At 43.7% G+C, this 72,089-nt stretch overlaps 1 protein-coding gene across 2 annotated transcripts; it reads right to left on the bottom strand.

Annotated features, from left to right (window-relative positions):
- Nucleotides 1–32,329: 32,329 nt before the first annotated feature.
- Nucleotides 32,330–70,942, bottom strand: LOC134355902 (hyaluronidase PH-20-like). 2 transcript variants are annotated; one of them, XM_063066429.1, is made up of 4 exons: nucleotides 70,888–70,942; nucleotides 52,496–53,468; nucleotides 38,395–38,484; nucleotides 32,330–36,520 (listed from the first exon to the last, which is right to left on the bottom strand). In XM_063066429.1, the coding sequence occupies exons 2-4, from the start codon at nucleotides 53,444–53,446 to the stop codon at nucleotides 36,227–36,229; spliced, it is 1,335 nt and encodes a 444-aa protein (XP_062922499.1). In that variant the 5' UTR covers nucleotides 53,447–53,468; nucleotides 70,888–70,942; the 3' UTR covers nucleotides 32,330–36,226. The 2 variants fall into 2 exon arrangements, with proteins under 2 accessions (XP_062922499.1, XP_062922501.1); XM_063066431.1 differs by lacking the exon at nucleotides 70,888–70,942 and adding an exon at nucleotides 65,204–65,241.
- Between the last annotated feature and the right edge of the window lie 1,147 nt (nucleotides 70,943–72,089).

The raw sequence follows: 72,089 nt of genomic DNA, 5'->3' as shown, positions 1-72,089 counted from the left end.
TTGCACACTTTGTTGTCTTCTGCACTCTGGTTGAACGCCCAAGCTGGGTAGTGTTTAATTAATTCTGTTATGGCTGATATTTGAGGAGGGCGGGGAACAGATATTACTGATCAAGAACAGGATGAGAATCTGGTTTAATATCACTGGCATATGTCATGAAATTTGTTGTTCTGCAGAATAGTGCATTAGAATACATAATAATAATAAACTATGTTACAAAAGTATATCTATAAAAATAAATTGCCAAAAGAAGGTACAAAATACTGAGGTAGTGTTCATAGGTTCAATGTCCATTAAAAATCTAATGGCAGAGGGCAAGAAGTTGTTCCTGAAATGTTGAGTGTCTGTATTCAGGCTCCTGTACCTCCTTCATGATGGTAGTAATGAGAAGAGGGCATGTCCTGGGTGAAGGACAAACTTAATGATGGATGCTTCTTGGGAATAAACTGCACAGGCAAATGAAGGGAAAGTTTATCACTTACTAAACTTGTCAACTATTTGGTTTTGGATGACACTTAAGGCAGACTAAGTGGTGGTGGGAAGATTAAGTCTTCACTGAATAAAAACAAAAAGTTGGCCAGAAATTCATTTTCAAATATATAGTCATTCTCAAAGTTCTTTTCCCTCTAAGTCTGCATGTTACAGAGTAGTAATTACACAACATTGCATAATGCTGTGTTATTACTTTATACTTAAATTTTATGAGTTAATGATCAATGATAAACTTCTACAAGTGAAAATTAAGTGCTGGTAAATCTGCACAATTTGTAATTCACTAGCTGTAAAGCCATTACACTGGGCAACACATTTTTTGAAAGCTTTTCCAAAGATTTCTTTTTCTTTATGATAGACTTCTTGAAGCTGAACACAAATATAATTTTGACTATTTGTATCACATAGGAATTTGCAGAAACAAGTCATTTACTTGTATTAAATATAATGCAATGTCAACAATCACAAGTCGGAACGCAGTATATTTGTGAGAGCAAACACACAAAGACCAATTCAGTTCTCAGTAGGAATTAGAGCTGCTCTGGATTTTGTCCAACCTAGCCTCCCTACATTTGCTTTATTAATAAACATGGAGACTAGGTGGAAGGAAGGGTTTACATCATTTGATACGGTTGACAGGACGTACCCGTGGCTTCACTGACATCAGTAACAAAGATTCAAAGTATCTTTATTGCCGAAGTATGTAAGCAGTATACAGCCCAGAGACCGGCAGATAGCCATGAAGCAAAGAAACACTATGTAACCTGTTCAAAGAAACCATCAAATAATCCAACGCGTAAAAAAAAAGAACAAATTGTGCAAACGTCAAAAAAGTGAGCAAAAACATGCAGAATATACATCAAACCACTGAGTCGTTAAAACAGTCTGAGAATGTTCAGTTCAATTTAGTGCCGTGCCATTCATTGGCTGCAGGCCTCGGGGCTAGTACGTTGGATCAAAATAGCAATAAAAACCAGAAACACATATAACATGAACTGCAGAGCACAATCCACAAACCACGATGATTAAATCTTGCCCAAGACTCAAGACTTGGCCTTTTGGGCAGGGTTTGTCATCATTGTCGTAGATTGTGAAGTTTTTGGTTTTGCAGCAGCAATACAGCACAAGACAAAAATTACTTCTAATTAAGAATGAACATCAGCAAGATGGTACAAATACTGCTGGACAGAGTGTTCTGATGAGAAGGGTTCAGAGCAAATGTCATGGAGCTATGGATAAACTTTATTAATCCCCATATAGATGGGAACAGACTCTTCCGGTCTACCACAAAAATGAAAAATGTTTTAAATCATCCAGCTTTTCAGTAAAATAGGCTTTGTTTTGTTTAAATAATATTTACAAGAAAGAACATAGACTTTAGTTTATGTCTTTCTTGTGATTGTTGTTTAAATGAAGTGGTGTGTGGGATACTGTACAGGGAAGTGTATGCTCATGCACTTTGGTAGAAAGAATAAAGGTGTAGACTATCTTATAAATTGGGAGTGAAGAGATTGTAGAGACATTAGTAATGATCTTTTAAGAATTCCTAGATTCCAGAATTGTTCCGGAAGACTGGAAAATTGCAAATATCACTTCACTCTTTAAGAAAGGAAGGAGGAAGAAGAAAGGAAATTATAGGCCAGTTAACCTGACTTCAGTGATTAGGAAGAAGTTGGAGTCCATTATTAAGGAGGAGGTTTTGGGGTACTTGGAGGCATATAATAATGTAGGCTAAAGTTGGCGTGGTAGCCTGTTCTAGCCTGGCAAATCTGTGGGAATTCTTGAAGGAAGTAACAGGCAGGATACACAAAGGAGAATCAGTGGATGTTGTTTACTTGGATTTTCAGATGGCTTTTGACAAGGAGCCGCACATGAGGTTGCTTAACAAGATAAGAGCCTATACTATTACAGGAAAGATACTAGTAATGACAAAAAATCAGTTGATTGGCAGGAGACAAAGAGCCGGAATAAAAGGGGCCTATTCTGGTCGGCAGTCCGTTATTCGTGGTGTTTCGCAGGGGTCAGTATTGGGACCACTGCTTTTCATGTTATACGTTATACAGAACAGCAGTGGAGCATGTATCAAGCTACAAATTCCTTGGTGTCTGCATTTCCGAGGATCTCACCTGGTCCCTGAACTCCTCCATCCTGATCAAAAAGGTGCAACAGTGCCTTTATTTCCTGCGGAGTATGAAGAAAGCTCACCTCTGTCCCAGGATACTGATGGACTTTTACCGCTGTACCATTGAGAGCATACTCACCAACTGCATCTCAGTGTGGTATGGCAATTGTTCCCTATCAGACCGCAAAGCACTCTAGTGTGTGGTGAAAACTGCCCAGCGGATTATCGGCACTCAATTGCCCACCATTGAGAACAGAGGGATGGGAACCAGTGCAGAGAGACAGAGGGGTGTAAAGTGAGCGTAGAAGCAAAAAGTACAAAGGGGAAAAGTAAAAGTGGCAGGCCGACAAATCCAGGGCAAGCATTAAAAAGGGCTAAGAGAGTTGTAAAAGAGTGCCTGAAGGCTTTATGTGTCAATGCAAGGAGCATTCGTAATAAGGTGGATGAATTGAAAGTGCAGATTGTTATTAATGATTATGATATAGTTGGGATCACAGAGACATGGCTCCAGGGTGACCAGGGATGGGAGCTCAACGTTCAGGGATATTCAATATTCAGGAGGGATAGACACGAAGGAAGGGGAGGTGGGGTGGCGTTGCTGGTTAAAAAAGAGATTAACGCAATAGAAAGGAAGGACATAAGCCGGGAAGATGTGGAATCGATATGGGTAGAGCTGCGTAACACTAAGGGGCAGAAGACGCTGGTGGGAGTTGTGTACAGGCCACCTAACAGTAGTAGTGAGGTCGGAGATGGTATTAAACAGGAAATTAGAAATGTGTGCAATAAAGGAACAGCAGTTATAATGGGTGACTTCAATCTACATGTAGACTGGGTGAACCAAATTGGTAAAGGTGCTGAGGAAGAGGATTTCTTGGAATGTATGCGGGATGGTTTTTTGAACCAACATGTCGAGGAACCGACTAGAGAGCAGGCTATTCTGGACTGGGTTTTGAGAAATGAGGAAGGGTTAATTAGCGATCTTGTCGTGAGAGGCCCCTTGGGTAAGAGTGACCATAATATGGTGGAATTCTTCATTAACATGGAGAGTGACGTAGTTAATTCAGAAACAAAGGTTCTGAACTTAAAGAGGGGTAACTTTGAAGGTATGAGACATGAATTAGCTAAGATAGACTGGCAAATGACACTTCAAGGATTGACGGTGGATATGCAATGGCAGGCATTTAAAGGTTGCATGGATGAACTACAACAATTGTTCATCCCAGTTTGGCAAAAGAATAAATCAAGGAAGGTAGTGCACCCGTGGCTGACAAGAGAAATTAGGGATAGTATCAATTCCAAAGAAGTAGCATACAAATTAGCCAGAGAAAGTGGCTCACCTGAGGACTGGGAGAAATTCAGAGTTCAGCAGAGGAGGACAAAGGGCTTAATTAGGAAGGGGAAAAAAGATTATGAGAGAAAACTGGCAGAGAACATAAAAACGGACTGTAAAAGCTTTTATAGATATGTAAAAAGGAAAAGACTGATAAAGACAAATGTAGGTCCCCTGCAAACAGAAACAGGTGAATTGATTATGGGGAGCAAGGACATGGCAGACCAATTGAATAATTACTTTGGTTCTGTCTTCACTAAGGAGGACATAAATAATCTTCCAGCAATAGTAAGGGACAGAGGGTCCAGTGAGATGGAGGAACTGAGCGAAATACATGTTAGTAGGGAAGTGGTGTTAGGTAAATTGAAGGGATTGAAGGCAGATAAATCCCCAGGGCCAGATGGTCTGCATCCCAGAGTGCTTAAGGAAGTGGCCCAAGAAATAGTGGATGCATTAGTGATAATTTTTCAAAACTCGTTAGATTCTGGACTAGTTCCTGAGGATTGGAGGGTGGCTAATGTAACCCCACTTTTTAAAAAAGGAGGGAGAGAGAAACCGGGGAATTATAGGCCGGTTAGCCTAACGTCGGTGGTGGGGAAACTGCTGGAGTCAGTTATCAAGGATGTGATAACAGCACATTTGGAAAGCGGTGAAATGATCGGACAAAGTCAGCATGGATTTGTGAAAGGAAAATCATGTCTGACGAATCTCATAGAATTTTTTGAGGATGTAACTAGTAGAGTGGATAGGGGAGAACCAGTGGATGTGGTATATTTGGATTTTCAAAAGGCTTTTGACAAGGTCCCACATAGGAGATTAGTGTGCAAACTTAAAGCACACGGTATTGGGGGTAAGGTATTGGTGTGGGTGGAGAATTGGTTAGCAGACAGGAAGCAAAGAGTGGGAATAAACGGGACCTTTTCAGAATGGCAGGCGGTGACTAGTGGGGTACCGCAAGGCTCAGTGCTGGGACCCCAGTTGTTTACAATATATATTAATGACTTGGATGAGGGAATTAAATGCAGCATCTCCAAGTTTGCGGATGACACGAAGCTGGGTGGCAGTGTTAGCAGTGAGGAGGATGCTAAGAGGATGCAGGGTGACTTGGATAGGTTGGGTGAGTGGGCAAACTCATGGCAGATGCAATTTAATGTGGATAAATGTGAAGTTATCCACTTTGGTGGCAAAAATAGGAAAACAGATTATTATCTGAATGGTGGCCGATTAGGAAAAGGGGAGGTGCAACGAGACCTGGGTGTCATTATACACCAGTCATTGAAAGTGGGCATGCAGGTACAGCAGGCGGTGAAAAAGGCGAACGGTATGCTGGCATTTATAGCGAGAGGATTCGAGTACAGGAGCAGGGAGGTACTACTGCAGTTGTACAAGGCCTTGGTGAGACCACACCTGGAGTATTGTGTGCAGTTTTGGTCCCCTAATCTGAGGAAAGACATCTTTGCCATAGAGGGAGTACAAAGAAGGTTCACCAGATTGATTCCTGGGATGGCAGGTCTTTCATATGAAGAAAGACTGGATGAACTGGGCTTGTACTCGTTGGAATTTAGAAGATTGAGGGGGGATCTGATTGAAACGTATAAGATCCTAAAGGGATTGGACAGGCTAGATGCAGGAAGATTGTTCCCGATGTTGGGGAGGTCTAGAACGAGGGGTCACAGTTTGAGGATAGAGGGGAAGCCTTTTAGGACCGAGGTTAGGAAAAACTTCTTCACACAGAGAGTGGTGAATCTGTGGAATTCTCTGCCACAGCAAACTGTTGAGGCCAGTTCATTAGCTATGTTTAAAAGGAAGTTAGATATGGCCCTTGTGGCTACAGGGGTCAGGGGGTATGGAGGGAAGGCTGGGTTCTGAGTTGGATGATCAGCCATGATCATAATAAATGGCGGTGCAGGCTCGAAGGGCCGAATGGCCTACTCCTGCACCTATTTTCTATGTTTCTATGTTTCTATCTACCATAAATGCTGCCTGGGCAGGGCGAAAAACATTATCAGGGATGCATCTCACCCTAACCATGGACTTTTTACTCTCCTCCCATCTGGTAGGCGCTACAGGAGCCTCCGCTCCCGCACCAGCAGGCACAGGAAGAGCTTCTTCCCTGAGGCTGTGACCCTGCTGAACTTCACATCACAGCGCTAAGCAGTATTGTACCCATATTGTACTGTCTCAGTACTTTTATATTTGTGTGCTGTAGCACTTTTTTTATTTGCAGTTATTTTGTAAATAGCAATATTCTTTGCATTTCTGGTCAGATGCTAAATGCATTTCATTGGCTTTGTATCTGTACTCGGTACAATGACAATAAAGTTGAATAAAGTTGATGAAGTTGATGTCAATGATTTGGATGATAGAATTGATGGTCTTGTGGCCAAGTTTGCAGATGATACAAAGACAGGTGGAGGGGCAGGTAGTATTAGGAAGCAGGGAGTCGGCAGATGGACTCAGATAGATCGGGAGAATGGGCAAAGAAGTGGCAGAAGGAATCGAGTGTTGAGAAGTGTATGGTCATGCACTTAGGAATAAAGGTGTAGATTATTTTTCTATATGGGGAGAAAATTCAAAATTCAGAGGTGCAAAGGGGCTTGGGAGTCCTACTGCAGGATACCAACTTGCAGCTTGAGTCAATATTAACCAAGACAAATGCAACGTTAGCATTTATTTCAGGAGGACTGGAATATAAAAGTAAGGATGTAATGCTGAGACTTTATAAAGTATTGGTTAGGCCACACAGAGTATTCTGAGTAGTTTTGGGCCCGTATCTATGTTTCTATGTTTCTAATTCTGGAGAGTAGGGCCTACAGCATGGTGGTTTAGAGATGGCACGGTAGCATTGTGGTTAGCCTAGCGCTTTTACAGCGCCAGCAACACGGGTTCAATTCTCCCAGTGCCTGTGAGGAGTTTATACGTTCTCCCCATGACCGTGCAGGTTTCCTCCGGGTGTTCCAGTTTATGTAGGAAGGAGAACACAGAACAGTAGAGCACAGAGCAGGCCATCTGACCCACAATGTTGTACCAAACCAGCTAAGCAGCAAATCAAAAACACCCAAACATTAATCCCTCCTATCTACACAATGTCCATATCCCTCCATCTTCCTTACATCCATGTGCCTATCCAAATGTTTCTTAAAAACCTTCAATGTATTTGCCTCGGCCACCATACCAGGCAGCGCATCCCAGGCATCCATGACTCTCTCAGTAAAAAACTTTCCCCTCACATCCCCCTTGAACCTACCCCCCTCTCACCTTCACTGCATGCCCTCTAGTATTAGACATTTCAACCCTGGGCAACAGATACTCCTTGTCCACTCTATCTATGCCTCTCGTAATCTTATAAACCTCTATAAGCTCTCACCTGAGCCACCGCTGCTCCAGAGAAAGCAACCCAAGTTTATTCAGCCTCTCATGACAGCACATGCCCTCTAAACCAGGAGGCATTCTGGTGAACCTCTTCTGCACCCTCCCATATTTCCAAAGAAACACAGGCAAGTAAGTGGTAATAAGTTGTGGGCTTGTTATATTGGTGCCAGAAGCATGGTGGCACTTATGGGAGGCTCCCACCACGCCCTCAGACTGTGCTGGTTGTGAAATGAACAAAGCATTGCACTATATGTTTCGATGTTCATGTAACAAATAAAGCTAATCTTGATTTAAAAATATCCCCCTTTATGTCCAAGGGCACTGCATGTACATTTTCAAAGGATGCCCGGTACGGATGTAACCCCAGAAGAGTTGGGGGGGGGTGAGGGTAATCCACTTGGTCAGAGCCCCCGACTGCCTGCCACCCAGATCACTGGACGACCCTGGAGCAAACCCGTTAGGAGATTCCGCATCTCCTTGACGGTCCTCAATAATACATGGTCAATAACTTATTAAAGAGCTTTTCAAAATATTTTTAAGCAGCTCTTCCTCATAGAATTGTAAAATTGCTATGACGCTATCCGTGCCTTAGCTGGAGGAGAAATCCTTTCTCGCTTTCTCTTGCCGTAGTCCTGTGCCAAGCCCTCTGCTTAATATCTTACTAATGGTGTGATATCTTCCTTATAGCGTCAAGCAGGATTCACTTGGTTTAGCTTTATTGAAGCTGTTTCCAAGTGAAACCTGTTTATGTTTCAATCACAGATCTCTCGAGATCGCCAACTTTTTGAACCAGTCCTTGTCAGGAGTGAGAGCCACTGCTCCTGTAGTTTCAAACTTTGACTTACAATCACCAAAGGATACAAAATGAGCAGCCGTTGCCAAAAGAAATCCATCCAAACACAGCCAGAGTGAAAATGAGCCCTGAATTAAGTACTTGCTTATATTTAGTGAAGCATTAGTGGTTATGCTAGAAGATAGGCATTTAAAAACCAGGACTGATACTTGTTGGAAACTCCTACTGTGGCATCTGAGGAATGTTTTTGGGGATATTTGCTTCACTGTCAAAGTCAAAGTCAAGTTCACTGTCGTAGTACATTTCAGGTGTGTTACAGGTGCAATGAAAAACTTACTTGCAGCAGTATCTCAGGCACAGAGCATCAGACAAGCAGCAGTCACGAGAATTTTTGCAAGAAAGAACAGAATTAGAACAAAAAACAGCAAAGACTAGGTTAGTGCAAAGTGGTCATAGTTTTGCTAAACTTTAGTGATTGGGCTCAAGTCTAGATACAAGAGCTTAAAAGTTCATACCAACAGGGTCAAGGACAGCTTCTATCTCATGAAGAGTCTAGCTGAAGGGTATCAGCCCAAAATGTCAACTGCTTATCACCCTTTATAGATACTGAGTGACCTGCTGAGTTCCTCCACATCTTGTGTGTGCTGAGCAATCCCGTAGTCTCACATGTGTAATTGGATACATGAGCTCGTTGGACGAGAAGGACCTGTTACCATTGCTGTATCTCTAATTAAATCAAATACATATGCAAATTCCTGAAAGAAGTCAACAAGTCAGGCAGCAACAGTCAATGTTTATTCCATAGATGCTGCCTGACCTGCTGAGCCTCTCCAGCATCTTGTGTGTGTGTTGCTCAGATTTCAAGCCTCTGCAGGTTTTCTCTTGTGTGTACTACTTTGCTATGTAGCACTGCGATTCACCAATGTCCTTCAGGGAAAATGATAATTAGGTGACATGGCAACGTAGTGGTTAGCTCAGCGCTTTACAGTACAGGTGACCCGGGTTCAATTAAACATAGAAACATGGAAGACCTACAGCAAAATACAGGCCCTTCAGCCCACAAAGCTGCACCGAACATGCCCTTACCTGAGAAATTACCTAGGGTTACCCATAGCCCTTGATTTTTCTGAGCTCCTTATACCTATCCAGGAGTCTCTTAAAAGACGCTATCATATCCGCCTCCACCACCGCTGCCAGCAGCCCATTCCACACACTCACCTCTCTGTGTAAAAACTTACCCTGACATCTCCTCTGTACCTACTTCCAAGCACCTTAAAACTGTGCCCTCTCGTGTTAGCCATTTCAGCCCTGGGAAAAAGCCTCTGACTATCCACATGATCAACGCCTCTCATCAACTTATGCACCTCTATCAGGTCACTTCTCATCCTCCGTCACTCCAAGGAGAAAAGGCCAAGTTCACTCAAGCTATTCTCATAAGACATGCTCCCCAATCCAGGCAACATTCTTGTAAATCTCCTCTGCACCCTTTCTATAGTTTCCACATCCTTCCTGTAGTGAGGTGACCAGAAATGAGCACAGTACTCCAAGTGGGGTCTGACCGGGGTCCTATATAGCTGTAACATCACCTCTCAGCTCTTGAACTCAATTCCACTGTTGATAAAGGCCAATACGCCTTATACCTTCTTAACAACACAGTCAATCTGCGCAGCAGATTCCAGTGTCCTAAATTGCTAAACACTGCACTGTTCACTCTACTGGAGAATGCTGTACTGTATCTTAATGGATTAATATTGTCTGTTCCTCCATTGTCGTTGGGTCTCAGCGATTGATCTTCCTGCCAATGGTGCTGTTGAAGAAACTTTTGGTAGAGGGACCACAGGGTCAGCGTTGCCATCTCAATAGGAGTTAGAGTTCAGCATTTCCCTTGTGACAGTAGCCAGCGGCTATCCTCCATTAGGAATTTGAGGGGATTTGGTATGGCACCAAATAGATGTATCTTGGGAGACCATTTTGATTGGTGCAAGTGCAGCAGGCAGTGAAGAAGGCTAATGGAATGTTGGCCTTTATTACAAAGGGAATTGAATACAAGAGCAAGGAAATCCTTTTGCATTTGTACAGGGCCCTGGTGAGACCACACCTGGAGTATTGTGTGCAGTTTTGGTCTCCAGGGATAAGGAGGGACATCCTGGCTGTGGAGGATGTGCAGCGTAGGTTCACTAGGTTAATTCCTGGGATGTCCGGACTGTCTTACGCAGAGAGGTTAGAGAAACTGGGCTTGTACACGCTGGAATTAAGGGATTGAGGGAGATCAGATTGAGACATATAAGATTATTAAGGGATTGGACAAGATAGAGGCAGGAAATATGTTCCAGATGCTGGGAGAGTCCAGTACCAGAGGGCATGGTTTAAGAATAAGGGGTAGGTTATTTAGGACAGAGTTGAGGAGGAACTTCTTCTCCCAGAGAGTTGAGGAGGTGTGGAACGCGCTGCCTCAGAAGGCAGTGGAGGCCAATTCTCTGGATGCTTTCAAGAAGGAGCTAGATAGGTATCTTATGGATAGGGGAATCAAGGGTTATGGGGACAAGGCAGGAACCGGGTATTGATAGTAGATGATCAGCCATGATCTCAGAATGGAAAGGCTTGAAAGGCTGAATGGTCTACTTCCGCACCTATTGTCTATTGTCTATTACCATCTGGCATGGAGTCACCAATGCATAGGATCGGAAAAACCACAGAGGATTGTAAACTCAGCCAGCTCCATCACAGGCTCTAGCCTCCCTACCATTGAGGACATCTTCAAAAGGTGATACCTCAAGAAGGTGGCCTCAATCATGAAGGACCCTCACCATCCAGTTCATGTTCTCTTCTCATCACTACCATCAGGGAGGAGGTACAGGGGCCTGAAGACGCACATTCAGTGTTTTGGGAACAGTTTCTTTCCCTCTGCTATCAGATTTGTAAGTGGTCCAACAACTCAGGAACCCCACCTCACTATCTAGCTCTTTTTTTGCACTATTCGTATCGTAACTTACAGTGGTTCTTATGTTGCCAGTAAACAACAAAGGAAACCTGATTCTGATTTTGTTTATGACTTATTCATCTTTGTTTAGAGATACAGCATGGCAACAGGCCCTTCTGGTCCAACCAGCCCAAGCTACCTTAATTACACTCATGTGAGCAAATGTGACTAAACATGTCAAATACGTTCCAATTCTGACCAAAAGAGAGTCTTTGGAATGTGGAGTGTGGAAGTTGGAAACTGGAGAACCCAGAGGAAACCCATGTGGTCACAGGGAGAATGCATAAACTTCTTATAGACAGCAGCGGGAATTGAACCTGGGTTACTGGTACTGCAACAGCTCTATGCTAAAAGCCTGGCTACCATGCCACCCCAAGTTTTGATTCTGATTCTGGTGAACAGCCTGTAAAAGAGAATTTGTTTTACTTATTTACAGACACAGCATGGAACAGGTCCTCTGAGCTGTGCTGCCCAAACAGCTCCTGACAACCACCGATTTAACCCTGGCCTAATCGCGGGTCAATTTGCAATGACCGATTAACCTACCAACCGGTACGCCTTTGGACTGCGGAATGAAACAGGAGCACCTGGAGAAAACCTACACGTTCCACAGGGAGAATGTACGCCCCCCCTTACAGAGGAGGGCACGACTGAACTCTGAGCTCTGATGCCCCAAGATGTAATTGCGTCGTGATAACCGCTATGCTCCCATGACACCAAGAAGAGAGGCTATTCAAGAACGTGATAGCTTGTTGAATCCTAATGGACATTTTGGAGGGCCGATATTGCGTAAGTCAAATTTTCCGATTTAGCACTGCTACAACTTAGCCAAAATGTCATGATTCAGAACAAACCCAATGCAAAGAAGTGTTGCACGTTGCTAATTAATCAACTTTGTGGCCAATTCCAAGTTCTGAAGATCAACATGCTCTGGTTACTGGGACATAACTTGATGAGGCAATGGTTCCCATGCAAGAGTTGAAACACAATATGGAGTAACGTAGTGACATTCTGCACAGAGCCATTGACAAAATAACAGATCAGCGAAATGGGTGAATACATCATAGTAACAGAACAGATACAGGACTGAAGAAGGCCATTCAACCTCTTGGGTCTGTACTGGTTCTATGTAGTAGTAGTTATAGTGTGATCACTCAAGTCGAATACTATGTTCTCCGAAGGGGTTGACTATTGGTGGGAGAGGCGCATACACTCAGTGGCCACTTTATTAGCCTCAGGAGGTACCTAATAATGTGGCCATAGTGTGTATTTCTATATGTTCATAGCCTTCTGCTGCTGTAGCTCATAAACTTCAAGGTTCGACGTGTTGTGCATTCAGAGATGATCTTCTACACGCCACTGTTGTAACACGTGGCCATCTGAGTTACTGTTGCCTTTCTGTCAGCTTGAACCAGTCTGGCCATTCTCCTCTGATCCGTTAGTCTTGTGAGACCATGGATCTGCGCCTGGAAAGTCTTCACTCTCCGGGGCGCAGGCCTGGGCAAGGTTGTATGGAAGACCAGCAGTTGCCCATGCTGCAAGTCTCCCCTCTCCACGACACCGATGTTGTCCAAGGGAAGGGCATTAGAACCCATACAGCTTGGCACCAGTGTCGTCGCAGAGCAATGTGTGATTAAGTGCCTTGCTCAAGGACACAACATATTGTCTCGGCTGGGGCTCAAATTCACGACCTTTAGGTCGCTAGTTCAATGCCTTAACCGCTTGGCCATGTGCCCACACGTGTCTCTCTCATTAACAAGGTGTTTTCACCCACAGAACTGCCACTCACAGGATTTTTTTTTTCATTTTTACACCATTCTCAGTAAACTCAAGAGACTGCTGTGCATGAAAATCCCAGGAGATCAGCAGTTTCTGAGATACTCAGACCACCCTGTCTGTCTATGAAGTTTCTCAGTCATCCAGGTCATTGTATATCAAACAGTAGTAAATCAAAACAACTGAGCTTGCTACGTTGTCACTCTGTCAGGCACCTCCAATCATTCCATGGTCAAAGTGACGTAGATCACACTTCTTCCCCAATTTGATGTTTGATCTAAGTAACATCTGAACCTCTTGACCATGGCTGCATGCTTTTATGCATTGAGTTGCTGCCACATGATTGGCTGATGAGATATTTGCATCACTGAGCAGCTGTACCTGATAAAGTGGCCTCTGAGTGTTTTCTGCTGCGTGGTGGGCTTTGTTTCTGTATGCATCTGGTGACCTCTCTGGATGCAACAATCCGGTCGGGAGGTTTCTAGCGATTCCAGACCTCACAATCTTGCTCCCTTTGCCATATTGATCTCCACGGACTTAATGCTGGTCATTCGGGTGGAGTTCCAGTGCATAATTGTGTTTGACGTGGGGAGGCTAATGCATGGGCAGCCACCATGTGATCCTTGACATAATGAGGTCAAGGTACAATGGTATGGAACTGGGAAGATGACTGGGAAAGACTGTAGGTTTCCTCCGCCTTCACTGTCGTTGTGATGTGTCATCATCTGCTGCCAGTCCCACCATTGAGGACTTGGTTGGATCGCTCTTTGTCTGGAACCTTCCCCTTTGACATTACCACAATGGGTGACTTAACCAGCGGGGTGGAGATATGTCTCTGCCAAAGGAGGTGGAAGGTGCTTCATCCCTCTGCTCGCCTCTAGGTCACCCTTGGGCAAGGTGTAGCACCTGCTTAGCCCCCCGATCAGGGTCATGTGAAGCCATGGGAGCAGGTGGTGGATGGTCGTATGAGCAGCTGGTGTACATCACAATTCCTGGTTATGTGACCACTGGCACCAGGCAGACAAACTCTGAAGAGTATTGATAATGTGTGGGGTCACCCGTCTTGTAAAGACACTTCCTAGAAGAAGTCAATAGCACAACAATTCCATAGAAAAATTTACCAAGAGCAGTAATGCTCATGAGAATGTGACTACCCATGTCATGTGAGTCTGCATGTAACAAACAAATGTACCAAGAGCTAAGTGCCAAATGGCTAAATTCCAAATGTCATCACTCTTCGAGATCTCAGGAACTCACAAGCCTCTCCACTACGACAAGGTGACTGTCCTGGGAGAAGTGGTTCTATGGAAGAGCAGCCTGGCTGGTTCTGTAGTCTTGCTCTCTCCCCTTGTTCCTGCAGAGACCAGATATTTATCCAGCTAGGCGCTACAGATGAATCTATACTCCATTAGTGGGTGTTTGATGGTGAGTGTGGACTCGATGATCAGGACCTCATCTCCATTCTCTCTGATGTCTTTACAGTGCCACTGTGTACCACGAACTCTGATGGCTCACCCTACCATTCTGACCTGCTCTGAGACATCCTCGCCTTGGCACCATCTGTGACCACTGCATCTCCTGAATGTCCCCTTAATGGTCAAGTTCACTATCACTATTGTGCTCCTCGACTTAATTTAAGAAATTCTTAGGCAGGCACATGGATGATAGAAAAATGGAGAGTACATAAGAGGGAAGGGTTAGACTGACCTTAGAGTAGAGTAAAACATCTTGAGCCGAAGTGCCTGTGCTGTAATCTTCGATGTTTTTAACCCTCCTTTGCTGAGTCTTAGAACCAATCACAGTGTCACTAACCTGGCCGCTGTGCCCTGATCAGGCATTCCATGCTGCATCCCCCCCCCCCCCCCATCATTCCGGGTATCCAGACTTGTTGCTGAGGGGAAAGGCCATGGAGAATTCATCTGCCTCTCCTGGTGGTTACCCAGCTATTTGCTGCCTGTCCTCAGCGGTAACCAACTCTTATCTATGATGTTCTCCGGACCTTGGACAATCCTTAAAGTGCCTGACTCCAGCTTCACAAAAGCTGTACCATTTACACCTGCAATCTAAAATTCAGATGATTGAGAGTGGATTTTATTGAATTATACAAGAGAGGCTTGACAGAATTAATATGAAGTTGCTAAGGAAAGTAAAAAATAAATTATCTACAGACATTGGATGTCCTGGTTAAGGGTCTTGGTCCATAATTTTTGACTGTTTATTCCCTTCCATTGATGCTGACTGACCAGCTGAGTCCCTCCAGCATTGTGTACGTGGATTGCTCAAGATTTTCAGCATCTGCAGAATCTCTCGTGTCATAGATGCTGGAAATCTGAAATAAAAGTAGTAAGTGATGGAATTTTTCAGCACATCAGGCAGCATCTGTGGAGGGAGAAACATGGTGCTTCACCTTCTGCAGATACTGCATGGCCTGCTGAGCTCTTCCAGCATCTAGTGTTTTGAGTTGGATGAGGAATACCTTTGCACTTTCTCCAAATGGTGGAGGTGTCCTCTCAACGATCTAATCAGCCAAGATCATCAAATTAATGTTGCCCATCTCCTTTGATGCTTGTGCAATTTGTATATATGCAAATTAGCTTCTGCATCTGCCTGTGTTAGGCAGCTTTTCAAAAGTAATTTGGTTGCGAAACACTTGAAGATGCAAACCACGAAAATACACTTCCAATTTGTCTTCAGTAGGTACATCATCTTCATCATTATGTGTGGTGTCATATGACGTGGGTGATCATGGACTTTGACCATGATTGTTTTTGGCAATTTTTTCCACAGAACTGGTTTGCCATTGTCTTCTTCTGGGCAGTGTCTTTACAAGATGGGTGACCCCAACCATTATCAATACTCGTCAGAGATTGTCTGCCTGGTGTCAGTGATTGCATAACCAGGACTTGTGATATACACCAGCTGCTCATACGACCATCCACCACCTGATCCCATGACTTCACGTGACCTTGATCGGGGGTTAAGCAGGTGCGATACCTTGCCCAAAGGAGACCTGCAGGCTATTGGAGGGAAGGAGTGCTTGCACCTCTTTGAGAGAGATGTATCTCCACCCCACCACCCATCCAGTAAGTACAGCAAATAGCAGTTGCTAGATTTCTTTTTATTATAAGGAATACTAGTTAGAATTAGGCATTTGGCTGCTGTTTGTACTTTGGCTGTGTTGATGGGTCAGAGAGAGAACCTTTCTCATAAACCAGAGAACTGAAAGGTGGAAAATATAAGGCGGATGTGAGGAATATTTCTTTTATGCATATAATAGTTGTCATCTTGTGCTTTTTGGCATTCATGAGACTTTTACTCATTTGCTGCCTCAGTAAGGCAGCCATCACTCATCCCAGACAGCGTCTGCTTCCCCCTCCCATCGGACAGAAGATATGTACCAGCAGGTTCAAGCACACCTTCTATCTCACAGTTATCAGACTCTTGAATGGTCCTCTTATATAATAAGATAGACTCTTGACCTAAGAATACACCTCATTATGATCTTTCACTGTGCTGCATTTTTTTTTCAAAGGTTCAAAGGTTCATTTATGAGCAAAGTATACAACTCTGAAATCCTTCTTCTCCGGGTAGCCATGAAACCAAGAAAGAAAAGAAAACCAGCACGATCATCGACCACCAAACCCCTCCCCCTCCCTGCAAGAAAAAAAACGAAAACGGAACAGGCACATCAACCCCAAAATCCCTCCTCCCCGCATAAAAAAATGAACAAACTGGAACAGGCATGTTGATCCCCAAATCCACCCCCACACACAAAAATATAAGAAAGACTGGGCGAAAAACACAGAATATAAAGAATTATAAGACCGGAAAGAAAATGTATAGCCCAAGTCCACATCCAAAAGGCAGAAAACCCGGGTAACATTCTCTGGGCACAGCAGTAGGCTCTCCCCTCTCCAGCAGCAAAGCGATCAAAAGGCAGGCAGCCAGCGCCCACCCTCTGCACTCGCCTCGATGTTTCAATCTCCCTCGTTACTTTAATTGGTGCACAATAGGAGCTTTAATTAGCGAGATGGAGCCAAACATTGGCTTGTGCCCCGCCTCGCACCCTGCTCGCCATGAGGTTCACGCGCGCTGCCTCTGTTTCCCAGAAGCCTCTCGGAGACTGCAGAATGCTGGAACACCCAGGCGATCTCCAAACAGCAAATCACAGGCTCCAACAGTTCCAGAATCACATCCAAGACAAAAAACAAACATAAAATACATAGAAGAAGTGAAATATATGGTTTCATTATCTATTCAGAGTCTCAGAGCCCTAGGCCTGAGTCGACGTGCTAGTAGTAGTAGTAGTAATCTATGTAGAAGATGTTGATCAGAGGAGCATTGTATACAGGCATCATTTTGACTGGAATCATGCAGTGAACTTCCAGGAGAATCCAAGAGCCTTTACATTTTATTCTGCATGTTCTAGCTTTCTGCAATGATTTGATCTGTAGTAAGCAGTATGCAAAACAAGCTTTTCACTGTGTTTTGGCACATGTAACAATAATAAGTCAATATCAATACCAATACCAAGGGTGAGTTCAACAGAGTTTTGTTGAGTTCCATTATGAGCAAATTGGTGTCAGCTTCAACGGAATATTTCAAGTCAGCATCTGGTGAATGTCTTAAGGAAACTGATGAGGTTTCTTTGTTAATTAGGGGAAATAATTGACTCACTAGGCTTAATGACCAATGGTATTACAATAATGTCATTTAATATAAAGAGCGGAGATTAGGATGATGGAGCCTAACGGCAATTCTTTTGCTTGCATCTTCAGAAACAGCTCTATTTCTATCTCCAATATTGCTTTTTTTCCTTTTCAGGGTTCTTTTGAAGACCCTGAACTGGAGTTACACGCTGACTTTGGTTCTTTGGGGAAATGGGACCCGCTCTCCAGGTCTCATGACCAGCTACTTTTCGATATGCTAAGGACATGGTCTGGAAGACTAGTGCGCCTTCAGTATCCCAGATCTTCATGGCTCTGTAGGTGGGCGGATTTGAAGTCAGTGCTGCCGCTTGATGTGTCATGGGAGTACATCGAAGATCAAAAGCAGTGAGCTGGCTGCTGGTTGTGAGCCCAGGGACCCAAGTTCTTTGGGCACAGAGCTCAGAAAAAGTGACACAACCGACTTTTGACATTATAAATCAACGAGTTGTTTTGTTCTGTCGCCCCTCTCGCCGTGAAACGGGAACACCTCTTTTTCCTTTATTAGGAAGAGAAATAGCCTATGGTGCATTGAATTACCAGGTGAACAGGTGGTCTTTGGGGTACTGCAAGTCTGTCTCTTTATTGATGCCTTGCTGCACGCTTGAGCGCTTGATCGAGGGCACTGTTGCTTTTTTTGCTGGTGGGGAGGTGTTGTTGCTTTGCTGCTGTTTATGTGTAGGAGGGGGGACTTGGGGGAATCTTTGGGGTTCTAACACTTAACCGTCATTCATTATTTGGGGCATTCCTTTGCTTATGTGGACGTTTGCAAAGAAAAAGAATTTCAGGATGTATATTGTATACATTTCTCTGACATTACTGAAAACTATTGAAATTATGGTGGGTAGTTTATTCATCAAACATATAAATTGGGAGCAGAAGTAGATAACACGGCACCTCAGCCGTGGCCATCAGTAAATAAGGTCAAAGGTTATCTGACTATAAGTTTGGCTCTACATTCAGAATCAGAATCATTGGCATGTATCAAAGGTTTCAAAAGTACATTAAATTGCAAAAACAGAAATAATATAAAAAAGTGAGGTAGAATTCATGGGTTCAATGTCCATTTAAAAATCGGATGGCAGAGGAGAGGAAACTGTTACTGAAATGCTGAGTGTGTGCCTTCAGGCTTCTGTACCTCCTACCTGATGGTAACAACGAGAAGAAGGCTGACTGATGGGGGTCCTTAATAATGGACTCTCTGAGTCACTGATCCTTGAAGATGTCTTGGAAACTAGGAAGGCTAACACCTATGATGGAGCTGACTAATTTTAGACTTTCTGTAGCTTCTTTCGATCCTGTGCAGTAGCCCCCCATCCTTCCGCTCCCCACACCAGATAATATTCCTGCTGCTGCTTTTCACCCTCTTGCTATCAACAATCCTGATATTTCTGACTGAAAAACATTCGAAGTCTCTGGATCCACCGCCCTTTGTTGAAGAGAGCTCTTTGCTTCTCATTCCACATTTGCAGTTTCTTTTATCTCCATGAAACTTGGTCCCATCTCTGCCTTAAACTTTTGAACAATGATCTGTTATTGTTGTATTTGTCCATCTTAGTAATAGTAAGTACTAAAGTGCTACTGAAACCTTGGATTTCATTGCATTCACTACTAGTACTAGTAGTGCGATCAGCTGAATCGAGTATGGTGTTAAAGTCATAGAGTCACAAAAAGGTGTAGTACAGAAAAGGGCCCTTCAGCCCATCAAGTCCGTGCCAAGCCATTTAAACTGCCGACTCCCATCAACCTCCACCAGGACCAGAGCCCTCCATACCACTGCCATTCATGTACCTATCCAAACTTCTCTTAAACATTGAAATCGAGTTTGCATGCACCACTTTTGCAGGCAGCTCGTTCCACACTCTCATGACCCTCTGAGTGAAGAGGTTTCCCCTCATATTCCTATTAAACTTTTCACCTTTCACCCTTAAACCATGACCTCTGGTTGTATTCCACCTAGCCTCAGTGGAAAAACTTTGTTTGCATTTAACCTATCTATACACCTCATAATTTTGTACACTTCCATCAAATCTCCTCTTAGTCTTCTATGTTCCAAGGATTAAAGTCTTAACCTATTCAATCTTTCCTTATATCTCAGGTCCTCCAGACTTGGCAACGTCCTTGTAAACTTTCTCTGTGCTCTTTCACCCTTATTTACATCTTTCCTGTGTTGGTGACTGTGACGGAGTCCTGAATTACCCCTATGAACTGTGCTTTTGAAAAGAGAGAGAGAGAGTCACTTAACACCAACATCTTGTTTTTTAAGAGAGAGAGAGACAAAGACAGCTTTGGATGATGTTATGGGTTTTCTGCAGCATGTTTACATTTTTACAAGGACACTGGTTTCAGCTTCTGTATTCTTACAGAGAGAGAGGGGAGGGGCTGGTTGATGGACAGCTAGTATTCGGCACGGTGAGATAAATAGAAGGTCAGATGATAAACGGACAGACACATGGTTTTGGACACTGAATGAGCTTTGTTGTGCCCACAGAAAAAGTGGGTTTTGGAGGATCGATCAGTAGCTCTCGCAGTGTGAAAAGGGAGTGACCGGTGGGGAGTTGTTTGTGTTTCAACCCTCGCCTGGGTTGATAATTCCACCACAGAAGAATGGTTCCCTTTGTTGTAGTCACAGTCGGTGACTTCTAAAGGAATTCGGAGGACAACGGAAAGATCGACGACGTCAGCTTGCTTGAAGACTCAAATCTCTCTCTCTCTCTCTCTCTCTCCATCACTACTCAACTCAATACCACGAACTGACCTGAACTTTACTCATCATTGTAAGACTATCTATTTACTCCTAGACTTGAAGAAGCTTGGTTTTCATATATTTCCACACTTATATAAAAAAATTCATTGCTAACCTGTTTGATTTATCTGCATTGCGTAGTTACTAATAAATACCATTAGTTAATAGCAATACTGGACTCCAAAGTGTTTTCCATCTCTGCTGGTTCTTTAATCTGTCACGGGGTACATGACAGTGACCTAAACTACACACAATACTCCAAATTAGGTCTCAGCAATGTCTTATACAATTTCAAGGGGTTCTTTCAAGGGGTTACCTATTAGTGGGTCCTCGGGCGACTGCAGAGACTGATACGGGATCCACATATTCTGGTGCAGTGTGGGGCAAGAGTAAGTGGTGGCTGTGGTCAGTAGTCGGGTCTTTCACTTGTTCAGTCTCTCCCTTCGCAGCTGCGGCTTGTTCTCTGCAGCTCAGCAGAGGTCGCTCTTGTGTAGCACAGCTCCCTCTCGAACAGATTTCCTGCAGGTGTATCTACTCAGTGCATTGCCTTCCCAGTTCTTCGAGGCTAAAGTCACGACTAACGTATAGACTGGACAACATCGCCACCACCTGGCAGCAAAATTATACTGAAGAATTTTTTTTGTTGCTGGTTTGTTATTTCATCCAGAATAAGACCATAAGACCATAAGACCATAAGAGTGTTGTTCCTGCGCACAACTACATATCAATTAAAATAAAAGCCCGCACGTGGGAAAGGGCTTTCACTGGCGTATTCATATTGCAGTGAGAGTGGGGAGGCGGGGGGAGAGAGAGAGAACAATGCACTGGCATAGATATAGATCATATGCAGTGATAAGGGGGTTCATTGTTTTTCAAGAAATAGATCCACACATTACACTTCTTTCCCCTTTAGATTAATGTAATATAAAGTTACGTATGTACAAACATTCAATTTTCCTTTCATAAGCCCACATTCCAAATAAACATGCTTTCACATAATGGTCCGCAAGTAACTTCACTATACTGGAGATTCAGTCTTTGGGTGGCACTCTGTTTCTTTCAGGATAGCGCCGCTGGGCGTCTAGGGTGGCATCAGGTTTAGTAGGTTTCTTGTCAATGGTAATGTTCTCGGTTGCTGTCAGTGACATGGTCATCACTGAGAGGTAAATCTGGTGGTTGTAATATGTCCATCTCGTTGGATGGAATCAACTCAGGTGTGTTCTTTTCACTCAGTTAAACATCCAGTATCTGATCCACATGATGTCTCCATGTATGATCTCCAACCTCCACTGTGTACATTTCTGGTCCAGATCTTGTAGCTATCCTACTGGGCGTCCACTTGTCTTCTTGGTAATCAGGCACTAGGACTTCCTGTCTGATCTTGAAGCCCCTTGTTGATTCACTTGGCAACTGACTGCACTGTTTATTCTGTACTTCCCTGCGTAGGTCTGGTTTCAGGAGGTCTACGCGAGATTTCAGATTCCTGATCACGTCACAGTCTTGAGGAAACATTGGATTGTACATAATTAGACGCTTGGCAAGGACCAATAAAAGGAAGTTAGGATTAAGTGGAGCGGCCGTTGTGGGATCAGCCATTGTGTGAATGGGCCAGTGTTAGAGTGGGGAGTTGAGGCTTTGGCTCATCGAGGCTAAGGGGAGGCGAAGGCTGCAAGTAGATTCCTTTATTTCATTCTTATTGTACATTTAGAACAAAAGGGATGCCAGCAGGATACTGGAATGCTGCTCTTGTGGGATGAGGGAAGGCAGGGAGACCTCCAAAGTTCTTGTCAACTACACCTGCAAGAAATGCATCCAGCTGCAGCTTCTAACAAATCGTGTAAAGAGTTAGAATAAAACTAAATGAACTCTAGACCATAAATCTTACACAGTGATCAGTAGGGCACTGAGGAGTGCAGTAGAACAGAGGGATCTGGGAATACAGATTCATAATTCCTTGAAAGTGGTGTCATGGGTAGATAGGGTAATAAAGAAAGCTTTTGGCACTTAAGTCAATGTACTGAATACAGGAGTTGGGATGTTATGTTAAAGTTGTATAAGATGCTGGTGAGGCCTAACGTGGAGCATTGTGTGCAGGTTTGGTTATTTTACTTACAGGAAAGATATCAATAAGATTGAAAGAGAGCTGAGAAAATTTATAAGACTCTTGCCAACTTGAGGATTTGGGAAAGGTTGAATAGGTTAGCACTTTATTCTCTAGAATGTAGAAGATTGAGGATGTAAAAGATTTGATAGAGGTATACAAAATTATGAGGTAGATTGGGTAAATGCAAGCAGACTTTTTCACTGTGGTTGGGTGGGAATAGAGCTAGATGTTATGAGTTAAGGGTGAAAAGTGAAATGTTTAAGGAGAAAACGAGGGGAACTTCTTCACTCAGAGGGTGGTGAGAGTGTGGAGTGAGCTGCCAGCACGTGGAAGATGTGGGTTCGATTTCAACATTTAAGAGAAACTCAGATAGATACATGGATGGGAGGGATATGGTGCAGATATGGGTCGATGGGACTAGGCAGATTAATCATTCAGCTGTAGTAATCTATGCTTCTGTGTTAGGGTTACAAATCTGTGGGCATGCTATGTTGGTGCTGGAAGCTTATGTGCTGCCCTCGTCACATCCTCAGACTATATTTCAATGTTTCAATACACATATAACAATAAAGCTAATCAAATTCATCCTCCCCTCCCCTACACAAGCTCAAACTATCCGACATCCTTCACCCCTCTTCAATCCATCAATCACCACTCTCTCTCTCTCCTCTTTATACTGTCCATTTCCCCCTCTGCTCTCAGTGCTGATGCAAGGTTTTGACCCAAAACTCCTTTACCTTCACAAACAACACACATCAAAGTTGCTGGTGAATGCAGCAGGCCAGGCAGCATCTATAGGAAGAGGCGCAGTCGACGTTTCAGGCTGAGACCCTTCGTCAGGACTAACTGAAGGAAGAGTGAGTAAGGGATTTGAAAGCTGGAGGGGGAGGGGGAGATGCAAAATGATAGGAGAAGACAGGAGGGGGAGGGATGGAGCCAAGAGCTGGACAGGTGATAGGCAAAAGGGGATACGAGAGGATCATGGGACAGGAGGTCCGGGAAGAAAGACGGGGGGGGGGGTGACCCAGAGGATGGGCAAGAGGTATATTCAGACATCCTCTGGGTCACCCCCCTCCCTGTCTTTCTTCCCGGACCTCCTGTCCCATGATCCTCTCGCATCCCCTTTTGCCTATCACCTGTCCAGCTCTCGGCTCTATCCCTCCCCCTCCTGTCTTCTCCTATCATTTTGCATCTCCCCCTCCCCCTCCAGCTTTCAAATCCCTTACTCACTCTTCCTTCAGTTAGTCCTGACGGAGGGTCTCGGCCTGTAACGTCGACTGCGCCTCTTCCTATAGATGCTGCCTGGCCTGCTGCGTTCACCAGCAACTTTGATGTGTGTTGCTTGAATTTCCAGCAACTGCAGAATTCCTGTTGTTTACCTTCACAAATACTGCTTCACCTGCTGAGTTCCTCTAGCAGATTGATTGTTGCATCTCATTTATCTCCCTGTACTTACATCTCCTAAGCTCAGATCTAGGGTGGTGGGGTGGAGATATGTCCCTAGCAGAGGAGGTGTGAGGTGCTCCTTCCCTCCAGTAGCCTGCAGGTCACCCGTGGGCAAGGTGTAGCCCCTGCTAGACCCCTGATCAGGGTCACGTGAAGCCGTAGGAGCAGGTGATGGATGGTCATAAGAGCAACTGGTGCAAATCACAAGTCCTGATTTTGCGACCACTGACACCAGGCAGACAATCTCTGAAGAGTATTGATAATGGCTGGGGTCACCCATCTTGTAAAGTCGCTGCCCGAAAGAAGGCAATGGAAAACCACTTCTGTAGAAAAGTTAGCCAAGAACAATCATGATCGTGGGAAGACAATGATTGCCTAGGCCATATGACATGGCACATAATGATGATGACAATGATGATGAAGCACAGATCAGCGATGCTTAACAAGAATTAATTTCCCTCTCTTAGATTGCAATACTGTCTACCTGACAAACTTGATCTCTGTTCTATCACAGACAACCCTTTTTTCCTTTCCTCCCATTCCCTTATCTTCAGTTTAAAACTTGCCCGTTCTCTCACCTCCCCAGTTCTAATGGTCTATGACCTGTAGTAGTCTGATTCTTTCTCCATAATGAAAGTATTCTGATGCTGCCTGACCTGCTGAGTGTCCCCAACTTTTTCTGTGTTCATTTTACAATTCCACTATCTGAGGATTTGTGTTAATAATGATCTTTTCACTGGAATAGGTTTAACTGTCTAAACAAACAGGAGATGAAATTATTTGGTATGGAGGAGGCCATTTGGGTGACTGTGTCTGTATGGGGTCTTCAGCATCTTCCGACTCAACGGGACTTGGCAAGATAACATAAACACAGGAGATTCTGCAGATGCTGGAAATCCAAAGCAACACACACAATATGCCGGAGGAACTCAGCAGGCCAGGCAGCATCTACGGAGGAATAAACAGTCAACGTTTCAGGCTGAGACCATTCATCGGGACTGGAGACGAAAGGGATGGAAGCCAGAATACGGAAGTGGGGGAGGGGAAGGAGTACAAGCCGGCAGGTGACAGGTGAGACCAGGTCAGAGGGAAAGGTGGGTCAGTGGGGGATGAAATGAGAAACTGTGAATCGATAGGTGAAAGAGGTAAAAGGGCTGAAAAAGAAGGAATCTGATTGGAGTCGACAGAGGATCATGGAGCAAAGTGAAAGAGGGAGGTGATGGGAAGGTGAGGAGAGGAGAAGGGATTAGAGAGGGGCTAGAATGGGAATTGCAAAAAGAGAGAAGGGGAGGGGGTAGAAATTACCAGAAGTTAGAGAAATTGATGTTCATGCTGTCATGTTGGAGTCTACCCAGACAAAATAGAAGTGCTACTCCCCCAACCTGAGAGCTCCCTCATCGTGACAGTAGATGAGGCCATAGATCAACATGTTGGAATGGAAAATAGAGTTAAAGTGAGTGGCCAAAATGGAGAGAAAAACAGTTTGGCACAGACTAGATGGACCAAATGGCTTGCTTTTGTGCTGCAGTGTTCTATGCCTCTATAATTCTAACTAGTCCAGCTCCCCTGCTCTTTCTCTGCAGCCCTGCCATCTTCTTACGATCATCCTGGGTCCAAACAACCCAGGAGAGAAAGTACCATCATGGGTACATATAATAGTGAAGATGAAGTTTTCCATGCTGATCTTCATCAGGGCATTAAATATAGAAGTTTGGACAATACATTGCAGTTGTAGCAGGCATTGGTGAAATTGCATCTGGAGATTGTGCTAGTTTTGGTTACCCTATTTCAGAAAAATGGTGGCAAGGTGGAGCTATGTCTCTACCAAAGGAAGTGTAAGGTGTTTCTTCCCTCTGCTAGCCTGCTGGTCACCCTTGGGCAAGGAGTCACATCTGCTTAGCCCCCTGATCAGGGTCATGAGAAGCCATGGGAGCAGGTGGTGGATGGTCGCATGAGCAGCTGGTGCATATCACAAGTCTTGGTTATGTGACCACTGACGCCAGGCAGACAATCTCTGAAGAGTATTGATAAACACTGGGATCACCCATCTTGTAAAGATGCTGCCCCAGAAGAAGGCGTTGGCAAACCACTCCTGTAGAAAAATTTGCCAAGAACAATCATGGTCATGGGACTGTGATCACGGTCATATGACATGGCACATGGTGATGATAATGTTTACAGGAAAAGGCATCATTATGCAAAGACTGGAGAGACAAAGTTATATGGAGAGGTTGGCCAGGCTAGGACTGTCTTGGAGTATAGGAGACTGAGAAGAGATTGTATAGAGGTGTATAAAACCATGACTGCATAGACAGCGTGAAGTAACACAATCTTTTTTTTTCTCCCAGGAAAAGGGAATCAAAAATTAGAGGGCATAGTTTTCAGGAGAGAGGGGAAAGATTTAAAAGGGATTTGAGGGGCAACTTCTTCACACAGAGTGTGGTGTTTTTATGAAAGAGGCTGCTAAGGGAAGTGGTTTAAGTAGGTATAATAACATTTAAAAGACATTTGGACAGTTCAGGTTTAGAGGGATATAGGCTGAAGGAGAGGAAGTGGGTCTAGCTTAGGTGAGCAAACTGGTCAGAATGGACTAGGTGGGCAGAAGGGCCTGTTTCTGGTCAGCATGACTCTACAATTTGCAGAATTGGAATCAGGTTTAATATCACTGGTACATATCACGTCAAATTCTTCAGACACATCATGCGAAGAGAGACATTAGAACATTTAGTTACAACTGGAAAGCTGGAAGGGAAAAGAAGCAGAGGCAGACAGAGAATGAAAATGATAGATGGAATAACAAGCAACACACATAAAAGTTGCTGGTGAGTTGCTTGAATTTCCAGCATCTGTAGAATTCCTGTTGTTTGCGAGATGGAATAACATCATGGTTAGAAACAGGGGAGGCAACAACTACAATTCGGAGGGTCAGGGACCGTGATGGATGGAGAGACATGATTGCCCACGCCATATGGCACGGCACCTGAATGAATGAATGAATATCATGTATGGAATATCAGCACAGAATAGGCCTTGCTGGCCCTTTGAGCCACACTGCCCAGAAATCCCCTGACTTAATCCCAGCCTAATCATGTGACAATTTATAACCTATCAATTTATAACCTATTGGGACTGCGCAGGCGTGTGACGTGGGACAGTGCAGCACGGCAGATTTAAAAGGGCAGAAATCCTGCTTTGGGTTTGATTCGAAGAAGGAAGTCTGAGAGTCGGAGCGGGAGTGCCGAGAAAGACATTTTTGAAATTTTCGGTTTTTTTCTCCAACGGCGTTCAGAGAGGCGGGACTGCACAGGCGTGTGACGTCGGGCAGTGCAGCGCGGCAGATTTAAAAGGAACAGAGCCTCATACAGCAGGCAGCGTAGTTTGTGGGCGGCGGAGTGAGCCAGGAGCAGAGTGAAGACTTAAGGGCTTCGGCTCAACGGGCTTAGGCGGAAACGGGCGAGGCGTGGAAGATTTGGTATTCATTTTCTGTTGTTATTTGAGGAGAGGGGCAGTATGAGTGTGAGGGCAGTTTGCTGTTCTCGGTGTCGGATGTGGGAGGCCCTGGAGTCTCCAAGCCTCCCGGACGTCTACCTCTGCGCCAAGTGCATCGAGATGCAGCTCCTAAGGGACCGCGTTACGGAACTGGAGCTGCAGCTCGATGACCTTCGTCTGGTCAGGGAGAGTGAGGAGTTGATAGAGAGGAGTTACAGGCAGGTGGTCACACCGGGGCCACGGGAGACAGACAAGTGGGTCACGGTTAGGAGGGGGAAGGGGAAGAGTCAGGTAATAGGGAGTACCCCGGTGGCTGTGCCCCTTAACAATAGGTACTCCTGTTTGAGTACTGTTGGGGGGGACAGCTTACCCGGGGGAAGCGACAGTGGCCGTGCCTCCGGCACAGAGTCTGGCCCTGTAGCTCAGAAGGGTAGGGCAAGGAAGAGGAGGGCAATTGTGGTAGGGGACTCGATAGTAAGGGGGTCAGATAGGCGATTCTGTGGACGCAGTCCAGAGACCCGGATGGTAGTTTGCCTCCCTGGTGCCAGGGTCCGGGATATTTCTGATCGTGTCCAAGATATCCTGAAGTGGGAGGGTGAGGAGCCAGAGGTCGTGGTACGTATAGGTACCAATGACATAGGTAGGAAAAGGGATGAGGTCCTGAAAGGAGAATATAGGGAGCTAGGAAGGGAGTTGAGAAAAAGGACCGCAAAGGTAGTAATCTCGGGATTACTGCCTGTACCACGCGACAGTGAGAGTAGGAATGCGATGAGGTGGAGGATAAATGCGTGGCTGAGGGATTGGAGCAGGAGGCAGGGATTCAAGTTTTTGGATCATTGGCACCTCTTTTGGCGCAGGCGTGACCTGTACAAAAAGGACGGGTTACACTTGAATCCTAGGGGGACCAATCTCCTGGCAGGGAGATTAGCAAGGGCTACTGAGGTGACTTTAAACTAGAATGGTTGGGGGGTGGGAATCAAATTAAAGAGGCTAGACGAGAGGAGGTTAGTTCACAACAGGGGGATGGGAACCAGTGCAGAGAGACAGAGGGGTGTAAAGTGAGGGTAGAAGCAAAAAGTAGTAAGGAGAAAAGTAAAAGTGGCAGGCCGACAAATCCAGGGCAAGCATTAGAAAGGGCCACTTTTCAACATAATTGTATAAGGGCTAAGAGAGTTGTAAAAGAGCACCTGAAGGCTTTGTGTGTCAATGCAAGGAGCATTCGTAACAAGGTGGATGAATTGAAAGTGCAGATTGTTATTAATGATTATGATATAGTTGGGATCACAGAGACATGGCTCCAGGGTGACCAAGGATGGGAGCTCAACTTTCAGGGATATTCAATATTCAGGAGGGATAGACATGAAAGAAAAGGAGGTGGGGTGGCGTTGCTGGTTAAAGATGAGATTAACGCAATAGAAAGGAAGGACATAAGCCGGGAAGATGTGGGTAGAGCTGCGTAACACTAAGGGGAAGAAAACGCTGGTGGGAGTTGTGTACAGGTCACCTAACAGTAGTAGTGAGGTCGGAGATGGTATTAAAGAGGAAATTAGAAATGTGTGCAATAAAGGAACAGCAGTTATAATGGGTGACTTCAATCTACATGTAGACTGGGTGAACCAAATTGTTAAAGGTGCTGAGGAAGAGGATTTCTTGGAATGTATGCGGGATGGTTTTTTGAACCAACATGTCGAGGAACCAGCTGGAGAGCAGGCTATTCTAGACTGGGTTTTGAGCAATGAGGAAGGGTTAATTAGCAATCTTGTCGTGAGAGGCCCCTTGGGTAAGAGTGACCATAATATGGTGGAATTCTTCATTAAGATGGAGAGTGACATAGTTAATTCAGAAACAAAGGTTCTGAACTTAAAGAGGGGTAATTTTGAAGGTATGAGACATGAATTAGCTAAGATAGACTGGCAAATGACACTTAAAGGATTGACGGTGGATATGCAATGGCAAGCATTTAAGGATTGCATGGATGAACTACAACAATTGTTCATCCCAGTTTGGCCAAAGAATAAATCAAGGAAGGTAGTGCACCCGTGGCTGACAAGAGAAATTAGGGATAGTATCAATTCCAAAGAAGAAGCATACAAATTAGCCAGAAAAAGTGGCTCAGCTGAGGACTGGGAGAAATTCAGAGTTCAGCAGAGGAGGGCAAAGGGCTTAATTAGGAAGGGGAAAAAAGATTATGAGAGAAAACTGGCAGGGAACATAAAAACTGACTGTAAAAGCTTTTATAGATATGTAAAAAGGAAAAGACTGGTAAAGACAAATGTAGGTCCCCTACAGACAGAAACAGGTGAATTGATTATGGGGAGCAAGGACATGGCAGACCAATTGAATAATTACTTTGGTTCTGTCTTCACTAAGGAGGACATAAATAATCTTCCAGAAATAGTAGGGGACAGAGGATCCAGTGAGATGGAGGAACTGAGCGAAATACATGTTAGTAGGGAAGTGGTGTTAGGTAAATTGAAGGGATTAAAGGCAGATAAATCCCCAGGGCCAGATGGTCTGCATCCCAGAGTGCTTAAGGAAGTAGCCCAAGAAATAGTGGATGCATTAGTGATAATGTTTCAAAACTCGTTAGATTCTGGTCTAGTTCCTGAGGATTGGAGGGTGGCTAATGTAACCCCACTTTTTAAAAAAGGAGGGAGAGAGAAACCGGGGAATTATAGACCGGTTAGCCTAACGTCGGTGGTGGGGAAAGTGCTGGAGTGAGTTATCAAAGATGTGATAACAGCACATTTGGAAAGCGGTGAAATGATCGGACAAAGTCAGCATGGATTTGTGAAAGGAAAAACATGTCTGACGAATCTCATAGAATTTTTTGAGGATGTAACTGGTAGAGTGGATAGGGGAGAACCAGTGGATGTGGTATATTTGGATTTTCAAAAGGCTTTTGACAAGGTCCCACACAGGAGATTAGTGTGCAAACTTAAAGCACATGGTATTGGGGGTAAGGTATTGATGTGGATAGAGAATTGGTTAGCAGACAGGAAGCAAAGAGTGGGAATAAACGGGACCTTTTCAGAATGGCAGGTGGTGACTAGTGGGGTACCGCAAGGCTCAGTGCTGGGACCCCAGTTGTTTACAATATATATTAATGACTTGGATGAGGGAATTAAATGCAGCATCTCCAAGTTTGCGGATGACACGAAGCTGGGCGGCAGTGTTAGCTGTGAGGAGGATTCTAAGAGCATGCAGGGTGACTTGGATAGGTTGGGTGAGTGGGCAAATTCATGGCAGATGCAATTTAATGTGGATAAATGTGAAGTTATCCACTTTGGTGGCAAAAATAGGAAAACAGATTATTATCTGGTTGGTGGCCGATTAGGAAAAGGGGAGGTGCAACGAGACCTGGGTGTCATTATACACCAGTCATTGAAAGTGGGCATGCAGGTACAGCAGGCGGTGAAAAAGGCGAATGGTATGCTGGCATTTATAGCGAGAGGATTCGAGTACAGGAGCAGGGAGGTACTACTGCAGTTGTACAAGGCCTTGGTGAGACCACACCTGGAGTATTGTGTGCAGTTTTGGTCTCCTAATCTGAGGAAAGACATCCTTGCCATAGAGGGAGTACAAAGAAGGTTCACCAGATTGATTCCTGGGATGGCAGGACTTTCATATGAAGAAAGACTGGATGAACTGGGCTTGTACTCGTTGGAATTTAGAAGATTGAGGGGGGTTCTAATTGAAACATATAAAATCCTAAAGGGATTTGACAGGCTAGATGCAGGAAGATTGTTCCCGATGTTGGGGAAGTCCAGAACGAGGGGTCACAGTCTGGGGATAAAGGGGAAGCCTTTTAGGACCGAGATTAGGAAAAACTTCTTCACACAGAGAGTGGTGAATCTGTGGAATTCTCTGCCACAGGAAACAGTTGAGGCCAGTTCATTGGCTATATTTAAGAGGGAGTTAGATATGGCCCTTGTGGCTACGGGGATCAGGGGGTATGGAGGGAAGGCTGGTGCAGGGTTCTGAGTTGGATGATCAGCCATGATCATAATAAATGGTGGTGCAGGCTCGAAGGGCCGAATGGCCTACTCCCGCACCTATTTTCTATGTTTCTATGTTTCTATGAGTGCATAACGGAACATCTGGAAAACTTCTGAAATGTCTGCTTTGCTACCGCTGCTACTGTGTGGTAACTGGAATCTCTGGAGCTGAAGGCCCTGAAATCCTCGGCTTTGCGTGTTTCAGCGGCTGGGGAGAGGTCGAAGGCGCTCGGCAGAGGATGGCGCTCGGGAGGCTGTATCGGAGAGGCTGCTCGGAAGCTCAGAGTTTTCGGACTGATGGACTCAGTGTCGGCTGTGGTCAGCTGCTTCCAAGGTATCGGCAAGTTGACGGTGCCTGGAGGTTTATGGCAGGGAGTTTCTCCCTTTTGCCGCCTGCTATCAGGGACTCGGGAGTCGATCGACTCGGGGACTTTGAGACTTTTTTTTTACTGTGTCTCTGGACTGTTCTTCATCAAATTATTGTATTGCTTTGCACTGCTGTAACTATATGGTATAATTATGTGGTTCTGTCAGTGTTAGTCTTTGATCTGTCTTGTTTTCTGTGATATCACTTCAGAGAAACATTGTATCATTTCTTAATGCATGCATGCATTTCTAAATGACAATAAAAGAGGACTGAGTGTTCTCATAATCTGAAATAAGTGGCGAAAAAAGAAAGCTAAGATAGAGAGAGAAAGGTGAGGTGATGTACACAGATTCACTGTCCATTCCGAAATCTGATGGTGGAGGGGAAGAAGCTGTTCTTAAACTTTGAATGTGTGTGTGTGCCTTCAGGTTCCTGTACTTCCTCCCTGATGGTGGTAAGGAGAAGAGGACATGCTTTGGGTGATGGGGTCCTTAACGATGGATACTTCCATCAGGTACTTATGCAACTGTTTCTCAGTCAGGAACAATAACTCAGACAGATTTGAAAACTATTTGACAAATATTTTATTTGGTCCAAGATAGATTGAAAATCAGTACATTGATTTCTCCAAAATATGCATTTGTGCATAAAAATATCATTTGTAATATACACTATCATTTGCTTCAATTGTTTGCATGATTTGTCTTTTTTCCCCTTTCTCTTGCACATCGGGTGTTGGTCTTTACATTTATTTGTTTATCTTTGACTGGGTCCTTTCTGGTTTCTTGCTTTGTGGCTACTTGTCAGCGAACAATTCTTAAAGTTATATAATTTATACATTCTTTTGATAATAAATGCACTTTGAATCATTTAAATATAAAATTTCTTCATATAAAAATAAAACTAAATAAATTAATGCAACCATAATGGCTTTGAACTTGTTAACGTCTGATGCAGAGATGTTGCGAATGAGAGTAAAACAATCGTCATTCACACAGAGTGTGACCCAATGACCGTGGACGCTGACGTGGCCAGAAACCTGCCGAGGCTGTACCATGATGATAGCGTAGAGGCTAGCGTAACATTTTATAGCACTGGAGTTCAACACCTGTCACTGTCCGTAAGGAGTTTGTACATTCTCCCCACGACTATGTAGGTTTCCTCCAGGTGCTCCAGTTTCCTCCTGCATTCCATCGGGGTTAGTAAATTGTAGGCATTGAGAGCATGGAGACACTTGAGGGCTGCCCCCAGCCCATCTTCAGACTGTGCTGGTCGTTGGAGCAATTGACGCACGTCTCTGTATATTCCGATGTACGTGTGACAAATAAAGCTAACCTTTAATCTTTAGGCCAACACCTCCCAGTTCCCTCATTAATACCTGGCAGAACGAGCGAAGGAGCTGCCAGCTCAGAGCCAATGCCCCAGGAGCGCGTCGAAGAGAACTACAACATTGATTCATTGAATGGAGTGAAATTTTATCACCTGGTGGAGGCTCAGCATGTAGTACACTCAAAACCGAGATCAATGGATGGTGAAATATTGAGGAAATCAGTAGATAATGGGATGGTGCAGGAAGGATAGGAGGTAAAAGATCAGAACTGATCTTATTGAATGGCAGAATTGGTACTGGAGGGTGAATGGCCTGACCTTGGTTCTGATGTTCTAACGTGATACCATAAGGTTGCAGGGAATCACTTAGAAATCACTCTGAAATTGGTTCTTCAACATACAATACAACAAATTAATAGTAATAATGTTTACATAATGCCTGTCATAATAAAACGCCCCTTGGAGATCAAGGAAACCACTGGAGATAGATATCCAAGTGATCCCATGCCTTCCAGAGATATGGAATGTGGACTCAGTAGTCCAGATCAATAAGATGAGCTGTTGGAGGAACTCAGCTGGTTAGGCAGTATCTGTGGAGGTAAATGAACGTGCAACCTTTTGGGTTAAGACCAAAGTCTGTGTGGATGAATGGTCCCGACCCTAAATGTCGACTGTCCATCTTTCTCCATAGAGGCTGAATGACCCGCTGGGTTCCTCTAGCAACATGTTTTTTTTTAAGAACTAATATCAGAATCTGTTCTTGTGTTGTATACAGTGTTCTTTGAATACAATGCTTTACTGGCTGTGTCCTGACTCATACCAAGACCTATTCACCCATCTCCTGTGTGCTTGCTGTCCTGTACACACCCCCACGCAGTCAGCGATGAGTGGTGCTCTGTCCATGAGTTAGGTACACAGATAGTACTGGGAAACGAGGATCATAAAACAGCAAGGACTGGGGACTGATGCTGCTTTTCCCGGGTGAATTTGGCTCCACGCTACATTGGACTGCTTAGTTCAATAGTAAGACCTTAAGACATAGGAGCAGAATTAGACTATTCAGCCCATTGGGTCTGCATCAACCCCATTCTCCTGCCTTCTGGTGTGTAAGTAAAGTTAGACTATAAGACCATAACTATCAATTCCATCATCCAAATCATTAACATAGAACATAAAAGGAAGCAGTCCCAACATAGATCCCTGTGGAACACCACTAGTCACTGGCAGCCATCCAGAAAAGGCTACCTTTATTCCCTCTCTTTGCCTCCTGCCAATCAGTCAATGCTCTATCCATGCTGGTATCTTTCATGTAATACCACGTGTCCTCAGCTTGCTAAGTAGCCTCATGTTGTCACAGCTCCCATGATTCAGGTTCAATACCAACCGCAGTGCCCTTGCGTGGAGCTTCCAGTTACTCCCTCTGACTCTGTGGATTGTGTCCAGGAACTACGTTTCCCTCCTACGTCCTAAAAGCGGGCTGGTTGATAGGTTACTTTGTCGCTGTAAATTGGATGGCAGGAGAATGATGGGAGAGTTAATGAGTCTATCTCAGAGAATGACTTCGAGGGAAATTAATGGGGAAATAGGAATTGTAAGATAGTTCCAAGAGCTGGCATGTATTCAATGGGCCATATGGTCCCTTTCTACACACTAGAGAAGAGGAATAGGAGGTGCGGGACGTTCATTACCTTCAGTTAATTCTTTAGATTATGGGTGTTCCGATGATCATGTCAACAGTCCCTTTGGCTATGAAATTACATCAATATCAAATTTTACATGAAAAATTAGCCTTTGTGAAAGGGACTTCTAAATTTCTATCAACCATTGCGTGCAGAAATGTTTCCTAACTTCACCAGAAGGAAATGCCTTTAAATGGGGTTGAGAGGGAAAATAAATCACCCATGATGGAATGGTGAAGTAGACTAAAGGGGCTGAATGGCCTAATTCTGCTCCTATGCCTTATGATCTCATGATCTTAACATTTATACTATGGATTCTTAAATATTTCAAAATGCTTTTCCCCAAGATTGAATAATTTCTGCCAAATCTCATTTAATGGGATTTGGTGTTTACTTCCCAGATACACCTTTTATTAATCACCAATATTCACCATTTGCCCTCTCACTCTCTCCTGTCATTCAGTCTTTCCAGAGCTTTACCCTGTTGTAGATTCTTCCTTCTGATCTCTCTATTCCCGTGTCTCAGGCTTACTCCACAGCTTAAAGGACTTTTTATCCTTATAACGCAGGAGTCCCCACCCTGAGGTCTGCGCACCCTCAGTTAATGGTAAAGCTCCATGGCATAGAAAAAGTTGGGAGCCCCTGCTACAGTGTATTTCTGATGACCTGAAGCATTGATGTTGTTTTCCTCTCCATAGGCGCAGCCTGACCTGCTGAGTACCTCCAGCATTTCCTGTGTTACTTGTAACATTTTGCTGAAGTGTGTTTCTTGGGGAATGCGTGAGCTTTAGTAATATTCCTCTGCAAGACACACAAAACGCTGGAGGAGCTCAAGTCAGGCAGCTGGAAGGGCATAAACAGTCAACGTTTTGGGCCGAAACCCGTCTTCAGGACTGGAAAGGAAGGGGGCCAAAGCCAGAATAAGAAGGTGGGGGAGGGGAAGGAGTACATATGCAGGTGAAGGGGAAGGTGGGTGGGGGAGGGGGCTGAAGAAGTGAGGCGTTGGGAGTTAATAGGTAGAAGAGGTAAAGTACTGAAGAAGAAGGAATCTTATAGGAGAGGAGAGTGGATCCCCCAGAAGAATGGATAGTATTTTGCATAGTTGGGGAATTAAGGCTTACGGGGAAAAAGCAAGTAGATAGAGATGATTTCAATGGCCAGATCAACCATGATCTTATTGGATGGTTGAGCAGATGGCCTACTCCTGCTCCTATTACTTATGTTCTTATGGACCAGGGGAGAAAGGGAAGAAGGGTGGTGATAGGCAGTTAAGAAGAAGAGAGGAGGTGAGAGGGAACCAGAATGAAAATGATGGGAACGGTAAAAGAGAGAAGAGGAAGAGTGGAGAAATTACCAGAAGTTTGAGGAATTGATATTTATGCCATCAGATTAGAGGCTACCTAGAAATAGGAGGTTCTACTTCTCCAATCTGAGTGTGACCTCATCCTGATAGTAGAGAAGGCCATGGACAAACATGTTGGAGCACTGTCAGTGTTACTAAAAGTTGCAAGCTTTCCCAACATAACACTGACAGGTGAACTTCTCCGAGAGGTAGTGCAGATCCTCCACGGAGGCCTGGCCCCTTGCCACCAGGTGGCCATTTGCCTCCCTATGGATCTTGAAGTTGCTGGGGTTCAGGTGGAGGTAGCTGTCGGAGTCCCAGTGTTTTCTCAGGCATCGGCCATTGTTGTCACACAGCTTCTTGCTGCACAGCCTTGCAGCATGGGTCACGTTCAAGACGTAATGGTTCAGGAGGTCCTGGACGTGACTCTGCAATACGTTGCAGGTATGCTGTGGGAGAGAAGGAAGAGTTGTGTGAGCAGTGGTACAACTCCAGTATTCCGCAGCACTGATGGGATGTGGACATCAATGTCAAGTTTATTGTCATACGCACAAGTACATAAGTAAATTCATTTATTATCAAAGTACCTATAAGTCACCATATACTGCCCAGAGATTCATTTTCTTGCAGACATTTCACAACAAGTACAAAGAAGCACGATAGAGTCAATGAAAAGCTACACACAGCAAAGACAGACAGACAACAACGTGCAAAAGACAACCAAAAGTGCAAATCCAAAAAAGAAAAACAAATTAATAATGAATAATTAATAACGCTGAGTGAGGATATGTATCAGAATAAAGGCTGATTTATACTTGTGCATCAACTCGACGCCGTAGGTACGGCGTCGCCGCGAACCCTACGCAGAGTCCACGCGGATCCCTACGCCGTAGCCTGACGTGCACCTCTTCCAAAGTGTAACTATGCGTCATGGCAACGCAAACCACAACAACTGTGATTGGTCTGCTTGGTAGCAGCACATTTCCTCTATGCTACAATAGCTTCCTATTGGGCGACTGAGGGGCAGGGAAGGAAGCTTTACAGATCTCCGAAATTATGGAGGACGCATTTTGCTTTCACGAAAAAAGATGCTTGCTTTAAACTTGTTTATCCCGAGAGAGACTACCATGACCATGAAGCCTCGGATGGGCAGGTGTGTGTGCATGCATGACGTACCCGAATTGCAGAGTGACGCAGACACATCAGCGCACAAGGAAAAATGCTCACAATGTGTGTAGGCCACTTGCGTAGGTTACGGCGTCCAGTTGACGCACAAGTATAAATCAGCCTAAAGGGTGCCACAGTTGCATAGCGGTTAACGTAATGCTTTACAGTGCTAGCAATCAGGGTTCAACCCCCACCATTATCTGTAAAGAGATTGTATGTTCTCGCCATGACCACGTGCGTTTTAAAGTTCAAAGTGAATGATGGGATGTGGAAAGTCAAAGTCAAATGTAAATCCAAAGTAAATTTATTATTAAAGTATGGCACCATAAACTACCCTGAGATTCATTTTCTTGTCGGCATTTACAGCAAAAAAAGAAGACTATAGAATGTGTGGAGAAAAACTATACATAAACAAAGACTTGTAAGCAACGAATGTGCAAAAGAAGACAAAATGTGAAAATAGTTAAAAATAATAATACTACAAACATGAGTGTTAGAATCTGTGACAGTGAGTCTGTAGGTTGCAGAATCAGTTCAGCGTTGAGATGTTATCACGTTGGTTCTGGAGACTGATGGTTGGAGGGTAATAACTGTTCCTGAATCTGGTGTTGTTGGACTCAGTGCTCCGGGTGCTCCAGTTTCCACCCGCATTGCAATGACGTACAGGTCAGAGTTAGTGAATTATGCCGGCTGCGACAGAGAGCAAGTCCTATACAAATAGTAGGAGTGAGCTAGGGCTTTTCTCTCTGGAGCGAAGGATAATGAGAGGTGACTTGATAGAGGTGTACAAGATGATAAGAGGCATAGATACAGTGGGCAGCTAGAGACTTTCTCCCAGGGTGGAAATGGCTAACATAATGGGGCCTAATTTTCTGGTGATTGGAGGGAAGTACAGGGAGGATGTCAGAGGTAAGTTTTCTTTTAACAGAGAGTGGTGGGTGCATGGAATGTGCTGCCAGGGGTGGTGGTAGAGACATTTAATAGGAGCATGGATGAAAGGAAAATGAAGGGCTATGTGGGAGGTAGGGATTAGGTTGATCGCAGAGCTGGTTAAAAGGTCAGCCTAACACCATGGGCTGAGGGGCTCGTGCCATGTTCTATGGAAAAGAGAACTCAACTGTCTATGACTTTGATAAGCATGAATGGCAAATCTTACCTTATTGGTAGTTGTATTTGTGCTTTCCCAAACCACGATGCCCGCTGCTCCAAGGGCCGCACTTTCACCGATTGTACTGACGAGATCGGCCTGAGGAAAGAACAAATGTATCAAAGGTTATAAATCCGAGGGCTCAGAGCTACTTAAGTTAATGTGTTTAATGCACTTCTTCTCAACTGGGACGGCTTGGTAGTGCAGCGGTTAGCACCATTGTTATACAGCGCTGGCAATCACCGATTGGGGCTCAAATCACACTGCTGTTTGCAAGCCGTTTGTACATTCTCCCTGTGCCCGGTGGATTTCCTCCAGGTGCCCCGATTTCCTCCCACCTTCCAAAGACTTACGGGTTAGGGCACTGGAAGCACGGTGATGCATGTGTGCAGCTCCCAGCTCAGTCTTCACTGATTTGATTTGAAACAAATGATGCATATCACTTTATGAGTCAATGTTACGAGGTACATGTAGCTATCCCTGTAGATGTAGCTTCCTTCCTGTAACTATCCAGCTTCTCATCAAAACTCACTCAGGTGTAATACCCTGGCCGTCCCCACACAACATCCATTACCTGGTCTTTCCTGCTCTCCTTGTTCCGTCGACAATTATTGAGACTGTTCATATGTTCACATTTATTTAAGTTTGATTATTGACATTTGTGCATTGTGCTAACTGTCGATTGCTTATGGCTGTTTGCACTATTGTCTTGTGAATTGTTCATTGTTATTGTGTTGTTTGTTTAGAATCAGGTTTAATATGTGGTGAAATATGTTAACTTTGCAGCAGCAGTACAATGCAATACATGATAATATAGTGAAAAAATCTGTCAATTACAGTAAGTATATAAAATAGTTAAATTAAGTAAGTAGTACAAAATAAAAATAGAAATTAAAAAGTAGTGAAGTAATGTTCATGGGTTCAATGTCCATTCAGAAATCAGATGGCAGAAGGAAAGAAGCCGTTCCAGAATCGTTGAGCGTGTGTACCTTTCTGATGGTAATAATGAGAAGAGGGCATATCCTGGATGGAAGGGGTCCTTAATGATGGACACCACATTTCTGAGGCATCGCTCATTGAAGATGTCCTGGACGTTACAGAGGCTAGTACACATGATGGAGCTGACTAATTTTACCAATCTCTGCGGCTTACTTCAGTCGTGAGCAGTAGTCCCACCGCCATACCAGACAGTGATGCAGCCGGTCAGAATGTTCTCCACAGTACATCTGTAGAAATCTGTGATTGTTTTTGGTGACAAACCAAATCTCCTCAAACTCCTAATGAAATATAGCCGCTGTCTTGCCTTCTTTATAGCTGCATCAAGATGTTGGGTGCAGGTTATGTCTTCAGAGATATTGACAGCTAGGAACTTGAAATTGCTCACTCTCTCCTCTTCTGATCCCTCTATGAGGACTGGTGTGTGTTCCCTCATCTTACCCTTCCTGAAGTCAGTTCTTTGGTCTTCAGAAAGATTGAGACATGGGAACGCACCAGTCCTCATTGAGGAATCAGAGATGGAGAGAGAGTTAAGGCACCAAACCACAATCAATTTATTGACTTTTAAAAATATTTTTGAGGTACAGTGATATAGGTCCTTTCGGCTCTTCAAGCAGTGCTGCCTAGCAACCCATGATGAATCCCTAGACCAATCACAGGACAATTTACAAAAATATTATTCTGATTCTGATGTAACAAATAAAGCTAATCTTTAATTTTTGAAATAGACATCAAATGCCATCCTCCAGCTAAGTGAGGGCCAAAATAAAGTGGCGGAAGGCCAAATTTAAATTAGGAATTTACTTTGTTCCTACTGTTTCCTGCCATCATCCTGTGTCTGTTCCTTCCGACGTGGAAACCTTGTGCCTTCTGGTAATGCAGCTGGAAACTTTAGGTTCTGCAGTTGTTTTGGTCACTGAACTGATTGCCCTGTTGTTTGTGAAGTATGCAGACAATGTTTCTGTACATCCATATGGAATGTTTCTGTGGGGAGAAATCACTTTTATCATGGGTATCCGCCATCAGATTTCTGAATGAATAACGAACCCATGGACACTACCTCACTATTTTTGCTCTTTTTTGCATTACTTATTTTTTTTTTGTATTTTTTCTTTATGTAAGTATATTTTTATTAGTGTAATTTAATAGTACTTTTTATGTATTAAACTGTACAGCAAAACAATTTTCACAACATAGATCAGTGATAATAAACATGATTATGATTCTGGGCATTTCAAAATTTATCTAATTAAGTCCCGACTGGTGGCATAGTGGCATCAGTGCCGGACTTTGGGACGAAAGGTCCCGAGTTCGAGTCCAGCCGGCTCCCCTGCACACTTACCATCCGTGCTGGGTTACGAGCTGGTAGTCTCTTTGGAAACTCACCCAGCAGAAGGCAATGGCAAACCACCGCTGTAACTTGCCTCATGTGCAGTTCCCCACTACGTCAGAGAGGCGTGGAGGGAAATTGTCCGCTAACCGGAGAAACTCCGGATGCGACGTACCTTTCCTTTCCTTTATCCAGTTAAAATCCCCTAATTAAGAAATTTAGGAGCAGGTCCATATGTCTTTGGAATGTGGGAGGAATTCTGCATTCTGTTATTGCTCTTCCCGTGTACTATCTTGATGCACTGTTGTAAAGAAATAATCTATGGGCATGGCATGTGAGACAAAGTTTTTCACTATATCTTGTTACTTTCGCATACTTACTATGCGAAAGTCTTTAGATGGTTGCTATACACGAATGCTCCGGATGGCTCTTGACATGTGTTGGCAACAGCACATGATGGATGTCGAGCTCTATAACGACCCACCAATGCTCACCACTAAAATCGAAGGTGAGAAGACTGCAACTAGCGGTGCACTGTCTACGCCACCCTGAGCTACCTGCCAGCCTGGTCATCATATGGGAGCCCAAGCACGGGAGGATGAACTCTGGGCGCCCTCCCAAGACTATGGTCAACACGCTCCTAGAAGACAGCGGTGCGGCTAATGTAGATGAACTGAACACACTGATGAGGGAGAGGGAGAAGTGGAGAGTCCATCATCGTGCCCGACGCTGGCCCCCTAGGCCTGAGTCGACGTAGTAGTAGTACTTGTTACTTGTGATAACAATAAACCAATTTACCAATTTAGCACTGCCCAACCTTATCTCAGTATGTCTGTAGCCCTACTGTTCAGGACTCTTCACCTACTTGCATGGCATCACAATCCAAAGATGTACCGGTTAGTAAGTTAAGTGGTCATTGTAAATTGTCCCATGTTTAGGTTGGAATTAAATCAGTGGATTGCTCAAAAAGCCGGAAGGGCCTATTCTGCACTGTTTCTTGATAAATAAATAAATAGTAATTAAATATAAGAAGCATTTATATGAGCGTTTGAATTGCCAAGGCACGGCAAGCCAAAGACCACATGTTAATAAATAGAAATAGTACTTTATACTTCATACTTTATTGTCGCCAAACAATTTATACTAGAACGTACAATCATCACAGCGATATTTGATTCTGCGCTTCCCGCTCCCTGGATTACAAATCTATAGTAAATATTAAAAATTTAAATTATAAATCATAAATAGAAAATAGAAAAATGGAAAGTAAGGTAGTGAAAAAAAACCGAGAGGCAGGTCCGGATATTTGGAGGGTACGGCCCAGATCCGGGTCAGGATCCGTTCAGCAGTCTTATCACAGTTGGAAAGAAGCTGTTCCCAAATCTGGCCATATGAGTCTTCAAGCTCCTGAGCCTTCTCCCGGAGGGAAGAGGGACGAAAAGTGATTTGGCTGGGCGGGTCGTGTCCTTGATTATCCTGGTAGCACTGCTCCGACAGCGTGCAGTGTAGAGTGAATCCAAGGATGGAAGATTGGTTTGTGTGATATGCTGCGCCATGTTCACGATCTTCTGCAGCTTCTTCCGGTCTTGGACAGGACAACTTCCATACCAGGTAGTCGTCCTGTCAGTGAAGATAGGACCTGGTGGTCAGCATGTATATGGTGGGCCGAAGGGCCTGTTCCTGAGCTGTCTGACTCCATGGCATCCAAGTGTGAGGAGGCTTTCTGCTTCCACCACTCTTGCGGGCCAAGACTTCCAGACATCACCCCCCCCACCCCCCGGGGTGACAAAGCATTGCAGTTAATGTAACACTTTATAGCACCGGTGATTGGAAGATTGGGGTTCAATTCCCGCCATTGCCTGTAAGGACTTTATACGTTGTCTCCGTGACTGCGTACACTTCCTCCGGGTAGTTCCGGCTTCCTCCTACATTCCAAAGGCGTATGGGTTAGGGTCAGTAAGTTGTGGGCATGCTATGTTGTCGCCATAAGCATGGTGGCATTTGCGGACTGTCCCCAGCACATCCTCAGATTGCGTTAGTTGTTGGGGTAAATGACACATTTTACTGTTTGCTTCGATGTACATGTGACAGTTAAAGATAATCTTCATTTACTTTAGTTTCCATGCCCCCTGGCCTTTGACAGACTGCATCTCACATCATCCCTTAATACATTAAGGGTGCCACGGTAGCGTATATTACAGCTCGGGGTGTAGGAGTTGGGAGGTCAATTCCGGTATTCTCTGTAAGAAAGTTTGTACGTTCTTCCTGTGAGCGCGTGGGTTTCCTCTGTATGCCCCGGTTTCCTCACACAGTCCAAAGACAGACTATGAATTGGTCACTGTAAATTGCCCTGTGATTGGGCTCAGGTCAAATAGATGGGTTGCTGGATGACACGGTTTGTTGAGCTGGAAAGGCCTGTTCCACACTGTATCTCTAAGTAAATAAATTACAGTCAGTGCTCTGCTCTTTATGTGCTGCGAGACAGAAATGGTAGTGCACATCAAGTTCCCACGGCAGTTTTTGTCTGATGTTGCTTGAAGGGTAAACATTCTCCATCACCAGAGACACCCTGTCCACTCTCCCTTGTCATCGTGTGCGAGGAATGTTTTATATCCAGCTGAGTGGGCAGGCAGAACCTGGGCCTAACATCTCATGTGAAAGGTGATGGTTCCAACGTTTCAGAAATTCATGAGCGGGTCATAAGAAGACTTAAGAGATTGCTGATGCCTGGAATCTGAAGCAACTAATGATCTGACTTTGGGTGAAAAGGTTTTACACTGAGTACCTTCTACTTCACTCTCAGTCATGGTGCAGGACTTCAACCCATCCTTTCCCCACCCAGATACTGCTCAACCAGCTGAGTTTCTCCAGCAGATTGCCTATTGCTCCAGATTCCAGCACCTGCGGTCTCTTGTGTCTTCAAGTCCTTTGTGAATTTTGTACTCAGAGGTCTTGAGAAGACTTGAATTTGTAGATAAGAATGTGATCACTGAACTACCATTATGCATTAAGTGTACATTACTGTGAACACACCGATTTCCACAGATGGAAAGTATCTTGATAGGTTGCATCATGGTCTAGTACGGCAATGTGAATGTTTAGGAAGGCAAAAAGCTTCAGAGAGTAGTGGGCTCAGCCCAGTCATGGGTATATCCATCTCCACCATCGGTAGTATCTACGGGAGGTGCTTGCTCAAGAAGGCGATGTCTATCATCAAAGGTCCCCACTATCCAGGCCATTCCATCTGTCCATGACTACCATCAGACAGGACGTTCAGAGCCTGAAGTCCCACATCAACAAGTTCAAGAACAGCTACTCCCCGTCAACATTTCTGTTCTTGAACTTACAGGCAATAACTCAGGCCTTTCCAGCAGGTGCTGCTTCAGGAAGGCAACATCTATCATCTTCTCACAGCTACCACAGGGCAGGAGGTACTGAAGCCCGACACCCCCTACCACCGGGTTCAAGGTTCATTCATGTCATGAATAATTGCACAGTTCCTAGTCACTACCTCAGTTCAGCAACACTATTATCACTTGATACTTTTGCAATAAAGTGGACTTAGATTTTATTTGTTCTAATTCTGTTGTTTCTTGTAAAAACTGTGCCCTGTGCATGAGTTCATTGCGAATGCTGCTTTTTTGATGCAACGTGCCTGTGACGCTACTCCAAGAAAGTTTTTCATTGCACCTTTGCATACAGGTACTTGTGTCTATCACAATAAATAAAGGATCTATATATGCTTCGAGATTCAAATCAGTGCCACTATTCAGCTCTCAAATCTGTCTGCCTGACCCAGTCTTGGTCTCAGCACCATTTTCCTGGTCTCTTCATTTCCCTTTGCAGTTTAAATGTCAGTCTCCACCTTGACTATGTTCAATGACTTCACCTCATCATGTGAAAGGATAATGGGAGTGACATTCAGCCCCTCCAGCCTGCTCTGCTGAACAATGATCAGACATCCCTCATTGTAGCTGAAAGAGCTATCCTAATCAATCCCTCAAACCCACTTTCCTGCCTTTTCCATGTACATCTTGATACTCTTCACAGCTCTTTCATTATAGAATTCCAATGAGGCATCACCTTCTGAGAGAAGAAATCCCTCTTCATCTCCTTTTTCAACAAGCAATCCCTTATTCTGAAGCCATGCCCTCTAGCTCCAGATGCTCCCGCTGGGGAACTCATCTCAGGATCCACTCTACCATTCCCCATTGGAATGTTACACAACTAAGTTCTGCTAAATTCTGAAGAATGTATGCCTAGTCTGCTCAGCGTCTCCTCATATGTCAGATCCGTCATTTCAACCTGGTTAAGCTTCTCTATGCTGCTTCCAAGGTTAATATAGACTTCCACAAATATGGATTCCAAAACGGTCTGTGCTACTCCAAGTGTGGTCTCCCCACTACCCTATAAAACGGCATCAAAATATCCCTGCAGTTATACTTGGGAACCCTTCCAATGTAAGCCAATATTTCTTATTTCTTGCTGTCACTGCAGTATGTGCAAAAGTCTTAGATACATATATATCTAAGTAAGGCCTTTGACAAGGTCCCGCATGGGAGGTTAGTTAGGAAAATTCAGTCGCTAGGTATACATGGAGAGGTGGTAAATTGGATTACACATTGGCTCAATGGAAGAAGCCAGAGAGTGGTGGTAGAGAATTGCTTCTCTGAGTGGAGGCCTGTGACTAGTGGTGTGCCACAGGGATCAGTGCTGGGTCCATTGTTATTTGTCATCTATATCAATGATCTGGATGATAATGTGGTAAATTGGATCAGCAAGTTTGCTGATGATACAAAGATTGGAGGTGTAGTAGACAGTGAGGAAGGTTTTCAGAGCCTGCAGAGGGAGTTGGACCATCTGGAAAAATGGGCTGATAAATGGCAGATGGAGTTTAATACTGACAAGTGTGAGGTATTGCACGTTGGAAGGACAAACCAAGGTAGAACATACAGGGTTAATGGTAAGGCACTGAGGAGTGCAGTGGAACAGAGGGATCTGGGAATACAGATACAAAATACCCTAAAAGTGTCGTCACAGGTAGGTAGGGTCGTAAAGAGAGCTTTTGGTACATTGGCCTTTATTAATCGAAGTATTGAGTATAAGAGCTGGAATGTTATGATGAGGTTGTATAAGGCATTGGTGAGGCCGAATCTGGAGTATTGTTTTCGGTTTTGGTCACCAAATTACAGGAAGGATATAAATAAGGTTGAAAGAGTGCAGAGAAGGTTTACAAGGATGTTGCCGGGACTTGAGAAACTCAGTTACAGAGAAAGGTTGAATAGGTTAGGACTTTATTCCCTGGAGCGTAGAAGAATGAGGGGAGATTTGATAGAGGTATATAAAATTATGATGGGTATAGATAGAGTGAATGCAAGCAGGCTTTTTCCACTGAGGCAAGGGGAGAAAAAAACCAGAGGACATGGGTTAAGGGTGAAGGGGGAAAGGGAACATTAGGGGGGGCTTCTTCACACAGAGAGTGGTGGGAGTGTGGAATGAGCTGCCAGACGAGGGGTAAATGCGGGTTCTTTTTTAACATTTAAGAATAAATCGGACAGATACATGGATGGGAGGTGTATGGAGGGATATGGTCCGTGTGCAGATCAGTGGGACTAGGCAGAAAATGGTTCGGCACAGCCAAGAAGGGCCAAAGGGCCTGTTTCTGTGCTGTAGTTTCTATGGTTTCTATGGTTTCTATATAGCTAGGATGTCTAAGAGTTTTGCACAGTACTGTAGTAATTTTATGTATTGCACTGTACTGTTGCCACACAGAAAAAACAAATTTCATGACATATGTGAGTGATGATAAACTTGATTCTGATATGGGTCTCTATTGTGGACTGAAAGTGGGAAGGGGAAGGGTGACAGGAATCATGGTTGAGGAAAAGAGGAAGGGAGAGGGGAGGAAGCATCAGAGAGACACTCTGTAATGATCAGTAAACCAATTGTTTGGAATCAAATGATCTTGCCTGGTGTCTCAGGGATGGATGTGTCTGCACCCACACCACCCCTGTCCCTGACACTCTTTCTCTGTCACCTGTCCCACATCCCTCCCGTGTCGCTCCACCCTCGCCATTCTCAACATCCTTTGCTCCTGCCAGATTTACAAACTCACTCTCCACTCCACGTTAACAAATACAATACTGTGCAAAAGTTTTAAACAGCCTCGCTATATATTTGCACGGTAGTGTTCATCCCAAATCTTTAGTGTTTCATGAATATAAAATTATGAAGGGCATAGATATTGAGAATGCACACAGTCTTATTCCCAGTGTTGGAGAATCAAAAACTAGAGGGCATGGGCTTAAGGTGAGAAGGGTGAGATCTAATAGGAATTCTTTCACCTAGAGCATGGCCCCATATGTGGACAACATCCCAGGCACCAATCAGGGACTGGGGCCATACTATTTTTTGTGACTGTTTTTTTTGCCTTTGTAATTATATGTGCTGTATGCGCTCTGTGCTGTGCTGTGTGTGACTGCCGGTACTGTGTTTCGCGCCTTGACTCCAGAGGAACATTGTTTCATTTGGCTGAACATGTGTATGGTTGAATGAGAATTAAACTTGAACTTGAAAGAGCTGCCAGAGGAAGTGGCTGAGGGAGATGAAATAACATCATTCAAAAGGCGCATAGACAAGCACATAGATAGAGCTGGGTTCCCAACTTTTTTATAACATGGTCCCCTACTCTTAACCGAGGTGTCTGTGGACCCCACGTTGGGAACTCTGGTGTAGAGGGATGAAGGTGAAACATTGGTAAATGGGTCTAGGTTAGCTGGGCAGCTAGGTGAGCATGGACTGGTTGAATGAAGGGGCTGTTTCTATGCATTTCTTTAATTGCATTTTCCTTTTTCCTTCCAAATTGCATAACCCCTCACTGTACTCCATCTGTTAGCTTCTCACTTAACCTACCCACATGCCTTTGTGTGCTCTTTGTGCCCTTCCCACAGCTTGTTAAACGAACTGCTCTGAGAGCCCCAGTAATTCTGACGATTGACAAACTGTGAGGGTGACTGGGTAATGGCCTAAAGCAACAGCCAGCAAGTCTCTGCGTAGATTAGCAGAGGACCAACTAATAGATTGTTTGCCTTTTTTAAGGTCCTCATTTGGCAGGCTCTCTCAGCTCCTTTGATCTGGGATTATGGTCAAGGACCAAGGTAGCACCAGTACCTCTCCTTACTTGGGAGGCAAAAGAAATTTGTCATGTCCCCTTTGATCCTCACCAACCAGGTCATCCATGGATGTTACATGCCACCTGTCTACATGATATGCAAGCCAGTACCCCAGCCAGGGCAGTATGATAGGGAGAGCAAGCTGTTGTCCATGTCGTAGGCATCCCCTCTCCATGCAGTTGATGAATCCAGAGGAACGGCAGAGACTGATACAGGTTGGCACCCAGCGGCATTGCAGGAGTTGCCAGTTAGCGTTAAACTCAACGTAGGACTGCCTTAGGGATGCCAGCTCCAGATTTTTCCTCGGGGTTCACTCCTGAAGCCTTCCCCATGAGTGCATATAGCCGCAAGGCAGCAGGGGTTTGGGATCAGAGATTTCCTTTTCCTAGATGAACTGACAACCATGGCTGACAAGCCCCATCTGCCCAAAATATATATTTATAATTAAATTAAATAAGTGGTACAAAAAGAAAGCAAAAAAAGGCAAAAATAAAGAGAGGCAGAGGACATGGGTTCAATGTCCATTCAGAAATCTGACGGTGGAGGGTTCTTCGGAATGTTTTACTCTGTTACTAAAATATTGAGTGTGTCTTTAGGCTCCTCTCCCCCCTCCTGGGTGATGGAGTCCTTTATGACAGATACCACCATTTTGAGGAAGAAGCCTTTTAAAGATGTCCTCAATGTTGGGGAGGCTAATGCCCATGATGGAGCTGGCTGATTTTACAACTCTCCGCAGCTTTTTCCAATCCTGTGTGGTGGCCCCTCCATACCAGACGGTGATGCAACCAGTCAGAATGCTCTCCACGGTACCTGTGTAGAAATTTGCTGCAGTCTTGGGAGATGGAGTATGGAAACTGCTCTGCCCTAGCTGCAAGAAACTGCGGAGACTTGTGGACACAGCTCAGTGCATCATGGAAGCCAGCCTCACCTCTATGGACTCTACACTTACTACCTCATTACAACAGCCAAAATAATCTAAGACCACAACCACACCAGAATTTCTCCCTTTTCCTCCTCCCGTTGGTTGTTGTGCAGATGTAGCCTGAAAGCATGTACCACCAAGCTTTGGTTTCTATCCCACAGTTATAAAACTATTGAATGGTCCCCACGTATGATAAGATGGACTCTTGGCCTCACAATCTACCTCATTATGGCCTCGCATCTTATTGGCTGCCTTCACTGCATTTTCTCTGCACATTTAACATTATCCTGTATTCTCTTCTTGTTTTCCCTCAATACACTGATGTGATGAAATGATCTGTATGGATGGCATGTAAACAAAGTATCTCACTGTATCTCAATACATATGACAATAATAAACCAATTTACTAAGTTAGGCCTTGTGGTACCCTTACATCAGTGGAACTTCCCAGCATGCAGCAGTGAAATCAAGCAGTGGGTCCCTTCTGCTACGTCTGCATGAAAGCCAATCTCAATATCTGGGCAGAAGCATCCCACATCCCTCTTGGAAGAACTCCAGAATTCCTAAAAGAGACAGAGACCTGTCTGTGTTCTGACCACCATGCCACAAAGAATGCCTCCAGTGATGCGGTTCACAGCAGGCTGGTTTATCTCGACCATTACATGAGCCACAAAATGTTGTATTTAATTTTGGAAAACTACATCTGTCCAACTGAAATCCATTACATCCAGCGGGATGAACTGGGAAGTCTCACCACAACTACCAGGTTTTGCAATGACTTTTCTCAGTGCTGAGCTCTGATATTCTTCCAAGTTCCATGGTGGCCATTAACAAATAAGGCAAATCTCAACAAACTATGCTGACATTATCTGGACTGCTTTTTATAAAGTGCAAGCATTTCAAACTTTCTCCAACGATACTGCTTTCTGACTCATTTTTAATGTATTTTTTATTTAGCACTACAGTGCAGTACCTGATCATTCTGGCCCAATGATCCCACACTGCCCAATTACACTCATGTGACCAATTAACCCACTAACTGTATGTCTTTGGATTGTGGGAGGAAACAGGGGCATCGAAGGAAACCCACTTGGTTACAGGGAGAACGTATAACCTATTACGGACAGTGGTGGAAATCAACCCGGGTCACTGGTGCTTGTAATAATGTTACATTAATCGCTACGCATTTGTGCCACCCCTTAATACCCTGATGGATAAATGTTGTTGCCAACACGGGGTATAGCGGAGGATTGTTTCAATCCACAACCTCTGGTTTATGAGCCAAGCACACTTCCACTGCGCTATTCTGCTACTCAAGTGAGTAAAGGAGTGACTCGTGAATTCAGTTACTCTGCGGTCAAAGGACTTAGAAGAATAATATTTCCCCAGAAGAATAATATTTGCCAAAACTGGCAAAAGCAACACATGCCATCAATATGTAAGCTGAGTGCGAGCCAAAAAAAGAAAATTAATCCTTTAACCACAATTACATGTGCGGTGATGTGAACTTTATTTGGAGGGGGAGAGATCAGGGAAGGAGAGAGTGAAAACCAAAGACTGGTTGAGACTGCCTACCCAGTATAATTATAGGGGATAGACCTCTTCAAAGCCTTTATTATGTAGTGCCAAGTGAGTGCCTGATTTCCCAGTTATGGATAGCAGCGTCTATTTGCAGAAATAAAACAGGGCTATCATAAAACTTGAATTGTTAACAGTCAAAGAAAGAAAGATTACCTTAGTTATCACATGTAAATTAATTCAGTGAGAATTGTGCCAGGGGCAACCTGCAGGTGTCGCCATGCTTCCAGTGCCAACATAACTTACTAACCCTAACCATACGTCTTTGTAATGTGAGAGGAAACCTAGAGCACCCAAAGGAAACCCACGCGGTTACAGGGATTGTACAGTGGCAGGAATCAAACCTTGGTCTGATACAGCCGGTGCTGTGAAGCGTTATGCTAACCGTGCCAGCAGGTGTTTTGCCTGATCATTGTTAGACATGGCTAGGCACCGGACGTGGACCTTGGGCAGTGATAGAATCTGTCACAGTCCACTGGTACTGCATTGTTTTGCCTTGTGCATCTGATTGTCATCTGTCTTTTCCCATTGCTAATCCCAGGTCTCACTGCCTTCTCTATTGATAGATACAGATACAATGCAAGGGCTTTGAGAAAATGCACGTGAAATCTATAGAAAATTGCAATATCTATCTATCTATATATATAGCATATCACTACAACACTATTGCATTCCTGTTTTTGTCTGCACTTTGTACTACCTTAATGTATTTCCCTATGGAATGAACTATATGGTAGCACGCAAACGAAAGCTGTTCACTTTATCTCAATACATGTGTCACTATTAAACCAATCACCAATTATCTATGTCTCATATTCTGGGTTATTTTTGAGCTCCCCATTGCAAAATATTTAAGTACACAGCTACTCTACAAGACATGCAAGTTCCACAAAATATCCTCATCTTACATTCTATTTACTAGAGACCCTCCAAGAACTCATATAGTCGTGGAGTCGTATGGCAAGGCATCAGGACCTTTGGCTCAAATTGTCCATGCCAGTTGAAATTCTCATCTAAGCTAGTCCTGTCTGCCTGCATTTGGTCCACATTTCCCTAAACCTTTCTTATCCAAGTACCTTTTAAATGTAGTTAATGGAGCTGCTCCAACTACTTCTTCTGGCGGCTCGTTGAAAAAGCAAAGCACTCTCTGGGTGTAAAGTGTCCCTATTGAATCGCTCTGTCCGCCAGAGAAAGCAGGATCTCCCAGTGGCCACGCATTTTAATTCCATGTCCCATTCCCATTCTGATATGTCTATCCACGGCCTCCTCTACTGTCAAGATGAAGCCACTCTCAGGTTGGAGGAACAACACCTTATATTCCGCCTGGGTAGCCTCCAACCTGATGGCATGAACATTGACTTCTCAAACTTCCACTAATGCCCCACCTCCCCCTTGTACCCCATTCGTTATTTATTTATATGCACACATTCTTTTTCTCTCTCTCCTTTTTCTCCCTCTGTCCCTCTCACTATACCCCTTGCCCATCCTCTGGGCTTTTTCCCCTCCTCCCCCTTTTCTTTCTCCCTGGGCCTCCTGTCCTATGATCCTGTCATATCCCTTTTGCCTATCACCTGTCCAGCTCTTGGCTCCATCCCTCCCCCTCCTGTCTTCTCCTATCATTTCGGATCTCCCCCTCCCCCTCCCACTTTCAAGTCTCTTACTAGCTCTTCTTTCGGTTAGTCCTGACGAAGGGTCTCGGCCCAAAATGTCCACTGTACCTCTTCTAATAGATGGTGCCTGGCCTGCTGCGTTCACCAGCAACTTTTATGTGTGTTCCTATTGAATCCTTTCCCTCTTACCTTAGACTTATGCCCTCTAGTCCTTGATTCCCCAGCCAACGTGCACCTTCACCTTGTCTATGCACCTCATAATTTTCACATCTCTATGAGATCACCTCTAGTTTGTCTATGCTCCAATGTAAAAAGTCCCATTATAGTACATGCCTGCAGGGTTATTATAATTATGATTTAATAATTCTAAGAATTATATATGTTATAATATATAATAACTATATATATATAGTAATTTATAGTATATTTTATGTATTGCATTGTACTGCTGCCACTAAGCAACAAATTTCGCAACCTGATTCTGATTCTCAATTCTCCTTACCTCCGAGAGGGATTGGTTAAAAGCGTTGCGATACATTGCTCTGGTATAAACATAAACTGGGAGAGCGTGTTCTTTGGAAAGAGCAGCGACCCTCATGGCCTCCTGTACTTGATTGCGCACAAACAGCTTTGCCTTGTAGGAAGACTGGAAAACTTTGGGCAGGTAGATACTAGGGAAAAGTGCTGTGCTCTCCCGCCAGAGCCAAAGGAGTTTGTTGTTGCGTGATACTGCCCGCTGGGGGCACTTTCCCGTGTACGTTCTATTCCTGCCCTTGTGCCAGCTGTTATAACAATTGGGGAACAGGTAATAACCCCAGAGTTGATTGGGTCTTAATTTCTTGCCGAGCTGCAGAGTCTTGATCAGCAATGTTTTTGCAGCCTCCTCGAATTCGGCCTTGGCAATTGCCGTTGCATTTTCCCGCATTAGGGATAAATCCCTCTGCTGCACCAGCTCAGTGGATTGGCGCTGGTAGATGCACATATGGTTCCAGTTCCTACTCCAGAGGGGTCTCCAGTTCTCCCAGTCAATAACAGCCAAGCCCTTGGATGTGGTGGATGGGATTAGCATCTGAATATCCTGCTCAGATTTTTTCAAATGCTCAGCCATGTTAACTTGCTGTGGAATCCCACCGTTGAACTCCTGACCAGTTAGCTCATTGTAGTGAGGGTAGTGTCCAAGCATTCGATTGAAGAATATCCGGATGTCCTGCTGGAACGGGCTTCTCCGTGTGGTCGATACCATCGGAAATGACGTTAGGTTGAATGTGATTCCAAATTTGTTTGTGCATAGTTCTGACGGCGCATTCCATATCCCGAGGAATGGGAAACCCTGCCTTAAAGGAGATGTGGTTTTGAGATGCGACCAGCTGGAGGATCCTGGAACAAGTGTGAGGTGCCAAAGAATGACCAGGATTTTAACGCTGCTACTTCCCAAACGATTGAATACATCCATCCTGGCAATGAGATCCCAGCCTCTAAGAAAATAAAGAGGAGGAAACAAACTTCTTTCACTTGGAAACATATTCAGTAAAATGTCTTAGAATTTAAATCCAGTGTGAAACAAAGAACTTAGCATGCCCAACAGCACCCCAGAGAAACATGATTCTTTTTAAACCACCCAACAGTAAGTCTATGATAAACAGAAGAGATTCTGCGGATGCTGGAAATCCAGAGTAACACTCACAAAATGCTGGAGGAACTCAGCAGGTCAGGCAGCATCTATGGAGAGGAATAAAGAGTTGAGGTATTGGGCCAACACTCATCATCGCCCTGATGAAGGTCTCAACCGGAAACATCTAACCTTTATTCATTTCCAAAGCTGCTGCCCAACCTGCTGAGTTCCTCCAGCATTTTGTGTGTGTTAACCTAGTAAATCTATCAAGTTTGACATTGAGATATATTGATTGTTATAATATTCAAAGGGCATTTGGGCGGGAACGGAGGGAAAGACACACGGGGATATGTGTCTAATGCGGGCAAATGGGATTAGAGTAGATCGGCATCATAACACCATAAGATCATAAGACATAAGAGCAGAATTAGGCCATTTGGCCCATCAAGTCTATTCTGCCATTCAATCATGGCTGATTCTCTTTCCCCTCCTCAGCCCCACTGCCTGGCCTTCTCCCCGTAACCTTTGATGCAGTGTTCAATCAAGAACCTATAAAGCTCTGCTTTAAATGCACCCAATGACCTGCCTCCACAGCTGCCTGTGGCAACAAATTCCACAAGTTCACCACCAAAGAAATTTCTCCACATCTCTGTTGTAAATGGCCGTCCCACCAGCCTGAGGCTGTGCCCTCTTGTCTGAGACTCCCCCACCAAAGGAACCATTCTTTCTACATTTACTCTGTCTAGGCCTCTCAACATTCAAAAAGTTTCAATGAGATCCCCACCCATCCTTCTAAATTCCAGCGAGTACAGACCCAGAACTATCCAATGTTTCCCGTATTATAACCCTTTTATTCCCGGAATCATCCTTGTGCACCTCCACTGAACCCTCTCTAAAGCCAGCATATCTTTCTTTAGGTGAGGAACCCAAAACTGTTCACAATTCTCAAGGTGAGGCCACACCAGTGCATTATAAAGCCTCAGCATCACATCCCTATTTTGTACTCTATCCCTCTTGAGATGAATGCTAACATTGCATTTGTCTTCCTCGCCACTGACTAGACCTTTAGGATGTTCTGCACAAAGACTCTCAAGTCCCTTTGCATCTCAGAGTTTTGGATTCTCTCCCCACTTAGAAAATAGTCTGCACATTTATTTCTACAACCAAAGTGCATGACCATGCATTTTCCACAGTTGTATTTCATTTGCCACTTTCTTGTCCATTCTCCTATTCTGTCTAAGTCCTTCTGCAGCCTGTTTCCTCAACACTACCTGCTTCTCCACCAACCTTCATATCATCTGCAAAGCCATCTATTCCATCATCTAAATCATTGATATACAGCATAAAAACACTGACCCCTGTGGAACACCACTAGTCACCACAATCAGTAAAGGATCCTTTTATTCCCACTCACTGCCTCCTACCAATCAGCCAATGCTCTAACCATGTTAGTAACTCTCCTGCAATACCATGGGCTCTTAACTTGGTAAGCAACTTCATGTGTGGCACTTGTCAAAGTTCTCCTGAAAATCCAAATATATAACATCCACTACATCCCCTTTATCTATCCTACTTCTAATCTCCTCTAATAATTCTAACATGTTTGCCAGGCAATATTTTCCCTTAAGGAAACCATGCTGACTTTGTCCTATCTTGTCCTGTGTTACCAGGTACTCCATAACCTCATCCTCAACAATTGACTCCAACATCTTCCCAACCACTGAGGTCAAGCTTACTGGTCTATAGTTTCTTTTCTGCTGCCTTCCTCTTTTCTTAAGGAGTGAAGTGACATTTGAATTTTTCCAGTTCATAAGACCATAAGACCATAAGTTATAGGTGCAAAATTAGGCCATTCAGCCCATTGAATCTGCTCTACCATTCCATCGTGTCTGATCCCAAATCCTACTCAAATCCATACACCGGTCTCCTTCCTGTATCCTTTGATGCCTTGACCAATCAGGAAATGATTCAACTTCTGCCTTAAATATACCCGTGGATTAGGCTTCCACCACAGTCAGTGGCAAAGCATTTTACAGATTTACTACCCTCTGGTGAAAAAAATCCTTCCTTACCTCTGTTCTAAAATTTTGCCCCTCAGTTTTGAGGTTGTGCCTTGTGGTTCTAGCTCTAGCACCATGCCGGATTCCAATGATTTTTGAAAATTCATTACTAATGCCTCCACATCCCTACCTCTTTCAAAACCCTAGTGTGCAGTTTATCTGGTCTGGGTGATTTATGTACCCTTGGGTCTTTTTGCTTTTTGAGCACCTTCTCCCCTTTTATAGTAACTGCACTCACTTCTCTTCCCTCATACCCTTCAACATCTGGCATACTGCCAGTGCCTTCTACAGTAAGGACTGATGCAAAATACTCATTCAGTTCATCTGCCATCTTATTTCTCCAGCCCCATTTGCTAATGGTTCTATATCCATTGTCACCTTTCTTTTATTTTATTCATACTTAAAAAAGCTTTTACTATCCACTTTGACATTATTTGTTAATTTGCTTTCATATTTCATCTTTTCCCACCCAATGATTCTTTTAGTTGCTCTCTGTAGGTTTTTGATCCTCTATCTTCCCACTAATTTTTTGCTTTGTTTTATGCCCTATCTTTTGCTTTTACATTAGCTTTGACTTCCCTTGTCAGGCACAGTTGTACTGTTTTGCCAACTGAGTATTTCTTTGTTTTTGGAATACAACTATACCGCACCTTCCTCATTTTTTGCCAGAAACTCACACCACTGCCGTGCTGCTGTCATCCCTGCCAGCATCTCCTTCCAATTAACTTTGGCCAACTCCTCTCTCATACCACTGTAACTTCCTTTACTCCACTGAAATACTGCTATGTCAGACTTCACTTTCTCCCCATCAAACCTGAAGTTGAACTCAATCATATTGTGATCACTCAAACACGAGGAATTCTGCAGATACTGGAAATTCAAGCAACTTTGATATTGTGATCACTGTCTCCTAAGTGTTCTTTTACCATAAACTCCCTAATTACCTCCAGTTAATTACATAACACTCAATCCAATATAGCTAATCCCCAAGAAGGCTCAATCACAAACTGCTCTAAAAAAGCCATCTTGTAGGCATTTAACAAACTCACTCTCTTGAGATCCATTACCAACCTGATTTTCCAAATCGAACTGCATGTTGAAATCTCCCGTAACTATCATAACATTGCGCTTTTGAAATGCCTTTTCTATGTCCTATTGTAATCTGTGATCCACATCTCAGCTACCCTTGGAAAACCTGTTTATAACTGCCATCAGGGTCCTTGCAGTTTCGTAACTCAACTCACAGGGATTCAACATCTTCCGATCCTATGTCACATCTTTTTACTGATTTGATGCCATTCCTTACCAGCCATCCCCTCTGCCTACCTTCCTATCTCTCTGATATAACGTGTAACCTTGGACATTCAGCTCCTAAATACAACCATCCTTCAGCCATGACTCAGTGATGGCCACAACATCGTACCCAACAATTTGTAATAGTGCAAGAAGATCATCCACCTTATTTCCTATATTCTGTGCACTGAGATATAACACTTTGAGTACTTGGTCACAGTTGGCATGGATGAAATGGGATGAAAATTGAATTGAGTTTATTATTTACATCCTTCATATACATGAGTAGTAAAAATCTTTACGTTACGACTCCATTCAAATGTGCAATGTGCAATCATAGTAATTTATATTAAATAGTATATACAACAGGACAGTCAATATAACATAGAAATACAGTTGGGTCAGCATGAATTAATCAGTCTGATGGCCTGGTGGAAGAAGCTGTCCCGGAGCCTGTTGGTCCCGGCTTTTATGCTGTGGCATCATTTCCCAGATGGTAGCAGCTGGAACAGTTTGCGGTTGGGGTGACTTGTGTCCCCAATGATCCTTTGGGCCCTTTTTACTTACTTGTCCTTGTAAATGTCCTGAATAGTGGGAAGCTCACAGCTACAGATGCACTGGGCTGTCTGCACCACTCTCTACAGAGCCCTGTGATGGAGGGAAGTACAGTTCCCACAGCAGGCAGTGATGCAGCCAGTCAGGATGTTCTCAATTGTGCCTTGTAGAAAGTTCTTAGGATTTGGGGGCCCATTCCAAACTTCTTCAACTGTCTGAGGTGAAAGAGGCACTGTTGTGCCTCTTTCACCACACAGCTGGTATATACAGACCAGGTTTGATCATTGATGATGTTAATGCCGAGGAACTTAAAGCTGTTCACTCTCTCAACCCCAGATCCATTGATGTCTATAGATATTAGCTGTGTCCATTCCTCCTGTAGTCTACAACCAGCTCCTTTATTTTTGCAACGTTGAGGGAGAGGTCTGTGCCCTACTGTTCTAAGACTGTATGGTGTGAATTAAAGATTAATTGCCAAAACTTGTGTTCCGGTAAGCCTTCATTAATACTAAAAAGTGTTAGTTAAAGATTGGATCAATGCAATGGAAAGAAATTCTTCCTCAGCTTTTTTCGTTAAATATGAAATATTTAAAGATGTAGCTGTGCATTGTATTTTGCTTCTGAAATTCAATTCTATTGAAGTCCAACTTAAACTTAGAATTCATAATTTAGGAAGTTCTTGCCAGTACTGGTCCAGTGAATAATTATAAAATAGAGTAGAGTGGACTTATGATTAATAGTTTCCATTTACTTTGTAAATTTATATTTTTGAAACTAACAGGAAAAAAGGTAGCATCCTCTCCCAGTAAGAGTAATAATGTTCTGAAAAACAATGCAATGAGTGGAGGATAGTTAAATATACCCTCATTGGCCACTTTATTAGGTACACCTGTACACCTTAGGTACACACTCATTAATGCAAATATATAATGCTTAAGTCAATGCCATTGAATGTAAAATCCTACAAAAACTAGTCCAGTCCATCACTGGAAAAGCCTTGCCCACTATTGAGCATATCTACACCACTGAGTGCTGTCGTAAGAAAGCAGCATCTATAATCAAGGACCCCCACCACCCAGACCATACTCTCTTCTCACTGCTACCATCAGGAAGAAGGTACAGGAGCCTCAGGACCTACAGCACCGGGCTCAGGAACAGTTATTACCCCTCAACCATCAAGCTTTTGAAACAGAGGGGATAACTTCACTCAACTTCATTTGCCCGTCACTGAATGGTCCCACAACCTATGGACTCACTTTGAAGGACTCTTCATCTCATGTTCTTAATATTTATTGCTTATTTATTGTATTATTATTATTATTATTTTATTTTTTGTTTTTTTGTCTTTTGCACATTGGTTGGTTGTCTGTTGGGTACAGGCTTTCATTGATTCTGTTGTGTTTCTTGGATTTAGATAGATAGATAGATAGATAGATAGATATATTTTATTAATCCCGAGGGAAATTGGGTTTCGTTACAGCCGCACCAACCAAGAATAGAGCGTAAATATAGCAATACAAAAACCACAGACAATCAAACAACAAAATGCAAACTATGCCAGATGGAAAATAACTCCAGGACCAGTCTATTGACTCAGGGTGTCTGACCCTCCATGGGAGGAACTGCACGTTCGATGGCCACAGGCAGGAACGACCTCCCGTGCTGCCCAGTGTTGTATCACGGTGGAATGTGGCCAAAGTCCAACAGTAAAAAGTTCAATATCCGGTCTACAAACACGTTCCTCGATCGTAATATGACCCGGATTGCACCATCTGTTGTTAACCAGAACAGTAAGCACCCAACACCTTTATGCTTACCGCTCTCAGTGCACGGGTATACAATTTACATTGTATACCTGCAAGAAAACAAATCTCAGGGTTGTATACAGTGATGTATAGGTACTTTGATAATAAATTTACGTTAACCTTCTGAACTTTGAAATGTTATATCGCAGTTGTACCAGACATTGTGTCACACACAGTGGCCTCTTTATTAGGTACACCTGCTCCTTAATAAAAATATCTAATCAGCCAATCATATGGAAAGAACTCAGTGCATAAAAGCATGCAGACATGGTCAAGAGGTTCACTGGCTCAGATCAAACATCAGAATGGGGAAGAAATGTGCTTTGAGTGACTTTCACCATGGAATAGTCATTGGTGCCAGACGGGGTGGTTTGTGTAACTCAGAAGCTGATGATCTCCTGGGATTTTCACGCACAAAAATCTCTAGAGTTTCCAGAGAACGGTGTGAAAAACAAAACAAAAAAATCCAGTGAGCAGCAGTCTGTGAGAAAAAATGCCTTGTTAATGAGAGAAGTCAGGTGAGAATGGTCCGACTGGTTCAAACTGACAGGAAGATGACAGTCACTCAAATGACCACGTGTTACAACAATAGTGTGCAGAAGAGCGTCTCTGAATACATAATACATCAAAAGTTGAAGTGGAAGGGCTACAGCAGCAGAAGATATACAGACATACACTCAGTGGCCACTTTATTAGGTACAGGAGGTGACTAGTAAGGTGGCCACCGAGTGTACATTATTCACCAATAATGTGAATGTAAGTTTACATGATTACTTGTTGTGTCTGTCATGGACAGTGCTGTTGCTGAAAAATGCTGGTTTTCATGGTATTTGTACTCTGAATGCCAATGACAGCAATGAACTTGAACTTGAGTTTCAGTCACTCGTAACAGACTGATCCGCAGGGTATGACTGATAGGGTGAAGATAAAGATTGGCTTTATTTGTCACGTGTACAGTGAAACATTGAAACATACAGTGAAAAGCTTAATTTTGCATCGATGACCAACAAAGTCCGCGGATGTCGGGGTGGGGGGCAGCACGGTGGAGGGAGCAGCCTGCCAGTGTTGCCACGCCTCCAGTGCCAACATAGCCTCCCCAGAAGTTACTAACCCTAACCCATAGGTCTTTGGACTGTGGGAGGAAACTGGAGCTCCTGAAGGAGACTCACACAGTCGCGGGGAGAAAGTATAAACTCCTTACTGGCACTGTCGGGAATTGAACCCCGATCACTAGTGCTGTAAAGCACTATGATGTCTGCTGCGCTACCACGCTGTCCACGCGGTACTGCCTGGGCAGGGTTACAGCCACCGCAGCATCCACGGTCATTGGTCTCACTCCTGCCCCAGACTTCACTGGAGTTGCTTCCTCTGGATCGAAAGTCACCCGAGAGATATTTACCTCTAGTGTATAAAAGAAAAGGGACCCTGGCAGTGTGAATGGGAAAGGTCTATTTGCCTTCACAGACCAGGAGTGTGCATTGAAGATGGCTGCTATGGTTCACTAAGGTTTGAGGAAAGAATATTTTCATGCAGACTTGAGTTCAGTGCTTGACCAGACAGCCTAGGCTGAAATCCTCTTCACAATGGGGCCAGTCCTAACTCCGTTGATGTCAGCACCAACACAAGGCTTATCCAGGCTCGGGTGTGTGCCCCTGAGCCTGGGGATGGGGATTTGCTAAATCTTGCTTTGCCAATTACTTATGTACATCAATAATTTACCCTCAATTCAGACTCTTAACATTAGCACAGAGTCATCAAAGTTATGGAGAATCCAGGTAAGTATAAATTGTTGACATTGCTACCCACTTCTTTAATCACCTTCTCCAATTCAATTCAGGGTTGTGTTGGTGCATGACTAAGTGGTTAGGGCATTGGACTAGTGATCTGAAGGTCGCGAGTTCGAGCCTCAGCCGAGGCAGCATGTTGTGTCCTTGAGCAAGGCACTTAACCACACGTTGCTCCTGCACGTTTATAGCCCGGTGGCAGTTGGTGCAGTATGGACAAGACAAGACAATTCAAGTTTAATTATTATTCAACCATACATGAATACCCATGAATACAGTCAAATGAGACAGCGTTACTATGGGGTCAAGGTACAAAACACAGTTCCAACAGTCACACACAGCACAAAGCACACAGAGCACATACAAGATGGCAAGCACATGTGAGGTATCGGTAAAATACAGCCACATAAAAGAAGTCCAAACCCTGAGTCCATGTATGCTGCAGAAATCTGCAGTCAAATAAGAACTTACTCAAAATCTTCAAGAATCTATTCAAAACTTTTACGCGTGACCTGCCTATTGCAACTCCACTAATTTTCTAAAAACAATGAATGAGTTGTCATTCACACTTTAATATAGACTTAGGTATCATCCTAACAATAAACAGCAAAATAACTAGTCTCTAATTCTCCAAGTTCCCTCTCTCTCCTTTTGTATATGGTGGAGAGATTACACGACTTTCCAAATTTATTTAATCTTATTCCTTCTGGCTGAATGAGTCTGCTGCTCCATATTATACCCATGTGACCAGTTACCTGACTAACCCATGTATCTTTGGGATGTGGGAGGAAACTGATGTGGTCATGGGGAGAAGGTACAAACTCCTTTCAGACAATGGCATCTCATGTCTTCCATATTTATTGCTTATTTATTTATATCATTGTTTCTTTCTTGCATTTGCATTGTTTGTTGTCTCTGGTTGAACACCGTAGTCGGGTGGTCTTTCATTAATTCTGTTATGGTTAGTATTCTATAGGTTTGTTAAGTATGCTCACAGGAAAATGAATCTCAGGGTTGTTTATGGTGACATTGACAATAAAACTTACTTTGAACTTCGGTGTTATAAAGTGTTATGCTAACCACTACGCTGGCATGCCATCCAAATGAAAGGAACAGTTCTGTATTATAATGCAGCTTTCAGCTATTTGGTTTAAAATGAGAAGATGGAACCCATTTTGTCAAGGACAAGATGGATTAATGTTTTTTTTAGTTCCTAGAATTCCATTTAAATTAATCTCCCATTGTTTGATTTTCAAGCTACAACCAGTGTGAACTAACCCAGTTTAATTTAAAGATAATTAACAATGTAAGTGGGTAGTAGGGTGGAGATGACGTCTCTATCAAAGGCGGTGTAAGGTGCTCCTTCCCTCCACTAGCCTGCAGGTCACCCTTGGGCAAGGGGTAGCACCTGCTTAGCCCCCCCCCCACCTGGATCAGGGTCACATGAAGCCATGGGAGCAGATGGTGGATGGTTGTATGGACAGCTGGTGGATGTCACAAGTCCTGGTTATGTGACCACTGACACCAGGCAGACAATCTCTGAAGAATATTGATAATGGCTGGAGTCACCAGTCTTGTAAAGACACTGCCCAGAAGAAGGCAACAGCAAACCACTTCTGTTGAAAAGTTTGCCAAGAACAATCATGGTCAAGAACATGATCTCCCACATCATTAGGCATTCAATACTGTGATCCCCTCCAAGCTGATCGCCAAACTTCACCAGCTTGGTATCAGCTCAACCCTCCGCAATTGAACTTTGGACTTTCTGACTAACAGACCCCAATCAGTTAAGTTAGACAACCTCTCCTCCTCCACTCTCACCCTGAACACTGGCGTGCCTCAAGGCTGTGTGCTGAGCCCTCTTCTGTACTCCCTTTTCACCTATGACTGCGTTCCTGTACACGGTTCTAACTCCATAATCAAGTTCGTAGAAGACACCAGAGTGGTTGGCCTGATCAGAGGGGATGACGAGACGGCCTACAGGGACGAGGTCCAGCACCTGGCCACGGGGCGTGCCAACAACAACCTGGCCCTTAACATCCAGAAGACCAAGGAGATCATTGTGGACTTCAGGCATGCTAAGAGCCACACTCACGTGCCCATCTACATCAACGGAACTGTAGTGGAGCATGTATCAAGCTTCAAATTCCTTGGTGTCCACATTTCTGAGGATCTCACCTGGTCCTTGAACTCCTCCATCCTGATCAAAAACGCACAACAGCACCTTTATTTCCTGCTGAGCATCAAGAAAGCTCACCTCTGTCCCAGGATACTGACGGACTTTTACTGAGAGCATACTCACCAACTGCATCTCAGTGTGGTATGGCAATTGTCCCGTATCAGACCGCAAAGCACTCCAGCGTGTGGTGAAAACTGCCCAGCGGATTATCAGCACCCAATTGCCAACCATTGAGGACATCTACCATAAACGCTGCCTGGGCAGGGCGAAAAGCATTATCAAGGATGCATCTCACCCTAACCATGGACTTTTTACTCTCCTCCCATCTGGTAGGCGCTACAGGAGCCTCCGCTCCCGCACCAGCAAGCACAGGAAGAGCTTCTTCCCTGAGGCTGTGACCCTGCTGAACCTCACATCACAGCGCTAAGCAGTATTGTACCCATATTGTACTGTCTCAGTACTTTTATATTTGTGTGCTGTAGCACTTACTTTTTATTCGCAGTTATTTTGTAAATAACACTATTCTTTGCCTTTCTGGTCAGATGCTAACTGCATTTCATTGGCTTTGTATCTGTACTTGGCACAATGACAACAAAGTAGAATCTAATCTAATCATTTGACATGGCACATATTGCATGAATGACCAATGTAAAACATACAGTTTTAACAGCATGTAAAAACTACAGGTTAGATGGTTCTATATAGGGTGGCACCGGTTGTGTAGTGGTTAGCATAACAGTATTACGGCACCACCAATAGAACAGAATAGGACACTGTAATATGAACTTCTAGCTATCTTCCCTCCCCTCCCCCTACCTTTTTATTCTCCCATTTTCCCCCTTCCTTTCCAGCCCTGAAGAAGGGTCTCAGCCCGAAACTTCGACTGCTCGTTTCTGTAAATGCTGCCTGGCCTGGTGAGTTCCTTCAGCATTATGTGTGTGTTGTCTAGGACACTGAAAATCTGTCCAGCCTATTTTCTCTGTCTCAGAATGGAACTGTTGGTGTCATCATCAGATAGTTATACAGCAAAGGGAGAGACTATTTGGTTCTTCATACTGATGCTAGCCTTTGAAAGAGCTATCCAAATCAGTCCTATTGCCATTTTAATCATTTATTTTATTAGTTAAGCTATATTCAATTTCTGAAGAAAACGTATTCTCATTTCCAGAACTAATTAGGTTTAGTATATGACAAGAAACATACTGTTATTTGGCTAAAATAAACTGGCAAAAATATTCTGACAAAGATGCTGTAAACCAATTCACATGAGGACACCACTATGAGAGATGACTTCAGTAGATACAGGATGGTTCAGACTATGCTGTATAATAATGCATCTGCCTGTGCTTCCCCAGCAAAACACTGCCTTGGCAATGCCCTGCTAGAGTCCTGAGACCGCATTAGGAACTCGTCTAACTAAGGTGAGTTAAAATCCAAATGACCCGAGATCAACAAGAAACAGGAAACTGGAACTTCTAATCACCAAATCAATAAACTAGTTGTCAGCATTGTGGAGACAGACCATGCACTATGTATGTCGAGGATTGAAGCATGTTCCTTGCATCCTGGATTCAAGATTGTTTAATGTCATTTCCAGTACACAAGTGTAAAGGAGAACAAAATTGTTGTTACTCCAGATCTAATGTAGCACAAAAAACATAACAAAATAAAGAACAGAAAAATTTAAAAAAAAACACAATAAGTATAAATACATAAGATAGCTTATACACATAGGTTGATTTTTCATTCATGCAGTCAAGTGACACTAGGTACAGAAGTGTCTGTACATAAGGTGACTCTGACTAACATATGCAAAATTGCATCCTCCAGAATATAAACTAAGTTTTATATTAGATGGATACTTAAGTACCATAGCTCATAAAGTTGAAGAGTTAAACCATCAATTTAAACCTGAAAATTACCTTTCAGCTCGTTGGGAGTTCTCTTCCAAAACACCCCGTTGACCTGCTTCAGGTTAGTCTGAGTTCCAGCCTGGTTGTAACCATGCTTATATAATTCCGACCTGAGTCAGATTACATTGGAAATCAAGTGACTTCATACAATGAACATGAAATTGCCAAAGAGAGTTGTGTGGTGTGGATATAAACCTGTTAACCATTAGTGGTGTTTGGCAGCAACTGTTGTGAAAGATCAAATTTCTAAAATTAGACCCTATTTTTTCATGTTTTGCTTCAGGGATTGTTTGTAAAACTTCTTGACGTTGTTAATCAGTGTTGTTTCACAAGTTTGTGCAGCTGGGAGCAGTTCCTTGAGTTCACGACTGAGGCTTCTCTGGAATTTATTCGGGCAACAACATTCCAATGATTATGTTCCCAGTGGTTTGGAAGAGAACTGCGATCAGAAGACAAACCTTTCAACATCAGAAAAAAAATCTTCATAACTGTAAATGATTCTCTCCCTCCCAAGCTGCAGTGCCCTTTGTTCTAAATCTTCATTTGAAACTGGATTTGATTTGGATATCCATCACAGTTAAAAACTACAACTGGCAAGAGCTGATATTTAAGCCTGAATGGCAGTTCATCTTACCCATGCTTCTTAGAGCTTCTGAAAACACTCTATATGTTTGTAGTAAAAGCTGAAGGACACAAAGTGTGAGAGTATTGAAGTAACAAATGAGAAAAATACTTCCAAACGGTCTGTCTGCTTAGCTCAAGAAATTCAGCAATTAATTCACCAATGATCACCAACTATCTTCACACCTTAACGATATTTGTCAATCAGAATACATGAGTTACGGATGAGAAAGCCTGACTCCGATGTGTATTTAGTGGAGCATCTACCTGATCTGAAATTATTTTAGTGGGGTTTTGCTTCTCCTGTACTCCAGAGTCCAAGATCTGTATTGAAAAAATTCTATTTACAGCACCGCTTTTACCAGTTCACCTTTACAAAAAGTAGTGGATACATTCCAGTCCATTGCAGGAAAAGCCCTCTCCACCACTGAGCACATCTACATGGAGTGCTACCACAAGAAAGCAGCGTCCATCACCAAGACCCCACCATCCAGGCCATGCTCTCTTCTCACTGCTGCCATCAGGAAGGTGGTACAAGGCAATTCACAGAAAATGCTGGAGGAAATTGGCAGGCCAGGCAGCATCCATGGAAAAGAGTAAACAGTCCACATTTCAGGCCAAGACTCTACGTCAGGACTGAGAAGGAAGGCGGGAGGTGCCTGAATTAAAAGGTTGGGGGGGGGGGGTTGCGGAAACTCGATCCCACACAGGAACAAATATTACGCTTCAACTAGCTAGTCTCGGCATTGCTCAAACACCATCTACAAATTTGCCAATGAGCAACAGTTGTTGGCAGAGTTTCAGCTGGTGATGAGGAGGGATTCAGGAGCAAGATAGACCAGTTGGTTGAGTGGTGTTGTAGCAACAACCCTTGCATTCACCATCAGTAAGACCAAGGAATTGGTTGTGGACTTTAGGAAGAGTAGCTCGAGGGAACACACACCAGACCTCATAGAAGGATCTGAAGTGGAAAGGATGAGCAATTTCAAGTTCCAGGGTGTCAACATCTCTGAGGATCTAACCTGGGCCCAACATACTGATGCAATTAAAAAGAAGGCATGTCAGCGGCTATATTTCATTGGGAGTTTGAAGAGATTTGGAATGTCATCAAAGATGTACCACGAAGAGCATTCTAACTGGTTGCATCGCATCTGCTATGGAAGGGCAACTGCACAGGATTGGAAACGGCTGCAGAAAGTTACTAACTCATCCAGCTCCATCATGGGCACCAGAATCCCTTGCATCCAGGACATCTTCAAAAGGCAATGCCTCAAAAAGATGGTATTCACCATTAAGGACCCCCATCATCTAAGGTATGCCTCTTCTCATTGCTACTATCGGAGAGAAGATCCAGGAGCCTGAAAACACACACTCAACATTTCAGGAACAGTTTCTTCCCCTCCACCATCAATTCCTGAATGGACCATTAACCTATGAACACTACTTCAGTACTTATATATAGTGTGGGCACGTGGCCAAGTGGTTAAGGCATTCGACTGGTGATCTGAAGGTTGTGAGTTCGAGCCCCAGCCTAGGCAGTGTGTTGTGTCCTTGAGCAAGGCACTTAATTACACATTGCTCTGCGACGACACTGGCGCCAAGCTGTATCAGCCCTTGCCCTTCCCTTGGACAACATCGGTGTCGTGGAGAGGGGAGACTTGCAGCATGGGCAACTGCCGGTCTTCCATACAGCCAGAGTGAAGACTTTCCAGGCGCAGGTCCATGGTCTCGCAAGACTAACGGATGTCTTTAATTTATATATATATAGTTCTGATTGACATTATAGATTTTATTATTAGGTATTGCAATGTACTTCGGCGACAAAAGAAATAATTTCAACAAATGCCAGTGATATTAAACCCGGTTCCAGACTGCTGAACCAGTGAGGAAAGCTTCATTCACCTCCACACGGAACTGATCACTGAACACTACCTATGGATTCACTTTCAAGAGCTCTACAACTCATATTCTCAGTATTATTTATTTGTTTTTATTTGGACAGATTGGCTTTTTTTTTTGCACCTTGGTTGTTTGCCAGTCTTTGTGTGTAGCTTTTCATTGATTTGATAGCATTTCTTTGTTCTACTGTGAATGGCTGTAAGAAAACGTATCACAGGGTAGTATATGGTGACGTGTACATATTCTATGAACAGTTCTGGGCTCCTCATCTAAGAAAAGATGTGCTGGCACCAGCGTCTCTGAATGCAGAACACATCGAACATTGAGGTGGATAGGCCACAGCAGCAGATGATCATAACGGGTTTCACTCCTGTACCTAATGACGTGGCCACTGAGTGTAAATGAGATTGAGAACATTTATCAATTTTAGAGTGATTGTCTGTGGGGTGAATGGTGATTATTATTTCATTTTTAAATCTTTTTATTGATATATAATCTTCAACAGCTATAAAATACAGAAATTCAACAAATTAGTATATATATAATTAATAAAGCTGAAGAAAAAAACTTATATATGCCAATGAAAAAAAATTTAATAAAAGAAAAAGAAGGAAAAAACAGAACCCCAGCTAACTAAAAAAAAACCCACTAACTATAAAACAAAAAAAAAAGAGGGAAAAAAACCCATTAGGAACCAACTCCCGGAGCAATACGTCTTACAATCATTTATATATATAAAAGCAGAAAAAGAAAACAACAACTGCCAAATCACATTCATATAACATAAAATTGGAAGGAAACCATGTAAATTAATTCAAATTAAATGATAATATTTAGCAAAAGAGCCACACCTTCTCTCAAAATCAAATCGGGGATCAAAAGTTCTACTTCTAATTTTTTCCAAACTAAGACATAACATTACTTGGGAAAACCATTGAATTAGGGTAGGAGCAGAGATATCTTTCCACTTCAATAAAATAGCTCTTCTTGTCAACAATGTAGTGAATGCAATTACATGTTGGTTTGAAAATGAAATACCCTGATTTGGTTTCAGTTTCGCAACTCTTTTAATTTTAAACAATTTAAATTGTCTAGTCCTGTATTTCGAAATTTGCCGTTTAAACCTTCAATTACTGATCCCATCTTTCTTTTATGGAGAAATAAGGGGATTTGTTCTTTTGCAGATTTATTTGGTGATGGTCGATTGATGTCTTTTGAAGAGTTAATTAGCAAATATTCTCTCTCTCACACACATTTCTTGCAATATTTACAGGTTAGACATTTTTTACAAAAATATGTTTCTACGTTTCCATATATGCAAGAATCTGATTTGTGATTATTACTCCCAGAGAGATTCCTTGCTTTTCTTCAAGTTATCTCCTTCATGGCATTTGGTTCCTCTCAATATTATGTTGAAGCGTCAACAGATTACATGGTTGAGACTTTAAGGTGGAGCTGAATGTGCAATCAGACTTCGAACGGAGTGCGTTACCATTCAACTAAGTCATTGGGTATATTGAAAGTAGAGGTTGTACTTGCTGGAGTTTAGAAGAATGGGAGGGATCTCATTGAAACCTACCAAATACAGAAAGGCCTAGATAGAGTGGACATTGAGAGGTTGTTCCTAAATTGGGAGAGTCTAGGACCAGAGGGTACAGCCTCAGAATAGAAGGACGTAGCTTTATAAAAGAGATGAGGAGGAATTTATTTGCTTGGGAGTGGTGAATCTGTGGAATGCATTGTTACAAACAGCTGTGGAGGCCAAGTCATTGGGTATATTTAAAGTGAGGTTGATAGGTTCTTGATTGGTATAAACATCAAAGGTTAGGGGGAGAGGAGGCAGGAGAATGGGGTAGAGAGGGATGATAAATGAGCCATGTTGGAATGGTGGAGCTTGATGGGCCAATGTCTTATGGTCCTGTGGAACCAATGTCAGAAATATTCTTTGCTTGCCTGAATGACAATATAATGTTTGTTCCAGAGTTCTCATTTGAACCTAGAAATGCTTGCCCTGTTTAGGGCTTTGAGTTGTGGATAACACTCTGTTTTCACGTTCTGAATGCTCTTTTTTAAGGAAGAGTTGTTGAATTCCCTACCAGATTTTTGCATCACTCAGCCATGCACCTCACCTTTCAATTGCTATTTTAGTACTGTTTACCTAGCACGTTATTAAGTTTTAAATGAAACAAGGGATCTTTTGCTTCTCCAGAGTCAATATTATCTCATTTTTTGTCCATTCATGGAACTTCATTTTACAACGCAATATGTTTTTTTTTCTGGAGATCTTACAGTGAAACAAAACAAAATGTTCCTGTGTGATACTTTAGATTATGAGGACACTCAGTCTCGTTTATTGTCATTTAGAAATGCATGCATTAAGAAATGATACAATGTTCCTCCAGAGTGATATCACAAAAAAAAACAAGACAAACCAAAGACTAACACGGACAAGACCACATAATTATATCATATAGTTACAGCAATACCATAATTTGATAAAGAGCAGACCATGGGCACGGTAAAAACAAACCTCAAAGTTCCGATCGACTCCCGATAGTCCCGATAGCAAAAGGGAGAATCTCTCCCTGCCATAAACCTCCAGGCGCCGACAACTGCCGATGCATTGGAAGCACCCGATCGCAGCCGACTCTGAGTCCGTCCGAAAACTTCGAGCCTCCGACCAGCCCCTCCGATACAGCCTCCCGAGCACCATCCTCTGCCGAGCGCTTCGACCCTGCCCCGGCTGCCGAGCAACAAGCAAAGCCGAGGACTCGGGCCTTCTCCTCCGGAGATTCTGGATCACACAGTAGCAGCGGCAGTGAAGAAGGCATTTGAGAAGTTTCTCCAGATGTTCCTCCGTGCTCTCACATCTGTCTCCATCAAATCAGGATTGTGCAGGGCACCCTACTTGACAGATAACAGATATCATTCACCAGAGTGGCTGCTGTGGCCATCTTTTTGAAGTATTATTTAGTGATATTCCGTGGTACCAGGCCCTTCGGCCCTATGAGCCCATAGGTTCCATTATATCCACGTGATCAATTAACCTACCAACCTCCAGGTGCTCCAGATTCCTCCTTCATTCCAAAAACATGGATCTTTGGAATGTGGGAGGAAACTGAGCACCCAGAGAAACCCCACGCGGCTACAGAGAGAAGGTACAAGCTTCTTACCGACAGCAGCGGGAATTGAACCCTGGTCGCGATCACGAGCACTGCGGAGTGCTACACTAACTGCTGTGCTACTGCACTGCCTTCCTTCCCGTGCCTGGAGACTTAAACATCGTGTCCCTGCTGACAAGGTCTAGTTTTGATCTCTCGATTAAGTATGAGCTGACTGCTCATGGTTGACTGCAATGGAACAAAGGCGGTGTATGAACCATACCTTTGAACAACAAGAATACTTTGAACCTAACAACCAGGCGCTTTGCTGGAATCAAGTCAGAATCAGGTTTAATATCACTGGCATATGTTATGAAATTTGTTGTTTGCGGCAGCAGTACAGTGCAATACATAATAGTAAAATAAACCTATAAATTACAGTAAGAAATATATTTATAAATAAATAAAATTAGTAGTGCAAACAGAGGGCAAAATACTGTGTCCTGACGAAGCGTCTCGGCCCAAAACGTTGACTTCACCTCTTCCTATAGATGCTGCCTGGCCTGCTGCATTCACCAGCATTTTTTGTCTGTGTTGCGTGAATTTCCAGCATCTGCAGATTTCCTCGTGTTTGCGAAAAATACTGAGTACATGGGTTCAGAAAACTGGTGGCAGAGGGAAAGAAGCTGTTTCTAAAACATGGAGCGCATATCTTCAGGTTCCTGTACCTCCTCCTTAATTGTAGCAATGAGAAGAGAGAATGTTCTGGGTGAAGGGGGTCTCACCCAATAGAAATGTCTCTCCAATATTTCAAGTTCCCTTTTCACTTTAGCTACAAGTCCATGCAGTACTTTTGGTGTGTCCTATCTCCTTCTAGCCATGGTGCCAGGACCTTCAATTGGCCTGTTCAAGCACTAGTCACAGATGCTCACCACTCCACAGGCTGGCAGTGGGAGTGAGCAGGAGATGGTGATGTTGTCCAAGTGCAGGGAGGCTGTGACCCGACAACTCTCTGTTCCTGAGATTGTTACAGCCCTTATGCCCAAGTCCTTTCTCATGGGCTCAGCAACACACTGGCAAGACCCTGGGAGAGTGTATGGCTCTGCCTGACTCCCGGTTGGATCTCCTGCTTTCCATTTCTCACCCAATATGGAGCTATTGTATCCAGTTGCAGAGTCCCTTCTCAAGGACCATTTTGGAGTGCTCATCGAGAAAGTGTATGCACAGTTGTTGCTCAAAGACCTTCTCTTGATCTGTGTTGGTGTCAACTTTTC

This window comes from Mobula hypostoma, chromosome 13 (assembly GCF_963921235.1).
Source record: "Mobula hypostoma chromosome 13, sMobHyp1.1, whole genome shotgun sequence".
Classification (NCBI taxonomy): Eukaryota; Metazoa; Chordata; class Chondrichthyes; order Myliobatiformes; family Myliobatidae; genus Mobula; species Mobula hypostoma.
The sequence above is the reverse complement of the archived record's forward strand: the minus strand, read 5'-3'. Positions and strand labels throughout refer to the sequence as shown.

What these genes read in the sequence shown, in the direction of transcription:
- LOC134355902 (XM_063066429.1), bottom strand. Translation starts at nt 53,446, where the DNA reads ATGGATGTATTCAATCGTTTGGGAAGTAGCAGCGTTAAAATCCTGGTC. An exon ending in TTAACCAATCCCTCTCGGAG is followed by an intron (nt 38,485 to 52,495) that starts GTAAGGAGAATT and finishes TTCTTTCCTCAG; the next exon opens with GCCGATCTCGTCAGTACAAT. An exon ending in CAAATACAACTACCAATAAG is followed by an intron (nt 36,521 to 38,394) that starts GTAAGATTTGCC and finishes TCTCTCCCACAG; the next exon opens with CATACCTGCAACGTATTGCA.